The 72089-nt window shown below is 41.8% G+C and overlaps 1 protein-coding gene across 2 annotated transcripts; it reads left to right on the top strand.

Moving 5' to 3' along the window:
- Positions 1 to 34738: 34738 nt before the first annotated feature.
- ZFAND5 (zinc finger AN1-type containing 5) lies at positions 34739 to 45526 on the top strand. Of its 2 annotated transcripts, XM_045470280.1 has the most exons (7): positions 34739 to 34849; positions 36995 to 37077; positions 39199 to 39358; positions 39788 to 39899; positions 40529 to 40632; positions 43029 to 43154; positions 43876 to 45526. In XM_045470280.1, exons 3-7 carry the CDS (start codon positions 39208 to 39210, stop codon positions 44022 to 44024), a joined length of 642 nt encoding a protein of 213 aa, XP_045326236.1. In that variant the 5' UTR covers positions 34739 to 34849; positions 36995 to 37077; positions 39199 to 39207; the 3' UTR covers positions 44025 to 45526. The 2 variants fall into 2 exon arrangements, with proteins under 2 accessions (XP_045326236.1, XP_045326235.1); XM_045470279.1 differs by lacking the exon at positions 36995 to 37077 and having other exon boundaries at positions 34743 to 34849.
- Positions 45527 to 72089: the final 26563 nt, after the last annotated feature.

Here is a 72089-nt window from a genome sequence, read left to right as displayed (position 1 = left end):
TCTACTCCTGAAATCATTGTTGCGTAATATGCTAAAGTTTTTATTTTTTTAATTTATTTATTTATTATGGGAGAGAGAGCAAGCGTGTGAGTGGGGGAGGGAGAGAGAGATCGGGAGAGAAAGAATCCCAAGCAGGCTCCACAGTGTCAGCGCGGAGCCCAAATGAGGGTTCCAACTCACAAACCATGAGATCACGTCCTGCGCGGAAATGGAGGGTCTGATGCTTAACCGACTGAGCCACCCAGGCACCCCTGAAATTAATCTTTAGTTACAGTGACGATTAAGGCTAAGTTTCCACCCTTCAGGAAAATAATGGTCACAATACATTAATCTTTTGCAAATCAGGAATTGTGGCAGTGCAGTGCAATCTGATTATCAAGTTGTATTTACCGGCTGCCTCTTAATTACCTGTTTAAGAAAATGAATCTGTTCTTTGTATCTGAGTGTGTTTGAATATGTTCATAAGATTAAGTGTGGCTTGGCATTCATTACAGTCCTATCTATAATAGTCAGAAATTAAAAATAGCTTAAGTGTCCATCAGGAAAGGAATAAATAATGTATTTTGATACAGCAACACAATGGAATATGGCCATTACAAAAGAGTATTCTAGATCAACAGTCATTATTGAAAAAAATCTATTTATTAAAGAGGTTTAAAAAAACAGTTTACAAAAGAGCATTTATAGTTTGATCTCATTGAGAGGGTCAAATACATCAAGATCCTAAACAAAATTCTTTTTTTTTTAAATTTTTTTTTTTCAACGTTTATTTATTTTTGGGACAGAGAGAGACAGAGCATGAACGGGGGAGGGGCAGAGAGAGAGGGAGACACAGAATCGGAAACAGGCTCCAGGCTCTGAGCCATCAGCCCAGAGCCTGACGCGGGGCTCGAACTCCCGGACCGTGAGATCGTGACCTGGCTGAAGTCGGACGCTTAACCGACTGCGCCACCCAGGCGCCCCTAAACAAAATTCTTAAAAAGATTATTTCTGGATGACCATGATTTGGGTCATTTCATTTTTACTAGATTATTTTTATCTTCTCTGTTGTTTGAATTTTTTTGCAATGGTTCTGTATTGTGTATTTGTTTAATCCTTAATAAGTAAATAAAGCTTTCTGGTAATTGGTAAAAGCAAAAATCAGCAAGATTTTTATGATTAATACGATCATATGATCATTGATAAATAAATGATCAATTCAGTGACAAAACTAGCAACAAGTTCATGGAAGTGTCAGGGACTGCAAGCTTCTGCTCCCTCGGTGTGGATTTGTCACAGTTATTGATATTTACCCTCAATGTGAAGTTTTTGAGAACACCAATCCATTTCCACTATCCTGCTCTAAGTAACACCCTCATTTGAAAACTTTGAAGAAAATGACCAGCCTTGCTTTCTTCTCCATTCCTGGTGCTTTCTAGAAGCACAGCAACCTGGTTCTGGGAAGTTAAGATAAAACCCAGGTCACTCATTCTGCAAATGGAGGAACTGAGACAGAGAGGTGACGTGACAGGGATGATGCCCCACAACTAAAGGATGTCAACATAACCTCTCTCCCTTTCTCGTTAATTACAGGAAGTTGTATTCGATAAATGGACGGCTTTGTATGTCAGTCACGCCTCACTAAAGTGGTCTTGAAAAAAAAGGAAAGTTAACTTGATCTGATCATCAAACTTTCGTGGTGTCCCAGAACTCAAACCAAGTTCGAGTTGGGATGTGTGAGCACTGTGGCCTCTGTGTGTTCCCAGAGCTCTGCCGTGGTCAAGGCTGTAAGGACAGGTCGGGGGGAAAGCCAGGCACACACCTGTGATGCTGACTTGGCAAAAGTGAGGGCTTTGCCAGGAGGAGGATTTGGGACAAATCTGTGTGTTATCCAGAATCCCAGGCCAGGAGCCCATCGACGATGCTTACACTGTCCCTCCAAACGGAGTTCAGAGGCGGCATCTGTGGCTTTCCATCACTAAAAGAGTAGATAGAATTCCATAGTGTATGGGGAGGAGGAAAATATTCAGTGTATTTGGGTGTATAGTGTATTTGTGTACACTATATTTGGGTGTATTCAGTGTATAGTGTATTTGGGCGTATTCAGTGTATAGTGTATTTGGGTGAAGGAAAATATTCAGTAAAAAGTAATAAAAAGACATAATAGCTACCACTTACTGAGAACCTGCTATGTACTTTACATAAATTATTAACCCAAACTTACATTCAACCCACTAACCTTGGCTCTTCAGCTGATGCTAAACAGCTCCCCGACAGCACAGGTCACAGCTGTGAGGGACGCGTCACACGGCAGGAGGAGATGGAGAAGGAAATGTCAAAGGGAAGGTTATTCCTGTCAAGTGGGGCTCTGCAGTTTACAAAGACAAAGATGTGACAAGCCATCGGATATGGTGTTTAGGACATTTTCGGTGTCCTTTTAGAGTGTCGTGTTTCCATGCAATCTGACCCTACTTGGCTAACTGAATTAATTACCAGGGCTGAACTGAGTGTCATACAGTAAGTGTACTGTTTTCTGGAAGTAAATGATTCATCCGTATGAGGCAAAGAACATTTTCCAGGAAGAGGACTTGCTATTTAACAAGTGCCTTCAGCTTATCAGAGTAGTTGTAATGGTTTATTGACACATATCAACTCCTTTCTGCCGGGTGAGCCCAGTCTATGAAGTCTATAAACCTGCTTTGTAAACCATTGCCCATTTCTTCCCCCTGTCACACCCCATCCTCTTGCCTAAAGCTATTTCAGACAGTCTGCAGAAAGGCGCAGATAAAATAATCATTTGCAAAGGGGTGTGGCTTCAGCATGTTGCCCTGTAGATTACCTCTGAGTGGTTTTGTCATGCAGAAATTCATATGCATATGTAGTTATGACACCTGTTACCATTATTTCCCTTCAAGTGTTTTTACTCATCCCCGTTTTCCCGCTTTTCTCTTATCTGTGAAATATCTGGGTTTCTGTTAACACTCATTATTCTACTAGACCATTCTTTTTTTTTTTAAGTTCATTTACATATTTTGAGATAGAGACAGAGACGAGCAGGGGAGGGGCAGAGAGAGAGAGAGAGAGAGAGAGAATTCCAAGCAGGGCTTCATAAGTGGGGAGTCTGACGGAGGTCTCAAACTCACAAACTGTGAGATCATGACCTGAGCCGAAACCATGACTGAGGCACCCAGTGATGACACATTTTCCCCGAAATGCACTCCACTAACTTAATATCCTAGATCAGCACTGTCCAATAGAAATAGAAGACAAGCCACATACGTGATTTAGAATTTTCTAGTTGCCACGTTAAAAAACAATAATAATTCAAGAAGAAACAGGTATAAATTAAAATAAATTTTCATAGTATATGTTATTTAACACAGTATCTCTAATATACTACCATTTCAACATTGAACCAGTATTTAAAAATTTGCAAGGGTGTCTTTAACATTTTTCGTACTAAATTTTCAAAATCCAGTGTGTATTTTATACTTAGAGCCCATCTCAATTCAGACCAGTCGCATGGGTGTGTGGCAGCCGCATGTGGCTAGAGACAGCATAGATCTAGATCCTGAATGAAGAAATTAAGTGAGATGTGACTTTTAGCCGAGCTTCTCATTAAGATCCTCTCCTTCCTCACCTCACCACCACCACATCACTTTAGAAATACAGTTCTGTCTCAGGCCAATCTTTCCAATTAACCAAGAACTACGTCTTAGGTATCTCTGTAGTCTCTCTCCCACCTTCCACTCTCCCTTATCTGTACTGCCTTCATTTCACCAACGGGAAAACTGGTGCCCAGAGGGTCACACAGCATTTAGGAGGTAAATCCAGTCTCACGGATGACCAGACCAGAGCTCTTCTGATCTCCTTGAGCACATCCATTTCCATTCGTCCTATTTCTGCCTCAGGGCTCAGTCACCCTTCCTCTGACATTCTCCAAGACAAAAGAGTTCATCTTAAAATAAATAAACATTTAAAAAAAAAATTTTTTTAAGGGGAGGGGGTGCCTGGGTGGCTCAGTCAGTTAAGCGTCTGACTTCGGCTCAGGTCATGATCTCCTGGTTTGTGAGTTTGAGCCCCGCCTCAGGCCCTGTGCTGACAGCTCAGAGCCTGGAGCCTGTGTCTCCCTCTCTCTCTGCCCCTCCCCCGCTTGTGTTCTGTCTCTCTCTCAAAAATAAACATTAAAAAAAAATAAAAAATAAATAGAGAAAGAAAGAAAGAAAGAAAGGAAAAGAAAAAGTTGATCTCACCTTCTGGGACATGAAATTCAGAGGCCCAAACTAAACTAATCCTCTAAGCGCAATAAATGGATTTAGGGATCGCCCGCCCGTAGCTCAGACAACTTCTGAGCTCTGCAACTCCTCTTTTCAGTTCTTAACAATGAAGGTAATAAACCTTCCCTGTAGGAGAAGAGGTGATTAACTGGCAGCCTGACTAAGCATTCTGTGCCACATCCATTCATGTACCCCCAGAAGACTGGAAGGTTAGATGCAAAAATGTTATTTATGATGGTAATCTCCCCCCCTCCCCCGCTCACTAGCACCTGGTTGCAGTTTATTTTGTCATTTACATTTTTCTACAGTGATTATGTGTATCATTTTTGCAAACCAATAATACCTGTTAATAATAGAAGAGTGTGCCTAGTACCTTTCCTAAAGAAACAGTCTGATCACCCAGGTTTGGTTTAATTTTCCCAGATCTACAAATAGAAGACTTTTTTTTTTTAACCGTTTCGGGTAATCATCTAAATATCTTCCAGAGGTAGAAATGCAGACATAATGCAGTCCGAGGCCCTATTGTATCTAAAAAAAAATCACTCATCAGTATAAAATGACTTAAGAGTAATTCAAGCTGGCACCTGGAGGCTTCTACTCGGATTTCTATCGCAGAACAGGACAACACTTGATCACTTCAGCAATGCTAAGGGGAACGATTTGTTCACCTCTCCTTCTCGCAACCGCCAGAAAAAATTAGAGGAACACATGATAGGCAACAGTCAGCTCCTAATATTCTACCGTCGAAGGAATTATGCATTTAAAAAAAATAATTTTGTCTCAGGTAACTTTAAAGCTTTTACATTGATCATTTTCAACAGATAAAAAAAAAGTAAAATTTCCACACAACTCAATCTGTCCTGAATGATTTATACTTCAGCTTTTAACATATAACGTGGAGGCAGACAGAGAACAAAACCTTGTATTTTCCTAAGACTCTCAGTGTTCACATCCCATGCCACAAGAAAATGAAGCCTGCCTTTCTATAGGCAGATAGTGTCCATAATTTGTCATTTTTTTGGTACGAATGCACTATTTGGTGCAAATTTGGTACAGAGTACATGGCTATTTAGCTATATTATTGTCTCATTTATTTTTTTTTAAGTTTGTTTATTTATTTTGAAAGAGAGAGAGCAAGAGAGGGGCAGAGAGAGAGGGAGAGAAAGAACCCCAGGCGGGCTCTGTCTGCACTGTCAGAGCAATGTGAGGCTCAAACTCACGGATCGTGAGATCACAACCTGAGCCGACGTCAGACGCTTAACCACACTGAGCCACCCAGGCGCCCTGTTATTGTTTCGCTTCAATTAAATGCGGTGACATTTTAGGTTCATTAGAAGTTTGCAATATAAAGGAATAACAGAGTAAATATTTCTGTAGTTCAGGTTGAAAAGACCAGGTACAGCAGGCTATTTTTCCTCAAGGAGGAGTATGTGTGTAGTTTGGAAGATTCCAAGAAAAGACAATAAATAGATAGATAGATAGATAGATAGATAGATAGATAGATAAAGTCTTATTCACCATGGGATCAATACTTGGGTTTCGCAGTAAGCTGGTATTTGTAGATGTAGATTTTGCTCTCTCTGTCTCTGGGTCGTGGGATACTGAAAGCTTTGCAAATAAACTTCAGAACTAAATGCTCTTGAAAAGAACCCTGGAGGATCATTCATCCCATCTTTCTTCACTTCAGAAGAAACAGCGAGCCTTTTGATTATGGCACAGAATCCTTGCCCCCATGACAGTGTTCTCCAGTTGGTTATAGCTGGTAGAACCCCCGGAGTCCATGTTTTTTTTGTAGGAAACCCATCAAACTACTGCCATAGTTATGTCTGCCCTAGGCACCAGAACCTTTGGTAGCAGAAAAGAATGATTCTGTTCAATATACGTATATTATATGCAACTTCAACTGTGTCCAAGGGGGGAAATGTTGGTGACATTAAACATAATGCATTATTGCCGAATTATTCTATTAACCCTTGTCTGTATGTACTCATTTGGTCTCCCGCACTCATCAGCGGGTAAGTGGAATAAGATGCCAGAGATTTAAGGAATAGTTGAAGACGGTGGAAGGGCAGAGAGAGAGAGGAAGAAAGAAACAATCCCAAGCTGGCTGAGAACACAGAGCCCAACACAGGACTCGAACTCATGAACCTTGAGATCATGATCTGATCTGAAATCAAGAGTCAGGGGCTTCACCAACTGAGCCACCCAGGCACCCCTGAAAATGGTGAACTTAAATGCAGAAGTTCAAAGTTCATTACCTTCTTTTCTAAAATTAAAAGGAGACCATACAAATGTCAAATCATTATGTTGCATACCAGCAACTAGTATAATGTTGTATGTCAGTTATATCTCAATTTAAAAAATGATGACAGCATCTGTGCCTCCTGGGAGCCTAGTTTGGTTTTGGTTTTGTTGTTGTTTTTAATTTTTTTTTTTAAATGTTTATTCAATTTTGAAAGAGAGAAAGAGAGAGCAGAGGAGGGACAGAGAGAGACAGAATCCCAAACAGGCTCCACGCTGCCAGCTCAGAGCCTGACGCAGGGCTCAAACCCACGTACTGTGAAATCACGACCTGAGCTAAAGTCCTATGCTCAACCAACTGAACCACTCAGGTGCCCCGGGGTTTTGGTTGTTGATTCGTGTCTTTTCTTTTCTTTTCTTTTCTTTCCTTTTCTTTTCTTTTCTTTTCTTTTCTTTTCTTTTCTTTTCTTCTCTTTTCCTTTCTTTTCTTTTCCTTTCTTTTCTTTTCTTTTCTTTTTCTTTTTTTTAGGATTCTAAGTTGGTTCTTACTTGGCATAGCAGAGACAAGACATTTGAATGACTATTTTTGTATTGTTTTCAACCCACTGTGTTGAAATCATGTGGTTGCTGCGCGTACCTTATGTTCCTTAAAAGATGGTTTTAAATGAAAGTGTTTTGAGATCAGAAGCCTTCTTTTAATGTCTTTGGCCAATTACCACAATCAAAACTAGTTTTGAAAAGTACTCGATTAAAAAGCAATTGAGTGTGGGAAGTGATTATTAAAAAGACTGTTGAAGAGCGGACACGATGAGTTGCCTTGGGTTCAGAAGTAAAATGCTCTGCATGTAGGAGAGCTGTCCAGGCTATAATTCTGGGTGGGAAAAAAAAAGCTGTAAATTTTATTTCCTATGTAAAATAAAGAGAAAAAAAAAAGAGGTCTAGAATAAAATAAAAGTTGTTAGCACAGTTTACCCCAGGTGGTAAGGGAAGACCTTTCAGTTTTTATTTTATAGACTTCCATATTATTTAACAACTTTTTTCAATAAATATGTACAACTTTTTGTTTTCATTTTTTTTTAATGTTTATTTTTGAGAGAGAGAGAGAGAGAGAGAAACAGAGCACTAGCAGGGGAGGGGCACAGAAAGAGAGGGAGACACAGAATCTGAAGCAGGCTCCAGGCTCCGAGCTGTCAGCACAGCACAGAGCCCGACACAGGGCTCAAACCCACAAACCCTGAGATCATGACCTGAGCCAAAGTCAGACGCTTAACCAACTGGGCCCCCCAGGCGCCCCTGTATGTACAACTTTTTAACTTTGCAACCAGCAAACTTTTAGAATATTTTTTTTATTGGGGAGGAGAGGCAGAGAGAGAGGGAGAGAGAGAGAGAATCCCGCGCTGGCTCTACACTGACAGCACAGAGCCCAACACGGGGCTCCAATTCAGGAACTGTGAGATGATGATCTGAGCTGACGCTTAACCTACTGAGCCACCCAGGCACCCCAAGGATATTTTTTATTCAATTCTGTTGATCAGGCAAATTAACCACATGATTGGCAAACAGGCAACATTTCAAAAAAAGTAAGTGCCGTGTAAAACACTGTTTGCAAATAGAAAATTGTACCAAATTGGTACAGTGAATCTTTGAAAAGCTGTTGTTTGGTATTCTACCAGAGTCTATTGCATTAGTTTCCCTACACAATTGAACCTTAATTGTTTTCCACACGGTAGGTCCTCAATAAATATTTATGAGATTGAACATTGAGTTGTCTTTTTTTATACATCCAAAATTAATAATTTAAAAATTTTTTAATGTTTATTTATTTTTGAAGGAGAGAGGGACAGAGTGTGAGTGGGGGAGGGGCAGAGAGAGAGGGAGACACAGAATCTAAAGCAGGTTCCAGGCTCTGAGCCGTCAGCACAGAGCCCGACGCAGGCTCGAACTCACAAAACCGCGAGATCATGACCTGAGCCGAAGTCAGACGCTTAGATGACTGAGCCACCCAGGTGCCCCCAAAATAGTAATTTTATATGTTCAACCTAATTGTGGCTGCTCAGTGAATCAATGACAATGGTCATTTGAACGAGTGAATAGCACAGCCCAGGGTAGTGATAACTATGTACCCATAAGGCAGCACCTAGAATATCAAAGGTCTCAACTAAAAGAAGATACAGTTTTGAGGACAAACCAGGAGCCTTTTCCAACTCCAGGGGTCAGTTTCCAACTAAACTCCCTAGTTTTCAAACCTATGAAGAAATAGGTTTCAAAGTCTCTACTAGCTGAAGGATTTTAAATCTAGGCCAAATAACAACAAAAAGAGTGTTAGGTATATTTTCTCTCCTTTTCTCTTGAGGAACAGATAAGAGGATCTAGGCTAAATTTGTCACATTAGAAATTTTTATTTAAAATGTGAACTAAAAAGAAAGTTCTTAGAGGACAGATACATTTTCAAGGCAAGTTGTGAATTCTCTTTCTTGCAGCCCTCCCAAAGTAAGACAGCAGTGATTTTGCGGGGCATGACTTGGGTCCAGTTCAGCTTGGAAGCCGGTGGAAGACGTCATTGGGACTCTGTGGCTGCCTCGTGTGATAAGGAAGTTCAAGTGCATCCATGCTAATTGTTCCCTCTGAGATCCAGCGTTTTTAGTCAGAGAGTGAGTGTCATTTTCACGAATTCGAACCAGCCTACAGGTAAACATTTTCATTATTATCATTACTTGTAATTAAAACTGGAAGGAACAGCAGCAAAGTGACCTCCCAGAGGCATTACGCGATCGGGCAGAGTAAAAAGTAAGGAGGTTTTTTTGGGAAACTCAAACATGCACGGTTTCTACCATTTCTAATATCTAAATACAGTTCCAGGAAGAAAAAGTATGAAATGCACACATAAGATATTTTGGTCCTGGTTTATTGATATAACATGAGGTTGACCTTTACAATAATACTTATTAGAAATGTCATAATAATAAGCATAGACATAATAACTGTTTGCAATTATAATTACCGGTTGGACCAGTGTACCCTCCAGGCAAACAACTTTCAGGACAGCATGATCCTTCCCACAAGCTGGTCCCACATGAATTTGTACATGTTCAATTGTTCAAATAGTTTGGGAACTTGCTTTATGTTTTTATTTCTTTTTCATGTGTATTTATTTTGAGAAAGAGAGAGACAGATCATGCGCACAAGCAGGGGAAGGGCAGAGAGACAGAGAGAGAGAGAGAGAGAGAGAGAATCCCAAGCAGGTTCCATGCTGTCAACGCAGAGCCCAAAGCGGGGCTCGATCCCATGGACCCTGAGGTCATGACCTGAGCCAAAACCAAGAAATCAGACACGTAACCAACAGAGTCACCCAAGCGCCCTGGGAACTTGGTTTTTTAAAAGGCAATTTCAGAATCTAAAATTGTTTCCCTCCATTAAAAAAAAAAGGTGTGTTTGACAGAACTAGCTAGAGAGTTACCCATTAATTCACGCAGCAGGCACGTCTTTAAACATCTATTGGGTGCCTGGTACGGTGCCTGGCACAGGGGCACAGAAAAGGGAAAAAAAACATGGTTGGATACCTACTCCCACTCCTCACATACGACACATTCATGAATCTGACACCTCACCTTTGGGCAGAAATAGACTTTCAAGTGTGGTTTTCTGGTTTAGTCTCCGCCGTAGCAGAAGGTGCAGTTCTGCACCAACATACGAATTCAGAACTTCAATGTGAGTATAAAGAAAATATACATATGTTTTGGCCTTTGAGGGAGAAGGGTTATAATTGTAATGATAATATCTACTGTTTATTGAGGGCCCTCAGTGGCCCTGTGTTTAGCATTATTAGCTCTGATCTTCAAAACAACCCTGAAAGTCGGTGCTTTTTCCCATTTTACAGGTGACTGATGTTGAGAAGCTCCCCCCAGGGTAAGACCCGTGCTATTCTGAACGATTTGCACTTCCCAAGCAGCGGAGGGGACAGCCTATCCAAGCAGACAGAATAACAGCGACGATTTGCTGCACATCTACGCTGTCGTCACACTGTTCCAGGTCCTTAACCTTTATTGTTTTCATTCTCCCAACAACCCTTTAGGGTAGACAATAATGTCCCCACGTTACGGATGCACCAACTGAGACCCAGACTGGCTAAGTAATGTGGCCCAAAGCATGCATCCAGTTAACAGCCACCCAGCAGGGTTAGCAACCTGGGGCTGTCTGACCCTCACACGCTTCCTCTCTCCTCTCTAAAATACCCCCACACTCCACCTTTTCAGGCCCTTGTCCATGCTCCACCCATTGCCTCGAATGGCCTCCCCTGCCTTGCTCCCATTCAGTCTTCAAGGTCAAGTACAGACATCACGTCTTCAGTCCCAACCACCTCAGGCAAAATCTGTAATCATAGCACATGGTTTTTTGCTGCTAGTCTAGCACTTATCACATAATATTGTAATTATTTGTGTGTATTTCTCTCCCGGGGAGGTTAAGAAGACCTTGAGAGCAAAAATTGTTTCCTATTCACTTTTGAGTTCCCAACACATACTACAGAACTTGGCACGTAGGTTGACACTCAAAGTTACTTGGTGGCAGACCTAACAGCTCGTGCCAGCATGCTGTAAATTAAAAGGACTCCAAAAAAGTGGCAAAACCAATCCTCCAGCCTCTAGGTGGGAGCCACATTGTTTGCTTGTTTTTATTTGCTTGTCTGTTTTAAAGACGCTCAGAAGAGTGCATACCAACCCCTCTCTACCTCCTCTATTCCTGATTCTTCTAACAGGTCATTCTAGACCCATTCCTGGATGTTTCTGCCCTCTCAGAAAATTTTGCCTTCTCCTATTGCAGAAAACACAAAACGAAATTTTCGCAAAATCTGCCTTAACGTTTGTCTGTTTCCTGGTCAACTAAGCCGTATGCGCCATGAAATTTCTCCCTGGATTCTTAACAACAGCGACAGATCTTTTTCTTGCCAGTGAGAAATGTGGTGACCACAAGGGAGCAAAGATCCGGGTGCGGAAGGAAGGAGCCCACTGAGAACTGGTGCAGAGATTAGCCCTTCAAACAGAACAGATGCATTCGCACCGATTTGTACCTTCAAATCCATTGTCAACAGTTTATTTTCCTATAAGGAGATAAGTAAATGCTTTGATTCCCGTTTGACAGTTTGGAAAAACTTAGCTTTAGAAAGAGTAAATTATTTGGCCCAAACCTTATTGTCCTAGAGTTTGGAATTTAATCCAAAAGTTCTCACCTTCTGGCCTCCACGCGAATGCAAAGGCAAAATTTCAGAAACTGGATGGTAGCTATCTTTTCTTTACCAAGATAATCAGGTCACCTCTTTAAATAACTCCTTTGTGCCTCAGAAGTGATATAATATACAATTATCCTGAATGTTTATATGCAAAACAGGCAAAAAGATCTGGCTTTTGTGTGTGTGTGTGGTTTTTGTGTTGTTTTGTTTTTTTAAGTCCCTGCTGAATAGGGATATTCATAGATAATTGGAAGTGCTGTCTGGACAAAGAGTTACCGCTTTGTGGTGTAAAAATGTAGCCTGCATGTCCAAATTAGCTCAAGAAATTTCCCATTTCTGAGAGGGCGGGCTGGCTGCCAGCTCTTTAAGGGAGAAAAACACACCCTCAGAACATGAATCATTACCTAGCACATAAAGTGAGCTCACGCGCGTGCGCATACACACACACACACACACACACACACACACACACTTTAAATAATTGCTCAAGTCTTTACAAAATATGCCTTCATACGGCACACATTTTGTCAACCAAGATCAGGTTGTTCTCTTTTTCACCCACCCTGTCAGAAAGGGTAAGTTATTTACCAGTAACATTGCTACGGGAGAGGGCTGAAGGCGTCCTGTAAACAGGGGCACCAAGCAGACAGAGCAGATGAGTCAGAACTGATTTTAGAGTACACACGTGTAGGTTGAACTTAGTGCCTGCAGCTGGTTGTCAGCCCTGTTTTAAAAACAGACTTGTCGACCTTTATGCCTATGACTACTTATCTTCTAACTCCCATACCTGAAATCCAGCCTTCTCAGAGAAAGGAAGTTAAATCAATTCTTTTAGCCTAGATGGACTGGGATGACCATTCTTTGGAAACGTGCGTTGAAAGTTTGAAAAAGGACGGCCGTGAGCTCACCCAGCTGAAACACAGCACAAAAGCAGAGGCAAGGTGACCCGCCAGAACGGAGAGTGGGCAGTTGGGTGGCTCCCATCCATGTCATAAATGAGTGCGATGGGTGGCAATTATTTTTACTGTAAACACTCAAAAGTACTCAGACATATGATCAGATGGATAGTTTACAACTGAAACGAAACCAAAATGGTTCCGAAATCTAAAGGCACAAGAGTCCAGATGTCTCAACATGCCTCCTCAAAAAGCAAGTTTAAAACATACAGTATATATTTTTTAATGTACAAGAGTAATTGATTGATGTGTTTCTTAGCTGCCTTGAGACAACGGATTTCTCAGAGCAATCAGTCATATTTACTTCTCTATGTTAGCTAGAAAGTCAAAGAGAGCTGCTGGTTGGAACAAGAACTATTTTTCCCTTTATAAAAATTTCTGATTTCATCATAGATGTTCTGGTAACCCTGTCCAAGGGTCTGGGAGTTTAATCCATCATATTTTTAGAGGTTAATTTAATAGAATAGAACCTCAATTTTCAAATTTCCTTTGTTTTAATATTGGAAGAATATTTGTGTATTTTATATGAATTTTTTAAAGTTTTTTTTAAGAAAACCCTTTTTATACACCTTTTTCAGGCTAACTATACTTCTTTTCTCTTTTCTTTTAAATTTTTAATTGAAGTATAGCTGGCGTATAGTATCATATTAGTTTCAGGCACACAACATAGTGATTCAAAATTATATACATTATGAAATGCTCACCACAATAACTGTACTTCCTTTCAAGGTAACCTAATCCAAAAGAAGTAAATGCAAGCAAAGATTTCAAAAAAAAAATAGATACCTTCAGTATTTGAAAAGCAACTTTTCTCTCGTGTGGTTTATCAGTGAACTCAGAATGCACTTAAATTGGCAATTACAATGATCTATAAGTGTCTTGCCTCACTGATAAAAAGTCTTGGGATAAAATACTAATGAGAATGTCTGATATTAAAAGCTGTGCTACATCCCTGAAATGGTGGGTGATGAGAACATTGGTTCCTTAGGTTAGTTCTTAGAAGCTTCCATAATGCTGGGTTTTTTAGAGGGGTAGAGATTTTCTTTTGTTTGGTTGGTTTTTTGGCTGGTGATGGCAGTGGTGGTTGGATATGAGCATTGCTATTTACTAATATAATGCCTTTAAAGTGCAATGAAGGGGCGCCTGGGTGGCTCAGTTGGTTGGGCGTCCGACTTCGGCTCAGGTCATGATCTCTTGGTCCATGAGTTCGAGCCCCACTCTGTGCTGACAGCTCAGAGCCTGGAGCCTGTTTCAGATTCTGTGTCTTCCTCTCTCTCTGACCTTCCCCCATTCATGCTCTGTCTCTCTCTGTCTCAAAAATAAAGAAACATTAAAAAAAAATTTTTTTTTTAAATAAAGTGCAATGAAATAAGGAAAGGTGAAAGGCCAACTTGCAACTAGACTCTCTTCGTGGTCACGGTCCTCAACAAGCATACAAAAAGCAAGAAGTTGTTAGTAAAACAAAAAATCCTTCACCTGTTATTTCTATCATTTTCAAAATTCTCAAAAGTTATGTGAAAAGTTACACAGAAAAAAGGATTTTGACAACGTTTTATCGAATGCATCAAATAATTTTCATAAATATATAAGGCAATGCAATAGAGCTTCATTTTAAAATTAAAATTCCTCAAGCTTAGTTAACTCAGTCAACCAATTTATTTGTTTATAATCTGGGTGCCTGGTCATATAGATGTTTTCAAATACAAAATTGTAAATGCAACATGATGGCTTTTTTTGATTATGAAATTAATAAGAATACATCATTTAAAAATGGAAAATATAAAACAGAAAACAATATTTTTACAGTTTATTTGGTTCTTATTTCTATGTTTACCATTTGGAGATTTTCTTATTAATTTCCTGTGACTGCAGAAGAGAATTTAGCTCATTACATGATTCCCCTACAGCTCTCGGTTTTTAGCTGCTACAAGCACTATTTTTAGTCTCTCTACTTGTTATCTTTATCATTGAAATAATTTCCTTTTACCAACAAATTCCTTTTTATTTAAATCTTTGTGGGGGGTGGTGGGAAGGAGTTGGCATGTAAAATATGTCACATGTCAAAAAGGTCATAAAACATAGATGTATCTGGAGCAAAAATCCCTGTACTAACTACTCAGATCAAGCAGAGCACCACCAGCCCCCAGAAGCTCCCTACATGCCTTTCTGAGTCATAACTCACTGTGTTTCCTTAAATGTAACTCCTGACTTGTGTGGTATTCATTTTCCTTGCTTTTCTTTATACTTTTTGCCATCCAAGAACACATCACTCAACATTACAGTTTTGCCTGTTTTTGAATTTTATGTAAATGGACTCATGCAGCATATATTCTTCTCTATCAGCCTTTTCTAGCTCAATATTATATTTATAAGATTCATTCATGTTATCGCATTCGGTTGTAGCTCATATCCATAGCTATGTAATATTCCATTGCATAACTATACTCTAATTTATTAAAAACTTTTGATGTTTATTATTTATTTTTGAGAGAGAGAGAGAGAGAAGCAGACACAAAGTCTGAAGCAGGCTCCAAGCTCAGCCATTTCAGCAACATGGGGCTCGAACTCACAAACCACGAGATCATAACCTGAGCCGAGATCGGAGGCTTAACTCACTAAGCCACCCAGGCGTCCCTCTACCCCAATTTATCAATCCATCCTCCTATGGACATTTGGGTGTTTGCTATGTTTCAGCTTATAAATAAAGTTTAGGTTATAAACTGTCTTATACATGTCTCCAGGTACACATTAGTACACATGTCTGTTGGATATGCACCTAAGAGAAATTGCTAGGTCACGAGGTACGAAATCTTTGATTTGAGTAAATAAAGGCAAACTGCTTTCCAGATTGGTCAAACTGGTGCCCATTACCACCAGCAGTCAGATGAAAGTGACAGATGCTCATGATCCCTGGAAATCCTTGCTATTTTGTCTTTTTAATTCCAGAATGGCTAATTGCAGCCATTCTGATGGATGGACAGCAATATCTCCTTGCGGTTTTAATTTGCGTTTCCCTGAGGACCAGTGAGATTGAGCACCTTATCTTAGTTTCTTGACCAATTAGATATATCCTGTTCCGAAGTGTCTGTGGGGCCTATATGCCCATTTTTCTATTGAATTGAATTTTCTTAGTGGGTTATAGGAGTTCTTCATATATCCTGGATATAGATACTTTGTTGATTTTGTGCACTCCAAAGAGCTCCATATCTACGACTTGCCTTTTCACTATTTTCATTATTTTTAACATTCTGTTAAATGTTAACATTTAACATTATTTAAAACATAATTTTACTGTGATCAAATTCATCAATCCTTACCTTTAGATTTGTGCTTCCTTAGGTTCAATATGTTTACAAATCATTCCTTCATATTGAGATCATGAATTTATTCTCTTATATTATCTTCTAAAGCCTTATTGTTTTGCCTTTCATAGTTGAAGCATCTACAATTTACCTAGAATTGATACTTCTGTTGACAGTGTGAGTGGGTTGAGTCATTGGATTTGTCCAGGTAGAGTGTTCTCTATCCCCGTGTTCTGCTGTGTCCCTTTGTCATCAGCTGTGTCACTTTTATCTTCACTGTGTCCCTTTGTCATCAGCTGTGTCACTTTTATCATCACTATTTAATTTTTCATCACTTTTCAATTTCTCTGGACTTCTCGCTTTATAAAACGAGGGTGTTTGTACCCTTGCCCCTACTTCCTCCTCTGCTGCCTACCTCTCATCTCCCAACATCTGTCACCTAGAGCTCTACTTGAATAGCATCAAAGCGAGAGTGTTCGTATCTGTTCTTCATTGTGATTAACTCTTCCATGCTTTGTGCACAGGTTTATTTTAAAAGCTGACAACCAATCAGCAAATTTTACATTAGTAGGACTGTTCAGAAAGAGCCAGAAAGTGCTAATAATTACAATTCTTGCTTACATTTCTGATGTCACAATCCCTGGGCCACTCAAAGGAAAATGTACTAACCCTGAGGTTAAATACAGTCTTCTCTCTTACATTTTACCAATCGCTGAAAAATAATTAGGTGTTAAATTGTTTTGTATTTGGAACATGACATCCTGGTAAAGTGTTTTGATCTACCCAGAATTTCTGGTTATTCTTTTTTACCTTGTTAAATAAGGTAAAGTGAGATAAGACTCACAGGTTTTTCCCACCATATTCTAATACCTTGCAACTTCTTATTAACAGCTGCTATTATCTGAAACAAATTTCGTTCTTTTCCTTGAAAATATTTTGTTAAAGGCCTGCCTATCTCTGTCCTAAATTAGATCAATTTCCTCCCTTGGCCTACATAATTGTCATCCTCGCATGCTGTTTCATTGCCCCCTAAACTAGTTCTGTTTGTGTTTCTCTGAGAAAAGAGTGAATATATGCAAGGTTAGAAGGAAGACAGCCCACATAAGACCACCCTCACTTGTGACCTCAGTTGCAAGATTGAGGGGTTCTACAAGCCATATTCAGGTTTGGTAATCCATTAGAAGAACCCACAGAACTCACTGAAAGGTTTTATACTCATGGTTAAGAGTTATTTCACAGTGGGGCACCTGGGTGGCTCAGTCAGTTAAGCATCTGGCTTTGGCTCAGGTCATGATCTCATGGTTTGTGAGTTCAAGCCCCCCACCCCCCGCCCCCACCATTGGGCTCCTAGCTGACAGCACAGAGCCTGCTTGGGATTCTCTCTGTCTCTGCCCCTCCCCTACTCTTTCTCTCTCAAAATAAATAAACTTAAAAAAAAAATTATCTCAGAGAAAGAATACAGATTAGTCAGCCAAGGGAAGAAGTATCCAGAGCAGAGTCTGGGGTAGTACCAGCACAGAGCCTCCACTGCCCTGCTCCCCATAGAGTTAGGACACGTTACTTTTCCAACATTGATTTGTTTTTCTTTTCTTTTCCTTTTAAATTTTATATATAGAGAGAGTGCATGAGCCGAGGGGCAGAGGTCCACACTCAGTGTGGAGCCCGACATGTGGTTCAATCCCATGACCCCGGGATTGTGCCCTGAGCTGAAATCAAGAGTTGGGCACTCAACTGACTGGGCCACCCAGAAGCCCCTTCCAACACTGATGTGTGATGATAAGCACAGACTTTTGCCAGTCAGGGAAGCCCAGCAGAGTGCTGGTATTCAGAGTTTTTATTGAGGTCCCATTACATAGGCATGATTGATTGTCCCCATGGCTAATTTTAGTCTCCGGTCTCCAGTGACCCAAAGCCCCCATGTTGAATCACACTGCTCCTATTTGGCTGGCCCAAACTCCTCAGGCAAAGACACCCCAAACAGGTATGATACTCCAGGAGCTCACAGCTTCCCACCCAGAACGTGAAGGTCAAGGCCAGACTTCTTGAGGGGCAAGGTTAAATTCTTTACTACACAGTCCCACACCTTTCTTTTTCTTGCTTTTCACCCTCTTTTTACTGGAGTACATCCTCAAGTAAAAAGTGCATGGGTGTAAATTCCCACTCTAAATCTTGGTGTTCTGACATTTCATGATACGCATAAATATGGGTCTTTTATTATTTACCTGACCTGGTTCTTACACCCTTTGAATTTGAAAATCTCCCTTTAGCTCTGGAGATGTTATTTCCTTAATAACGTCTTTCCCTCTGCCATGACTGCTTTGTCTTTTTAGGACACCTGTTACCCGTAACATATTGGACTGATGTTCCAGTTCTGAGTCCAAAGTTTTTCAAGGCAACTTGGTGACATCTATCCTTATTGTTCCCTTCTCCAATAGTGTAGAGTGTGGTTTCCTGCTCTTTGCTCCACTTATAAACCTCTTTTAAAGCATCTGTTTTCTCTCTTGTCATCTGCTCAGCCACCTAGAATTCTCTCCATTTGTGAGCTATACATATTTTTTATTCTTCTAATGTACTTTTATGTTAGTCTTGTGAAGGAGAAAGAAATAAATGTGCTTGGGGTGCCTGGATGGTTCAGTGGTTAAGCATCCAACTTTGGCTCAGGTCATGATATCTCACAGTTCATGAGTTCAAGCCCTGTGTCAGACTCTGTGCCGACAGCTCAGAGCCTGGAGCCTGCTTCAGATTGTGTGTCTCCCTCTCTCTCTGTCCTTCTTTCCATGCTCACACCTTCTCTCTCTCTCTCTCTCTCTCTCTCTCTCTCTCAAATATAAACAAACATTAAAAAAATTTTTTAAAGAAAGAAAAAAATGTGCTCACCTTGACATTTTGAACTTGAAGCTACCCTTATGAATCTGAAAGGTATTTTTTTTATTGTTCATGTATTTATTTTGAGAGAGAGCGTGTACATAAGTGGGGGGTTACAGAGAGAGAAGAGAGAGAGAATCCCAAGCAGGCTCTGTGCTGCTAGTGTGGAACCCAATGGGGGGGGGCTCAATCCCACAACTCCAGGATCATGACCTGAGCCAAAGTCAAGAGCTAGACACTTAACCAACTGAGCCACCCACGTGCCCCAAATCTGAAAGGTATTTTAAAGGCAGGTGGCTTTTATTGTCACAGTATGTTTCCCGTCACTACATCAGTAGCATGAGACGTAGCAGTAAATGCATTTCCTGAGCCTCGATTACATAATTCAGGACAAGAGCATCTTAGGAGAATTATAGACGGAGAGACTTCTATGACACTCCTTCCTTTGATATCATGTGTGCAAGGTATCAAGTTATGACATACTGAAAAGAAAACATTACTTAAGTGACTTCATTCTTAAAATATTATTTTCAAAGCTGTTCTTTTCTGAAGAGAAACAATAGAAACAAAGTATAACTCTTGCCAGGTTCCAGATGGCAGTGATGGTATAGGAGAAAGAACATTGGCTTTGGCGTCATAAGACCCGGGTTTGATGCCTGGCTCTGCTTTTGCTGTTCCCATAACTTTGATTGAGTTACTAAATTTTCTGAGTCACTAAACTTTTCTGAGTCATGAGTTTCTCTTCTATAAGCAGAGAGAAAACACGTGTCTCTCACTGTCAGGAGACTGAAAAGAAATAACAGTCATGAGAGAACTTTCTAGATTGCAAAGTAAATAGAAAATAAAATACAACGTCCAAATGATTACATTCTCCAGGAGAGGTTTTGTGAATCCATCAGAGGAAGGAAAAAAAAAAAGTTTATATCTCTGTGACCGTCTTTACCCAGATGAGGAAAAAAAAAATCACACACAATCACCCGAATTTCCCAAGGCTTCCACCAGAAAGATAAACATAATCATAGAATCTCAAAAAGGGAATATAAAACATGTTCCTAATTCTGAGTTTATTCATTTATCCTCGCCTTCGGCAAATATACATTCAATGCCAATGGTAGTCAAAGCACTTTATTTTTTTTATTTTTTAGAGAGAGAGAGAGAACAAGCTGGGGAGAGGCAGAGAAAGAAGGAGAGAGAGAATCTTAAGCAGGCCCCGTGCCCAGCACAGAGCCCAACAGGGCTCAATTCCACGAACCATAAGGTCATAACCTGAGCCAAAATCAAGAGTCAGAAGTTAACCGACTGAGCCACCCGGGCACCCCCAAAGCACTTTAAAGAATTAAAAAACATCAATTAGACCTGGTCCTTTCACTCAGAAAGCTCCTGTCGGGAGATCAGACAGGTACCCACATATCCACATACGATATTGGCCATAACCAGTGACATAAGCCTGATGCAAACTAAAGCAAACAGTACTTGAGTTGGGTCTTTAAAAATGAGCAGGGTTTCAATTGCCTGAGGTAAGTGGAAGGGCGTTCCTAGAAAAGGCAACTGTGTTCACAAAGGTTACGGACGTGAAAAGTAAGGCTTTGTTCTAGGAATTGGGAAGAGGTTGGGCAGCCTGGAGAATAGGTTCTACATGGAAGACCGGGGGGAAAGGCCTTTATTTAGACAGTGGAGAGGGCCTCTCACCACAGACTGATGCCCGTGGCCTTCATTCTGTAGGTAATAGGTAGTCTTGGAAGGTTTTCATTATTGAGAGGAGTACATAATAAAATAGGTTAACATAATAAAATTGGATCCCCACCACAATTCTACGGCAGAGGTGTTAGTTCAACTTGTTAGAATAAGCTCGAAACCAGACCTACAGCCCAACGTGCTCGAAATCTGCTTCTATTGTAGGAAAATTGGTATGGTAAAGGGGTGCACGAAGTACATGAAAGAGAGATTTTTGAGGAAGCGGAGCAGCCCCTGGAGAAAATAAGCTCTTCTGAGCCGGAGTTGGAAGTCAGGAGCCAGTGTTTAGCAAAGTAATTAAAAACGAATGAACCGCCTTCTCTTCCACAAGTTTGACTCTGCCATGAAGGCAGCATGGACAGGACGGTGGGGATGAGCTCATACCTCTTTAAAATCCCTCCCCCCAGAGTACGGAGCCCACAGTGCTAGGCACACAGTGTTGCCCCTGGGGTGGCTGATGCATTCATTGCCCTTCAGCCAGGCAGTGACGCTATTTACCAAAGACAGGGAGAACCTTCCTCCCCACAGTGTTCTGAACTGTACTAAATACTCCCAATTGCCTAGCGCAAACCCGCCATCACATCACTCCAACTGAATGAAATTAGATGCCTCTCTCAACATGACAAAGATATGTTTGTTTAAATGACAACTGCAGGACTCCACCCCAGGACATGTAAGCCATGGGAAAACTCTGAACACAGAGCTCACAGCTGTTCATTTCAACAGTCAACAGTGGACAACTGGTAAGAATCGAAACAATTTTTAATTGTTTAAGTCTTAGGTGCTGTTGTTTTTCTAACAGCTTCCCTGTGAATGATGCAAATTTGATCTCTCAAAATCAGGATTTTTCAGGAGAGATCTCACACATGTTAACAAAGACTTGCAATTGATTTAATGTCCCTAACACTGGAATATAAAGTGATTAACAGAAAAAATTTCCTAGCATGGCACTACCTTTAAAAGTTATCTTCTAAAATAGTTAAAACATTAAACTCCACCTTTAAAAGAAAAGTTTATTTGTTAATTTTGAGAGAGAGAGAGAGAGAGAGAGAGAGAGAGACAGCGCACACACATGAGCAAGGAAGGGACAGAGAGAGAGAATTCCAACATCGGGCTGGAACTCACAAACCACAAGTCATAAGCTGAGCTGAAACCAAGAGTCACACGGTTAATGGACTGAGCCACCCAAGTGCCCCTCTTTTTTTTTTTTTTTTTTTTTTTTTGATGTTAATTTAGTTTTGAGAGAGACAGAAAAAGAAAGAGAAAGCACACATGAGACAGGGAGGGGCAGGGAGAGAGGGAGATAGAGGGTCCAAAGTGGGCTCCACGCTGCCAGCAGACAGCCTGATATGGGGCTCGAGCTTAAGAACCATGAGATCACGACCTGAGCCAAAGTCAGAAGCTTAACTGACTGAACCACCCAGGTGCCCCTTAAACTCCACCTTTCTTTTATGGCCCCCTCCAGGTTCTATCTTGGGGTAAGTTGAGCCTCTATAAGACTCCGGCTGACTCACCAAGATCAAATACCCTTCTTCCAAGTTCCTAAGGAATACAGACAGAAGTGAAGAGGGAGAGAATGAACATCCCTCACTCTAATTGCCTCAAACAGTGGTTTTCTTTCTTTTTGTTTGTTTGCTGTTTTTTTTTTTTTTTAGCTTAGGAAATCTTGCCTTTTACAAGAAATCTTTTGTGGAAGCCCACTATCTAAAACTGCTAAAAGCAAAGTCGTTATAAGCGAAAAAGGAGACAGGAAAAGAGGTGGGGGGAGAAACAGAGGCCGAATCATTTACCCTCCCTCGGGCTCTCAGTCTTTTGCTGGACACAGAGTAAAACTACTGACCTTGAAGCTTTCCGAAGTAACTTAGAATTTGATTCACGGCGTTCGGGATATCAAAGCATAAGAACACTGAGTTAGACCGAGCTCCCGGGTGTGAATAATACAGCAGCCTATATGACTGCTTCACTCAATCATCAGTCCCCAATTATTCACTGAGTATCTATGAGATGCCAGATGCTGTTTGAGGTGCCAGGAGTATAGCAGTAAACAAAAGAGACTAATTTTCTGCCTTCGCGGAGCTTGGAGAGCAGGAGAAGATACTTAATAAAGACATACACAGGTGAAAATATGTATGATTTTGATATGGTAAGAAAATGGATAGGAAGAAAAGTAAATGAGGACAAGGCAAATAGTAAAAGGGCATATGTGTGTATGCATGGCGATCCCTTACCTGCTGGGTGGCAGAAGCCCTCCCTTGTGAGGAGTAAAGGGGTATTTCTGGGACAAGAGCTGTTCAAATGGAAGAAGCAGCAAATGGAAAGGTACTGGAAAGGTGCTGAAGCAAGTGCTCAGCACGCGTGAGGAAGAGCAAGGATGCCAGCGTGGCAGGAACGGTAACGAAAGGGAGAACAGGAGAAGACGAGGTCCGGAGACATGCATTCCTCCGGGGACGAGGCCAGCTCACCCTTCACTTTGCTCTGCGGGGGCCAGGGGTCAGTTGGGGATGAGACAAATGTCCAATAAATATATGTTGGAGAGAATCAGAAAGTCCATTGGTTTAGGAAAAGGAACATATTAAAGGGTGTATTTAATTTCTTAGTTCTTCCATCAATAAGTCTGAGGTGGCAAATTCTGTAATGTTTTTGTTTGATAAGAGTTCAGAACATCCTGTCTTTACGCCGAGCATCATTTCCCTCCCTAGTGACCCCTGCCTCGGGGACAAAGTGTCCCCGGTGTTTTCAGGGCCACATCGCTCGCCGCGTCCCCAAAGTCTGCTTCTGATGTTCTCATTACTCAGATTACACAGTTCGGCATGTTCCAAGGCAAATGGTGACTGGTGAAGGATAAATGTTGTTAATAGATTAGATTCCTGGATGCATTAAAAAAATCACTTTTTGTTTTAAATCAGAAAAGGAGCAAATTGTTACAAAATCAATAGCCTCGCACTGTATCCCCAAGCTTCATGGCACGTCTGTCTTGCTCAACAATGCCACTCACTCTGCCAATTAGTGCTATGTTAAGTACAATTCCAGAGCTAAACTGGTGTTACAAGGTGAGAATTGGTGGACTCTTCCATTTGTATTTCTGGGAGTGGGCCATTTTGGGCGTAATTTCTTAGATGAAACAATTTTCTTTTCTTTTTTTTAATATTTTGAAAAAAATTAAGGTTTATTTATTTTTGAGACAGAGAAAGAGAAAGACAGACAGACATACTGTGAGCAGAGGAGGGGCAGAGAGAGAGGGAGACACAGACTCTGAAGCAGGCTCCAGGCTCTGAACTGTCAACACAGAGCCCGACGTGGGGCTTGAACTCATGAACCGTGAGATCATGACCTGTGAGGATGGGCATAGTCTTATCATTAGCTCTCTTGGCACCCACCATCTACCAAGAAACATGACTGATTCTTGGTTTTCTAATCCCCTTTGCAATTTGTGACTGAGTTAACAACAACAAAAAAAGTCATTCTGTTTGCAACTCTAAATATATCAAGATCGTCAGACTGTTCAAGAAAAAAAAAATGCAATCTTTGCTTTTAACATTTTTTCCTAAAGGCACATTTCATCTTTGTTATCACGAGGTTAATTCCAGATCACACACACACACACACACGCAAAGCCTTAAATCTTTACGACATAGATAACACAGTAGCTAGCACTGTTGACTGCAGTTGAAACCAGGAAGAATAAGATATTTTGCAGGCCTGTTATGGGTAGAGACAGGATATTGCATTTAAATTGCCCAATATTAAAAGTCAAAAAGAATAGGAACTTTTGCTGTTGGGGAGTTTGTGTGGTTTGGTCCCTCTTCAACATCCTCTGTGCTCTGATACGTTAGAATGCAACCCAGGTGGTAGACCTTTTCTTTTTGTCATCCTTTCTTTTGTCACGGGGGTGGGGGGGGATCCCCTCTGGAGAGAGAGAGGGAGTTAGCAACCTGACTTTACCCTTTATACAGCAGGGTTCATGAGAAGATATGCACTGCCAGTATTTTACAGTGAAGGTCCTGCCAAACTCCCTGATGACCATGAGACAGGGCCATTGCCCATCTGCTCCAGGTATATTCTCCCCAACCTTTCCTTAAAACAAATGCTCCTCAGACTAGGGTGACTAAACCGTCTAGGCTTTCCCAGGACTAAGGGGTTTGCCTGGGGCACAGATCTTTTTGTGCTAAAGCTGGGAAAGTCTCAGGCAAAGCAGTGGAGGGGATCACCCTAACTCAGACCCCAGCATGGAGCAGCTCTGCATTGGGAGCCTTGATGAAGCTGCACTGCTCTCTTTAACCACTAGGTGTAAGACCTCCGTGGCCAGGCCTTTGGGGTACACCATATGGACGTCCTTTCATTGGTCTCATACCAGGATAACCTCTGACAATTTCCACATTAGCCAAATGGGCATAACAATTGTGCCCACTTCTTCTTTCTTCTATGAGAATCAGTGAAGTTAATCTTAAAGTGTGTAAGTTGCCTACAACAAAGCCTAGTACTTAATGAGTGCCTAACAAATGTTCCCTATTGTCATGATGATCATTAGCTTATGATGAGAGAAAATGATGCAGAACTTCACATCATGGTTGCTCTCCTAAGTGAACCTTGAACATCTTGCACGTATTATCTTTCCCGAAGTTAGGAAGGAAGGAAGGAAGGAAGGAAGGAAGGAAGGAAGAAAGAAAGAAAGAAAGAAAGAAAGAAAGAAAGAAAGAAAGAAAGAAAGAAAGAAAGAAAGAAAGAGGAAGAAAGGAGGGAGGGAGGAGGGAGGAAGGAGGGAGGGAGGAGGGAGGAAGGAAGGGAGAAAGAGAAAGAACGGTCACCTGATCGTCAGTTAACTCAATGAGATTTATTGACTTTCATAAAAATTGATTCTATCCACAAAAACTGACATTTGAGCATAGTCAAAGTTCATACCAAAAAAATATTTTCAAAATGCAAATAAGTTACTGTTCTTATCAACATTATTTATCATAGTTAAGAAATACAAACAACCTGAATATCCACCAGTAGGATAATGATTAACATACTTGTGCTACACTCATACTCAGCGATTTGTTAAAATGAATAAGATAGGTTTTTATGCACTGACATGAAAAGATCCCCAAGGCATACTGTTGCAGAACTATATATATAGCATAATTCCGTGTATATAAACAAACAAATCACAAATATGTCTCTCTATATTCATGTATAAATACATGAATGCATAAAACAAGGTTTTAAGGAGTAGACACATACGTTGCTAAGGAGTATCTCTGAGAAGAGGAGAATAGTTTGGGGGTGGCTTGAATAGTACACTCACTTTTATATTAAAATCCTATGTTGCTTGAAATGTATACAAAGAGAACATATCCATATATTATTAATACTTAGCAAGTTTTATATAAATTTTTTAATGTTTATTTATTTTTCAGAGAGAGCATGAGCAAGGGAGGGGCAGAGAAAGAGACACACACAGAATCTGAAGCAGGCTCCAGGTTCTGAACTGTCAGCCCAGAGCCCAACACAGGGCTCGAACTCACAAGCCATGAGATCATGACCTGGGCTAAAGTCAGACGCTTAACCAACTGAGCCACCCAGGCACCCCAATACTTAACAATTTTTAGAAATAGCATAATGAAACAGGTGTAGGAAAGAACTCCATCCCAAAATTCTTTGGTCATTGTTTTGTCCCTCCTCCTTCTCCTTTATCCCCAACGTCCCTCCAAAACAGAAAAACAAATTTGCTCTAAGTGGCAAAATATCCAGGTTACTGTGGATGAGGTGTTCGGCACATAATTCACTAACTGATAATGAGAGTTGACCATAGTAAAGAGTCCACAGAATTGCACCTGACTACAAATCGAAGAAATAGCCATTCTATTGAGCGTGATTTGTCAATAAGTTCTTCAAAAATAGAAGTTGTTAGCTGTTTTGAACCATTTGATCTTTAACCATGTCATCTCAATAGTCATGGAATATGTTTAAATAGAACACTAAAGTTACATTTTTCTGAAGTCTTTGCAAACTAGATGATGGTAATAATCTGGATTAAATCTTGTATTATGATTCTAAGGAGGTTGGAATGCATCACCTTGTGAATATATATATATATATATATATTATATACTTTTCTATTCGTGGTATTAGCACAGAACCTGAACGCCGAATATACTGCCTAGAGGATTCTATGCTGGGTGCAGAGCTGAAGAGGAGCGTCCAGGTTTCATTCCAAGTAACAATGACTGGTTTAAGAAAGGCATTTGCTGCATTAGAAAGAACTCAAGTTTTGGAATCAGACTGAGTTGGGTGTGATGTCACTTCAACGAAACATGATTTTAGACCTATTACTTACCTCCTTGTTCCACAGCTCTGTCTCTGTCCAAGAGCATAATCATCACTACTTCAAAGGATTATCGCAAGGATTAAACATAAGGTATATAAAAACAGAAAGTAAGCACAGAACAAATACTAAATATTATTTGCCTGCAACTTGTATAGCTCCTTTAATCAATATGCAGTTACATTGTTGTATTGGTTTGCATTTTTTTATTTTTTTTAAATGTTTATTTTTGAGAGACAGAAAGACAGCATGAGCGGGGGAAGGGCAGAGAAAGAGGGGGATGTTGACAGCAGACAGCCCAAAGTGGGGCTCGAACTCACAAACTGCAAGATCAGGACCTGAGCCGAAGACAGTGATGCTCCGACAACTGAGCCACCCAGGCCCACCAGTTTTCTTTCTTTTTTTTAAATGAATTTATTATGAATTCCTGGCTTTTTACCCTCCTTAAAAATTCTACTTCAACTATAAGGTCAAGTGATTACAAAAGAATAAAACTTTTTAAAACATTTAATGAACAGAAATCTATTCGTTCAAATATGCACTCAAAGAAATCATGGGGTCTTATAATTGCCAGGGGTTGTAGAAGTCATCTGGTTGAATATAACTCCTACCGCAGAAATTCTTTACTTCATCTTCTCCTTCTGAAGGCTGCTCTAAAAGGAACATGCTTCTTAACCTCTTAGCTTGAAAAGGATGAGAGAAGTCTTTTTGAAAGGAAGGAACTGGACTAGAAGAGAAGCCACTAGTGCCCCTGGAGTATCAGCACGTCTTCCAACCACAACCATTGCACTGGGTGATCTTCAATTGTCCACGGGCAGCGGCTAACAAAGCAATCTATTCTCTGATTTTTGGAAAGCTGGGGAGACTGATCTGGGCCATCCTTCTACATTCGATGAAATGTACAAGAGACCGTTGGATTTTAGGGAAGTTGTTTCCTCAAGAGATCAACCTCCTTCAAAGACGATAATAATGATGGAGGCCGAATTTCTTCTGAAGGTCCTCTGTGCCATTGCTAAGCCACTTATAGTCTACAGTTGCAGTCTAGATCCTACTCTGAGACTAAATTCTTCTCCAATCTCTGAAACCTTCTGTGATGTCCCCTGAACTCTATTCCTATTCTTTTGTCCTCTGGGTTCCCTCTGCAATAGCCATCTAGAGGTCTTCAAAGACATATATAGTTAGGAGGCTCAAAGCAGCATTCTATCCAGCATCAAAAGCTTCAGGAAATACTCCAAGGATTTAGACATAGCCTTAGACACATTTGAGCGATACTGTGTTATTGAGACCTAACAATTTCTGATTTTTTTTCCAATTTTATATTATTCAATCAGTTAATGGCCAAGCCTCATGGTTTTTGTAAAAAAAAATTTTTAATGTTTATTCATTTTTGAGAGAAAGAGAGACAGAGTGCAAGCAGGGGAGGGGCAAAGGAGAGGGAGACACAGAATCTGAAGCAGGCTCCAGGCTCTGAGCTATCAGCACAGAGCCCGATGCAGGGCTCAAAACCATGAACTATGAGATCATGACCTGAGCTAAAGTCAGACTCTCAACCCACTGAGTCACCCAGGTGCCCCACCTCATGTGTTGTTTTTTTTTTTCTCTATCCTGCTTCAACTTATTTGACCACTTTTAGTTTTACAATAAAAGGTAAGATTTTTCTCTATGTATTTGTATGTTTCACATTTAGAGCTGGTCACTATTTTGTAAATTACTGTACAGAAAGAACTTAAATCAGACATATACCAATAACCGAAGCACCTGTCAGGGACTCCAAGGTTCTAACTGTATCTTGGCCCCTTTGGAGACAAGATTCACAAGGAATAAATATAAACCCATCTCTATGTCTAGGTCGTCCCATTTATTCACAACCCAGCAATAGTAGTGGCTAGCTATGAATTTCTCTTCCAATGACACAGCGTACCTTTAGCTTGAAAACAAAAGTATCCTGGGTTAAACTGAGAACCGTTTACATACAAAATTTTAAAATAGATATAAAAGTCTTTATAAATAAAAATTTCATAAATCAAGCATTTGTAAGCCAAGGAATGAATACAAATATCATTTAAATCTCTGAAAGTGAGCGAAATCACTCTGAGAGTATGTTCAATAGAGAAACAAAGAGTGCTCAAGAAGCAGACTTATGGAATGCTACGTTTAGGAGTTGGAGAGAGAAGATGAAGCCAAACAGATCTGGAAGGAGTTGCCTGTCAGGCAGGAAGACACTATCTGACGAGATCAGGCACGTGCAGGGTGGTATGGCCATAGACAGGAAGACACTATCGAATCAGAGTTTCTATGAAGGTCACAATTCTGAGTGAGATGAGTGATGTACAAGATATATAAGGGTGGTTCACATTATGATGGGAAATATAATTGTAACCTCAAGTAAAACGGGAAATGCTCCTGGAGAGGCAGCAGAACACTGAACCAGAAGACAGAAGGGTAGAACTGAATTCCCAGCTCTGACTGTTACTAGGTACATGACATTGGACAGGGCACATGACTTTGCCCTGAGCCTCAGTCAACTCCTCTGCAAAAGGAGACATGAGAATGCATAGATCAATGGCCTGTTGTGATAATTCATCGAATTAATGCATTTGAACATACACTGTAAAAGGAAAAACGTTACACAAACTAAGACACTTGCCTTGGCTCCCTGCCTAGAACGTGCATTCCTCCGGGACGAGGGCCTACCCTACCCACTTTTTTCATTGTCTTCTACCTGAATCCTGAGCTCTCTGATGGTATCTACCTGCTTTCTGTGACCTTTTTTTGTTTGATATTTAGGACCTTAGTGCCAACTGCCATTGCCAGAGTTTATGCATCCCAGTTGCTGGGCTCTTGCAGAATTACCCACCCAGTTCCTGACTTTCTGGTCCACCTACCTACCACCCTGGTGCCCAAGTTGTGATATGCTTCAAAGTGTTGTTTCAGAGCTAACTACTGAGACTCCTACTTAACATTCATTCCTAGTTTGTTCAGTGATAAAGGTTTCTTAAAGTTCTTGAGACTAAAGTACCTCGTGTGTGTCTTAAAAGATGACATCTGGGGCGCCTGGGTGGCACAGTCGGTTAAGCGTCCGACTTCAGCCAGGTCACGATCTCGCGGTCCGTGAGTTCGAGCCCCGCGTCGGGCTCTGGGCTGATGGCTCAGAGCCTGGAGCCTGTTTCCTATTCTGTGTCTCCCTCTCTTTCTGCCCCTCCCCCGTTCATGCTCTGTCTCTCTCTGTCCCAAAAATAAAATAAACGTTGGAAAAAAAAAAAAAAAAAAAAGATGACCTCTACAGCAAAATGCATATACATTTTTTTAAGTTTTATTTTTTTATTTATTTTGAAAGAGAGAGAAAGCGGGGACAGGGGAGAGAAAGAGGGAGACAGTATCCCAAGCAGGCTCTGCACTGTCAGCGCAGAGCCCGACACGGGGCTTGAACTCATGAACTGTGAGATCATGACCTGAGCCAAAGTGCAGTCAGATGCCCAACCGACGGAGCCACCCAGGCGCCCCTTTATACATATTACCTCATCAATTTCCTTCACCTTCCATTCTTGATCTACATAAATAATAAAGACTTTTGTTTAGTTAAACAGTCTTAAAAATTGTTTATGACTATGTGACAGTATCTGGATTGTGTCTGAAAGTCTCCTTTAATCAGGTAACATATCATTGCCATTTATTTGAAGATTTCTTTGATCAAGTTGTTTTCATTGAAAATAAGGAGGGCTTTAAAATTACCAAAAGTTCTTCATGATAATTAAATTGCTACTTGCTTTATCAATTCCTTAAGGGAAAACATTAGCCAACCATTTGCTGAGCTGGGTTTAAAACCAATCTATTATTGGATTCACTGATATTTTAATTATGATTTCATTATCAATGATTAAAGAGGAAAAAACCGTAATTAAATAATCTATGTTACACTCCAATTTTTTTAATTAGTTGATTTGCTCTAAATACAATATTGTAATCCTCTCAGCCCATCATTTTGAAAATAATACAAATACAGTTGTGAGTCTCCTAACTTGATCTTTGAGATTTTGGAAGGGGCTGAAGAAGGGAAGGGAGAAAGGCCACTGTGAACATTAAACAACACTCGCCAGTTTTTAAAACCCTAGCACAGACTTTGTGCTTCACCAAGCTCTACTCAAGCACAGAGAAAAAATGAAGTTACCCATGACAGGGTATTACAATAATGCCATAGAAGCAATTCCTGTCTCCATAATGGGAAGTTACATGTCAAGCTAAAATAACTCCAGCTTTTTTATATTTCAGAACTAATAATTTTTATTGCTATTTTTAAGGGATGCCATTTTCTACTTTTTAAGAAATTTAATTACATTTGCTCTTCCCCAATCATCAATCCCTTTTTTTGGCCCATGCCTAGATTATAAAGAAAAACGTAAGTGAACCTGCAATAACTTGACCTGAATTCTAAGCATAATACAAAATGTTCCAACTTTCTCATAGGACATGCCAGTTTACTATAGTTGACTCCTTTAAGGAAATGACGGGTGATGGGGATAAGAGGTGATGGAATTCAGACCTGGGTGAGTTTTCAGTATCCATTGTCCTTGGTTACATACTCCCATAGCATTCTGTATCTTTCTTTCAAAATATTTACCAGTTCGTAATTATGTATTTGTGTGATAGTATTGTTAATGTCTTTCTCCCCAACATTACAGTAATATCCACGAGAATCAGGGTAAGATTTTTCCCACCAGTGTGTATTTCCACATTCAGTGAGTGCCTAGAATGTAGTAAGTGTGCAAAACATTTTTATGAAAATTAATCAATACATAATAATTCTCTTTTGGGGAAGGGTAGACAGACAAAAATCATGATTTTTCCATACTAGGAAGTCAATAGATACAATTTTCAGAGTCCTTAGGAGTGGAGCAGTATCAGTCATTTGGTATGTCCCATGTAATGAAATTCTACAAAAGATATTTTTGAACGATTAATTGATTACACCACATTTACAGCACACCCCACTCTCCCCGATATCTTGTTTCCAGATGCTGGTTTCAGTCTTCTCAGATGATCACAGAGTGACAGCCTTTTTGCATACTTATACTAAGAGCATTCTATTGAATATTTTGAGTTTTACAGTTTGTCTTTAGAGTCCAACTGAAAATTTAGAATAACAACAAAGCTCCTTCGAACCACATCCCCTAATGTGTTATACCAGTAACAGGAGAAAAAAAAATTTTTTTTTCAACCCTTTCTGTTCACATGGTAGGAGGATAGCGTGGTTGGGGTAAGTCAGTGGTTCTTAAACTTGAGTGAGCATCAGAATCACATGTAGGACTTACCACACAGATAGCTAGACAAACCCACAGAGTATGGGATTCCATAGCTCTAGTGGGAGGGCCTGAGAATTGGTACTTCTCTCGGGTGCCCAGGTGTTGCTGTGGTCTGGGGATCACAACTTTGAGAACAACTAAGGTAGTTGCTGGAAGGGAATCTTGCTAAAATTAGGTTCAATACCAGCCACATTCTTGGTTGAAACAGTCTCACAGAGAAAATTGTAAATGGTTGGTTGAGAGGATGAATGATCAGAAGGGGCTACATAACATATATGATGCAATACATTATTAAATAACCAGCTCACCTTATTACTCTTTGGTTGAAGTGTGTGCGTGCGTGTGTGTGTGTGTGTGTGTGTGTGTGTGTGTCTGTTTCAAATATGCTTCTTCAGGAATTCTCTTCTTTCACTTTTTAGTAACTAAAATTCGGGGTGGGGTGGGGTGGGGTAGGGGGAATCTCTAAGTTATTCTTGTCCTCAGTAAAAAAATTACCTCTTTGGCTTCCCTTGTCCTTCAGCTCTTCAAGCAGGTCACTTACTCCTTTTGGTCATTGTAACCTTTCCTGGAAACATGGATATAATAGTACCTTATCTCAGTGACTTGCCCTGAAGATTGAATGAGACCCTAAATGGAAAAAACTCAGGACCAAAAAGTCTGTAAATGGTAGCTGCTGGGTTTTTACTAACTTATTTACTCATTCAAGGAAATAAAGTCCAGTGGTCACCGTTCCAGTGACTGAAACTACTTACATCTCTAACATACGAATTGACCACAGCAATAACCCTGAAATCGTGAAGGGAATGTTCAGTTATGTTTTGTGTATTCTGCTTACTGGGGCACAGAAATGTTTGACTTGGAAATTTTGGCGCAGGGCACCAGGACAGGGTTCCCCCAAACTACACAAAATCACAAAGAATCATCTGGAGAACTGCTGAGCTCCCGCTCCAGGGGAGAGAGGCCTAGGAATCTTTTAAATAATCACCCCAGGTGGTTTCTCCGAAGAGCAAGTTTGGAAACACTGAAGGGACCTTTCATTCCATTCAAAGGTGGCTCACCTAAGCCCTAAACCTCGTTTCTGTTTATTCAGTAAAGGCCACTGTTTACTACAAAATTTCAGAAGTACTTGCTGTCTTAGTAATTTTGTTCTTTTGAATTCAACCGAAGTCACTTGGAGAGGTCAGCTGCAAGCGGGATATTTTTGTTTTGTCTTTGGAAAGGTTCTGTGTTTTGAGTTCACTCGCCTCTGCTAAATGGTCAGGCCCTGTGCCTCACTTCTGAACTGCCTGCCTAATACCCCCCTCCTGTCGAACTTCCCCCCTGCAACGTCTCCTCTTTCTGGTCTCTCCCGCCTCAGGTCTGGCGTGTTTTTGTCCCTTAACTCCACATCTTGAGCAGAACATTTGGTGCTTTCCTAGTTCACGACGCCTTACTGGAATAGTCGATTTCCAGGGATTTTACAGGCTGGCCAAAACAGTTTGTTCCGAACAGCGACGCCAGGGCCGCGGGGGCCGGACTGGCAGCCAGTCGGCCGAGCGTTTCCCGACTCTGCACAACCACCCGTGACCTTGGGGCGAGCGAGCGCCGCTGCTTCCTGGCGGCGCCCGGGCCACGTTCTAGCTGGACTTTAGAACCGAAAGGGGGTACGGGGAACAGGTCAGGGGAGGCTTCTTAAACAGGCGAGAAGTTAGTTTCCTTTTCTCGAAGCGAATCCTTCTCACTAACTCTTGGGCGACGTGGGGAGCGACCGTTAGGGGAGTAAGGAGGAAAGGGAAATGTCTGCCAAGGGCTTGAGACAAAGCGTGAGAACTCTGATGGCGAGAAGCGGGCTTGAGCGAGAAAATCGGAAGGAGGAAGGCTGAGGGCGGACAATCGGGTTAAAAATAGAAACGTATTCTCCACAGGACTCGCTCCTTCCAGCTCCACCCTGGGGCCGACAGCCGCGCCAGTGACTCGGCTCCGCGCGACGGCAGCAGGGCCGGACTTGACCCCGCCTCCTGGACTCGGGAACAGGGCCCGAGGGGGCGGGGCGTCGGGCTCACGACGTCACCGCGCTCCCCGCCGCCGCCGCCGTCGGGGTTTTCGCTGACGCACAGACCCCGCCCCTCCTCCCTCTTTCCCTCGCTGCCCGAGCGCCGGGCGGAGAGAGAGCGTCAGTCGGCCGGAGCGCGGACCTGTGTGCGTCTGGACTTGGGGCTCGCTCGCTTCCCGGCAGTCGCGCAACTTCCCGGCCGTAGCTGAGGCGACAGAGAGCACCGCCGGCGGGCCCTCGCGGCGCCCAGGCCTCCCTGCTCGCGTCCCGGCCGCCCTCGGAGTCGGCCCAGCCCGCCGCCGGTGGAGGCGTGAGGTGACGACGGGCGAGTGCCGCGAGCAGCGTTAGCCGCCGCGGCCTCCGGTCCTCCCTCCGCCTCCTTCTCTGCCCCCCCCCCTCGCTTCCCTCCTCCCACTTCCCGGGCTCCGGCGTGTCCCGGCCACGCTCAGTGCCGCTGCAGGAACAAAGGAGGACCCCGCGGCGGCGGCGGCGCCACCTCCGCTTCTGACCCGCTCCCGGCCCGAGGCGGCCGCTCCGGGGCGCCCGGCTCGCCCCTCCCGGAGGCCTGGGCCCGGCCTCACCGCGCCGGCGTCGCGCGCGAGCCCGGCTCCTGCCCTCCTGCCCCCCGCAGGGTGAGTGGTGCGGAGCTGGGGGAGGGCGCCCGGCTGCTCGTGCCGGGCCGGGGGAGGGCAGTGGGGGGCTCCGGCGGAGCTCGAGCGGGCCGCGGGCGGCTGGCGGCCTCCGGGGGAGGGGAGCCCGCCCTCCAGCTCAGGAAGCACAAAGACGGAGGCGTCATCCGGTCGTCGTGGCCCGGGGTCCGGCACCCCGCGCCCCCGGCCCGCCTGCACCCGCACGGCCCGGAGAACAATGCCCGGCGTGTGGGTTCCGGGCCTCCCTCGCGTCCGTCCCGGCCGCCTTCGGCGCGGCGCCCGGCGTGGGCAGCCGGACCCGGAGAGACAAAGGGGCCGTGGCGGCGGCCGCGCCCCCGGCCCCCTGCTCGCCGCACACCCTCCCCCTCCTCCCGGCCGCCCCGGTTCGCCGCCGCCGCCTCGGAGGAGCCGGTCGAGGTCGGGGGTCGGCGCGGGGCCGGCCGGGCCTGCGGAGCTGCTGTTCTGCATGACTCAGTGATTTTTGGAGAAGGCCCTGCTGGGCTTTCCTGAGCAAGGCCTCGGCTTAGAGAGGGGCCTGGGGGGAGGGATGGGGGCCCGGTGGGACCCGGACTTGTTCGGAAATCCGCTGGAACGTGGATGAGGGGGACTCCTCCGTCGTCGTGTTTTAGTTTTGCCAGCGTCGCTGCGTTTGTCGCCCAAGATCCCTTTCATGAAGGAAATGGAGCACCTTCCCCTTTGTTTCGTGCATTTAGGCTGGTGAACATGCATTTCTTGCTCGCTTTCCACGCACTCCCGTGGAGCCGTGTTTTCAGGAAAGGCCCGTGTTTATTTGTTGCATGCCTCCTAAGAATCTAGTCTAAGGACATGAGGGTAAAGTAGCGTATATAGGTCACAGAGCCCCTAGTTTTAAACCTGGAGTTCAGGTCATTTACAGGCTTAAAAATAAAATTTCATTCCTTCCTTTTTTTTTTTTTTTTTTTTTAAGTAGAATTTCAGAACTTCATGGGTGAGAATATTGCACTTTTATCTTACAAGTTTTTTTTAATGTTTTCCCAACAAAGAATTTACTGTACTTCTCCCCTATTTTCTGTCTCGGGCCAGATATTAAGCCTGGAAAGGAGCCTTTAAAAATCACAGTAATCTCATTTTGGCAAAGAGAGAACGGAGATCAGGAGAGTAAGGACTTGCCCAAGGTCACTGGCTTAGTTAGAAGTAGATTAGATACTAGAACTCAGGTCTCAACTCAGGGTGAGTAGGCATTAACGTCTTCTAACATGTGCACCTGAAAACTAAATTCCATAGGTGTAAAATGTCGTTTTTTAAATTATTATTCATATTTGAGGCTGGAGAGTTTTTCTGCTACATGCCCAGGTTTTGGTTTTCTTTAAACTAGAAGTTAGGGGAAGCCGCAAACTAAAAATATACATTTCAGCTATTCAAACTATAAAAATAAACATTTTCCCTGTGCTTGATAGAGCTGGCACAGGCTTGCACAAGTTTCTAACAACAAAACTTTAAAGGTACTAAATAGTAATGGTATTGTATTTTTCTGAAATGTTGCCAAGCAGAAGGGAAACGGCACTTAATGGCAAACTGCCCTCTCCCGCCCCAAATTGCTGCTAAGCAGGAGGATTTAAACATGAGGATTCTTTCTGCCTCGGTGCTCCCTGTACTGTGCTTGGTTTTTATAAACAACCCTGACCATTTTGGCTTCACGAGTGATTAATGATGCATCTTTTTGTTGAATTTGAGATTGTTCACTAGCCCTGTCTACATTACCAAAAAAAAAAAAAAAAAAAAAAAAAAAGCAGCAGCCTTAATGGCATCTTTTTGTTTTGTTTCCTTATTATATTAGATATATAAACGCAGCATCCTTAGTTCTTGGGGTTGTGTAGGAGTTGGCAGGCTCTAAGATATAAATAGAAGCTGATTTCAGAGGCCCCTGTTGACTAGGCTTTATGTGAGAGCCTCCATCCAGCTCAGCCTGTCACATTGCAGCCTTGTGACAGGCTGAAGCTCCCGCCCATGTGATCTAAGCTTCTGAGAAATATTAAGGCAAGCTTTGCACATGTGATGGCGTTTAAAAGCTCACTTTCTGGGGGGGGGAAATCTACAAGATGGGAAGCTGCGTGGAAGACTAATGTCCTGGTGTCTCTTGTGTCTCAGTTGCAGGCTATTTATAGTGAATTGAAAGTAGTTGTGTTTTCTGAAGAAGGGAAGGTGGAATACTTTGCAAGTTGCAAGTCGAAGTGGGTAAAATCATTGAGATTCCTTTCCCCCTCCTTTTTTTATGTAAAAGATTTTAAAGAATTGAATTAACTAAGGTTGATGCTTAAATTTAGGCCTGTTCGCCATTATAAAGCCACTGTCAGATGAGCCACTGGAAGTTAGTATAGCAACTGTGAGCTAGCATAATTCTTAAGCTGGCTTCAAGGAATGAACTTTTTGCATAGAGCAGATTCCCACATACTACGTGGGGCGGGGGGGCGTGCAAGTAAAGACATAATGTATTATTTGAAGCATTTTTGCACATACTAAAAATTTTTTAAGCCCAGCTGAAAATGTTTATTAATAAACCTAAGTGATGTTGAAATGTTTACACTACCGTGCTCCAAAATGAGTCAGCTAAATTCCACTTACTATTTAAAGAGACCATGTCAACTAAATTAGTAGTATTGTTTGAAGTAAGCTGTGGTTCTCCCAACACCCCCCACATAAGCTTGATTGGCTTGAAGTATTTTCAAGCTTCAGATATTTCTTTTTGCTAACGAAAGGAAAGAGTACTATCATTTAACTGTGGAGGAAATAGTGGCAAGATTCTGGCCAGGTCAAATTTGGTTAGCCCTCTTCTCCCCTTCTTGTAATTTTGGTAAAAAGTATTAAATAACTTGCTAAAACATTGTTTTTAGTAACTCACTAAAGAGTGTATTCTAGTGTGTGTTAGTTGGAAAAAAGCCATATGAAATTCTAGACCAGCTCTAGCTTGAATGAAGGACTTTCCTACACTTAATCTGAAATGTTTATAACTTAACAAATAAGTAACTTAACTTCCGTTATCAATGTTAAGACACATTTAAATGACCATGACCACAAGTTATAGCACACAATCTCCCTTTAATAAAATGCTCTCAAATATGTTTTTGTATGTACATACATATTTTAAGGTGACATGGAAACTTTCTACAGTTTAAATTTTTCTTAATGTGTGTTTTCACTTAAAACTCAGAAAAATTTACTAAATTTAGCGTAACGTTACTATATCTGTTCTAATTTTAACAAGGCTTCTGGAAAAGCAAGGTAGGCTAGCTGTACGAAGTTCTTTCTGGTAACCTAGCATTAAATATTAATGACTACTGAAGGTTGTGTGTTCATATTGCTTGGCTTTGCCATATTGAAATTGAGCTTTCAAAGGTTTCATTTTCTGACGTGAGGAAGGCAAGCACTCGTGAAAAGCTTTAATAGAGCCTTTGGCTGGAGAAATCTATAGCTGATAATTTGTGCTTTTGCAAGTTACTAGGCACTGCCTTTAAAGTATTCAAACCCAGATTTCACACCTCAAATGCAGAACTTAAAAGGAATTGCATGAGCAGCTGACCCCTAAATTCTTAAAGAGCTTCACTTGTTAGTGCCAAGGCAGCAGGAAAGGCCAGATGATCTATCAGCTCTCTTCAGTGTTCTGTAAAGGTGTTGCGTTTTTAAAAGTTTTTAAAATTCTGTCCCATAGCAGAATTGTTGAATTACTAGTGAGGCCCATCATCTTATAAGATATTTTAAGAAAGCTTTATAGCTACATCCAGTGTACAGCCAGCTTAAAGAACCACTAGTACATATCAAGAGTTGGTACTTAATTGTGATTATTGTAGATGTTTTTTTCATTGGCAAGTTCCATTTTATATATTTTTAGCCAGAGAAGTAAAAATCTCATTTGATATGGTCTGCCTGTAGTGCAGAAATCAGAAAGTGACTTTAAGATGACAATTGTCCAAACTGATTTAAATGTAATTCTGACATCTGGCAGAGTGACCTTTTCAGAAATTGAAACAAAGATCATAGTGATAGGTGGAGTAATGCATTTTAATGTTTAATGATAGCATTTTTTTTTTGTCCTAAAGAATGTGAAGTTCCTACAGTTCATTGTTTATCAAGTTAAAAAGACAATTTCTTTAATGCCCTTTGTTTTATAAAGGCAACAAAATATTCATAGTTTTCTTGTCCTACTCTTTTTAATGATTAACATAATTAGGGCCTTTGTTAGAAATAGACTTGGTGTTTAGAAATAACAAAGGTATGCTGGTGGCTGTCATACTAATTTAGTGATTTTATTTGGTGACATGCTAATTTCTAAAATTTTGTTTTTGTTTTGTTTATAGCAGAAAAATATGGCTCAGGAGACTAACCAGACCCCAGGGCCCATGCTGTGTAGTACAGGATGTGGCTTTTATGGGAATCCTAGGACAAATGGAATGTGTTCCGTTTGCTACAAAGAACATCTTCAGAGGCAGCAAAATAGTGGCAGAATGAGCCCAATGGGTAAGTTTCCAAGGAAAAGCCCATTTGAAGAACTGGTGGACAGAAAATATAGAACCAAGAATTGGGGCCTAAGACTATGAGAATCAATGCTGAGAGCCCAAGAAGAGAATTCCTGAGAAAAGCTTGAAATTAAAGCAGCAGCCCAGCCCACGTCCTTGGCATGACAACATCAGGAATGAATGACCATCTACAAGCATCTTCTAGCTTTTTTATTTTCCTTTTTGAGGTTTTGTTTCATACTTATGTTCACTGGATGACTTTTCCATACGTGTTTTTGTTTGGATACTCACTTAATTGTAGGATTCAGCAGTACAGTGAAAGTGCTTAAATCACTAACCTAATTAAATGCAAGTATTTGTTACTTATTAAGAGTCTTGCTACTGAGTGTTGGTAGTCTTGCTGTTTCTTACAAATCCTTTTTTTAAATAGGAACAGCTAGTGGTTCCAACAGTCCTACCTCAGATTCTGCATCTGTACAGAGAGCAGACACTAGTTTAAACAACTGTGAAGGTGCTGCTGGCAGCACATCTGAAAAATCAAGGTAAGATTGACCACTTCAGGCTTTTTATCATAATACAACAAGGAAATACATGGGTGCTCCCCATACCATTCTAATTATGAATGTCTATATATACTAAGGATGTTAATGGATCCGATGCCCTTGGCTTTGCTTGTGTTGCACAGTCTGGGATTCTGGGATCTTTTACTACATGGTCTTACAGGTCACTGAATAAAGACGTATATCATAACACTCCGTGGTACTCTCAAAGATGCTGTATTGAGAATGCTGTGCTTGTATTATAATTGAGGTTAAGTGATTGTAGAGTATGGCTCTGCAGACTGTGTTGTAATGCTACACAAGACATTTTGGCAAAGCTGCCCCTTTTGCCCTTAAGTTACAGGCACAGCTAAAAGTTCCCAGTTGGCTATAATAGGACGTCGTAACCCATACACATATGCAGCCTTGAATTGATGAGCCATTTATCAGATCGCTTTCTTTATTCTCAACCATGTGTGCTGGGCATCCAATATTCTTTTAAGTTTTTAGATTATTTAGTTCCATTTGATCATGTTGGAAATAGTACGTACTTTAAAGTTGAACTGACAACTTACTGTCTCACAAAGAAGTACCCTTAACATCTTTAAAAATGTTTGCTTGAACTCAAATAGAAATGTGCCTGTGGCTGCCTTGCCTGTAACTCAGCAAATGACAGAAATGAGCATTTCAAGAGAGGACAAAATAACTACCCCGAAAACAGAGGTGTCAGAGCCAGGTATGCTTTTTGTTTAATACTAGTTCCGTTCTGGATTTGGTAGTACAAGAAAGAGTTGGTGGGAGAGGAGTTCCTTCCCATTGAAGGTTAAATTGGAGAGCGAGCTGTAAAATCTAGGCCAAGGAAGAACCACTCTCTCTCAAGTCCCTTGGGTGTAAAATAGTCATTCTTTACTCTTCTTTCTTCTCCTTAAACTCACACCATAAATTTATAATCTGGGAACTGGAAATATTAAGAATGTAATGAACTTAAAAGGTCGTTTGCCATTATATTTCAAAGATCTCTAAATCACTAAAGAAAGTGTTACTCATAAACAGAAGAAATTAGATTAAATTTCAAAGCCATGAAGAAAGTTTTATAATCAAAAGCAATATTCAGTCTTGGTATCCTCAGTGTTGTAGAAAATATTTAAGACAACATATTGAACACTGAAAGAAGCTTTCAAGTTGAAAAGTCTAGGAGTTGAAAAAACAAGAGTTCAAAACTCAATATGGAAAGGCATTTTTTTCACTGAGTGCCTTTGAGTCTCTGCTTCTGTAGAGCATAGTCAGAAGTGCTGTCACATTGAGAGATGGACTTGTTTGAATTGCCTGTGCTGGGCCCTAAAACAGATAGCTTTGTACTCTATAGGGCACATCATTCATTTACTCAGTTCATTGTCTCCTGGTACAGTGTTGACTGAACACAATATAAAACTTTATAACACCTGTGGGTATGTGATCTGCTTTGGAGGCTTGCTTTTGCTAACATCACATAGCAAAGCTTATGTGAACTATAGCAATCTTAATTTATAAGTTAAGTAAAAACTCTGCAGTTCAGCAGGTGAATCCATATTTGGTATTTTCAAAGGAGTTCAATCTTTCTGAAAAAGCCGGCCAAATTAGGTGTTCGTGGGGTTTTATAAACAAAATTACTCTGACCTGGGAACAGTACTCTTTTGGTTTAGATCTGTACCTAGTCTCTGCATTTATTATTTCTTAATAGGTTCTGTAGTTTGTTCCTCTTTGCCTTTACTGAGTCGTTTCCCCCGTAACTCCCATTTGTCCCTGTATGTCCCAGGAACCACTATTCAGTCTTCTGATGTAGCCAAGGAAATGGCTGTCACACATACCCCTCCCCCAAACTGTTCCCGTACATTTTTCTTTAGCATCATAGCATCAGGAAAAACTATTAGGTTGTCGTAGTAGATTATTAGGAATGACTAGTAGGTAGAGTATTATTCTGTTAGTGTATAATAGGCTATTAGCCTAAATATATTACTAATGCAAATGAGTTATGTATTTACAGAGAATTTTAGAGTAAGCTGTCATGAAACCTATCAGCTTGCTCTAGAGTTTGGATTTATGCTTATAGCATTGGTGCTGGCCTATTTAAGCAGTAATCTTAGCATTGCGTACAATAATTTGCTATTCTTGGGGTTTGGATTAATATTAAAACTCTGTGCTTCTGGTCTAATTGAATTCTATAAAAGCAGAACTAATTTGGTATTTTTGTTTTAAGTAACTAGTGGTAATGGTGAGCTCTAATGTGCTGAACTGCAATTTTCATGTTGACAAATTTTATTGATGTCATGTGAACTAAAACTTTAAGGAGAAACACGGACTTCTTAAAAGTAGATCATTATCTCTCATTGTCTAAATTCTGTACCCATTTTAGAGAAGTACTGCAAAGCAAATAAAAGCTGTGCTTTAAAAATTCTTGATTTGCCTGTGGAATCCTTAATAGTCAAAACTTCACAAGTACTTATATTGTCCTAAAGACTGTTTGCTGATCTTTCAAAAAGTTTAAGAACTATTCAGATTGTCTGCATGTGACCATATAAAGCCCGTGTTAAAATGGCAAAATAATTGTGAAATTTTAGGATCTGAAGTTAATTAGGGCTTAACGATTTGGGTTTTACTTACTGAAATTGCTAAATTTATGTATTCAGTCTTTTGTTTATCAGTGTAAAACCAAAATGAATTTTTTGGCGGTTGGCAACTTTATGTACTGAGTAATAATGAATGTAAACTGCCCTAATTAAGAAGTTTGCATTTAGGCAATTGCAATTTGGAAAAACTGGGCATGTGACCAGCATCTCCCAGGTCTTTAAAACTTAGGAGTTTATTCCCTAGTACTAGCTGTTAAGAGTCAGTTTAAAGGAATTTGAGTGGAGTAATCATTTTACAAAATTTAGAGAAGCCAAGTATATGTTGGTTGGCAAGAAACTGTCAGATTTGAAAGTTCTGATACTGAAGTAGAAGATTCTATTTAAAGCACATGTTTTTAAGAAAGGCTTCATGAATATTTTCACTAAGAATCTTCCTGCTTCTCTTAAATGTTTTCTTTTTGTGACTTAAGTAATTGTCAGCCAGTGAACTCTTAACAGTTATCTCATTTTCACCCTTGTTTTTCAGTTGTCACTCAGCCCAGTCCATCCGTTTCTCAGCCTAGTACTTCTCAAAGTGAAGAAAAAGCTCCTGAGTTGCCCAAACCAAAGAAGAACAGATGTTTTATGTGCAGAAAGAAAGTTGGCCTTACAGGTATTAGAGAACATAGAAGACAACGTATATTTTGTTGGTAGGCTTTAACAGGGAGCTCCCTTAAGGGACTGGTCGGTCCTAACACCTACAACAAAATGCCCAACTTTCGGGAACAGAAAGTTTCCAGAGTGGACTAGAAAGAGGGCAGGATAGTGGGGAGAAGTTGGGTTTGATTTGCACTTGGGTCTCTAATCCTCTGGAACCTTTTATTACCTTCAGGCCTTGTGAGTTACTCTGCTTTACTGAACTGATAAAAATTCATCGCTTTCGAGTCTTTTCTTTGTTCTCCTGAGGAGAAGGTAGTTGACCCAAACAGTGAACACCATCTTTGAGCCAGGCATAACGTATTAGAATACTTCTTAACTGTTCCCTGTAAATTTCAGAACCCTCTGGTTCTCTTTTCCCTAGTTTTCACTTGAGAAAACGTTATCCTGTTATATGTAGGAGGAGGAGGATTTGCATCCAGGTCAGTCTGGCTTTAGAGCCTGTGTAATTTCTACCCTGTGCTATCCACAGGCGTTTATGGAGGGAGAGCTATTCGAATTTCTCACTATGTCAAAAGAGATTGAAAGCTGTTTCACAATTTAAAGTGGCAGACTCAATTTCATGTTACAGAGAACCATGAAAATCTGGTTCTTTTTCTCCACTGACTGAGGCTTTTTTTTCCCCCTTTTAATTACTGCAAATTCCCAAGTGACTCTACTTCCTCTTATGTGTACAGGGTTTGACTGCCGATGTGGAAATTTGTTTTGTGGACTTCACCGTTACTCTGACAAGCACAACTGTCCATATGATTACAAAGCAGAAGCTGCAGCAAAAATCAGAAAAGAGAATCCAGTTGTTGTGGCTGAAAAAATCCAGAGAATATAAATTACTACTTGTGAAGAGACTGAAACTTTGTTTTTATTTTAATATATCGTAGGAAAACATTAAAGAGCAGATGCATGGCCATTTTCCTTTGATGTTCTCCAGAGTTTTACTTTACACTTGTCTGTCTTATAATTGAAATTTTAGGATGTTTGGGTGTTTGTTACAGGCAGAAATGGATAGATACAGCCCTACAAAATGTATATGCCCTCCCCTGAATAAAATTGGATGAAAATCTGCACAGCAAATTGAAATACACAGACGATAGGGACAAAATTTAGTTCCCACGTGCCAAACATAATCCGTGAAATCTCTGCATGTTTGCAGCATATCTGCCTTTTGGGAATGTAATCAAGGTATAATCTTTGGCTAGTGTTATGTGCCTGTATTTTTTAAAAAAATGGTACACCAGAAAAGGACTGGCAGTCTACTTCTTCCATAGTCCGACTTCACCCTGTTAATTTCCACAACGTGTTCTTTGGAAGCAGGAGGAAAGCTATAAAGAGGATCAGACCTTTCCGTGAAACCAGTATTTGGTGCCATGTGTAAGCCTGGCTCATTGGTCTGCTAAAAGCTGTCAAGTAAGACATTCTGTGAAAGGTAAACATCGCAACTGGTTATCATGAGTAAAGCCATCAAGCCAACAGGGGCTTGAGCTCTCTTTGAAGCTTACTGTGCTGGCCTGCACCAGAAGATGCCTGCATTACTCTCATTGCTCAAAATGTTGTGTAGCACAGAACTGCACTAGGATTAATTTGTCTACAAGAAGAAATTAAAACTACATTTGGTTTTTACATGCCGCAGCTCTATTGAATAACATGCATCTGAATTTTAAGTTGCAAAGGTATCTGAAAAGTTCATTTTTCGTGTGCATCTTTTGTTGACTGTTTTGGTTCAAGAAAGAATGTTTAAAGCTTTTTTAAAGACTTCAGTTCTTAATGTAACTGTACCTTCTGCATGGAAAATCATAACCAACATGGCTGCAGTAGACTTCTTAGTGGTATCCAGCACCACTCGCAGAGGGCTGCGTTATCCTATTAATTGTACTTGGGTGTAGGACTCTAGTGTTCTTGGGTGTATTGCATGGGCTGCATTATCTACAGCATTGTACAATAACAACTAGAAGAGGCAGTATACTTCACTGATGCTTGTCTGGTAATATCACTTCTGTGTCATAATGGAAGGTTTTTGTGATGTATGAAACTTGTGTTTTTTATATATAAACGAGCATAGTTAGATTAGTATTGTGGTAATGCCTGTTTTCATCTGTAAATAGTTAAGTATGTACACGAGGCACTACTTCTGATTTATTGCAGTGTTCAGTCCTAGTTTTTACTTTAATTAAAGCATTCGGTTTTGCTTTCGATTTTTATGTACCTTAGTTCGGAGTTAGATCTGCAGATGTGTACAGATAGTTCATATTTATGTATTGCACATAATCATGCTATTCAGCATCGATGCTATATTGTATTATGTAAATAATAAAAGCCATGTACAGAGGGAAACTTCCACTTGTTCATTGGGTTCTTAAGCCACAGGTAGAAACCATAAAGAGGAATAGCTGGAAAATGTTTCATATCCAACTTGGTAGTTGCATATGGAGACTTTGCATGGCTATCTTGTAATTTTTTTAATTGCCCCCCCCCCCCCCCTGAACATGGTATGTTTAAGTGAGAGCCTTGAGATGAACTTTGAGACGTCAAGTGTGGTACACAGTGGGCAGCTTATTTTTGAAGAAATGAATAGGCACCTTTTAGGATCGTAACAGTCTTAGGACTTGAGAAAGGAATGGACTTTTCACGACTGTGACCTATCTCCCTTGCCCGTTTTCTTGCTTTATATAAGGTGACACGACCATTTGTGTGCAGAAACAGGCATGGTTTTGTTTCTGTTTCGGATTCGGTTCTAATGTATGGCTGGGCCCATGGGGTAGCTGAAGCTAAAAGCAGAACCATGACTTTTCAGTGATGGAGTCTGCAACGGAAATCCCCTCGTTCACTGGTCTGTCATGGTTCTTTGGGTGCTGCTGCCTGTGCTTCACGTGGCGGAAGTCGAGATCATCTCCTGAACTATGAAGATACTGAAGAATCACAATTGGGGTGAAGAGTACAGTACTGGGGCCAACAATTCTTATTGAAAGTTTAAGACTTCCCCTCTCAGTGCTACCTTTGTCAATGTTTGCTTGATGAATTTTAAATCTTAAGGTGTTGAAATCAAAGTGGTATCTGGGGGATAAAGACTCAGATGACAAGGTGATGGGCCCTTCGTTGTTCTGTAACTTTGTGCAGCACAAGATGGTGGTAATGTTTCCACAATTTTTTGTGAGAAGTATTTAGGAAAGATTTGGATTGAGGATTTGTCAGGAGCATCAGTTGATTGAGAAGAAGAGTAAATGTGAGACAACTAGAAGATTCAATTCTAGCTAGACTTGCATTTAAACCGGAATATTCTTCAGGCAAGACTAAGTGGCTTTGACTTTGGAATGTACACCGACATCCTAAGCATCTGAAGAACATACCATGTTTCTCTATGTAGGCTCTGTACACCCCCACTCCAAAAATGTCTTGTGAGGACAGACCATGATAGTTAAATGTATGGCCGTGGGCTGGTCCTTTTATAAGATTTATTCGAAGGGCCTTATCTGTAAGACTAGAGCCTCAGGTTTGCTCTGAGGTGGACTTTTCACGGCGCGAATTTGCAAGCAGAGACCTTTTTTGAGTGGTATGGCGTGGTGGTGAAGGTAATGGACCCTGGAATCAGGCTTCCTCTGTAAGTAAATGAGGACGGTGATAGTGGCTGACGCATAGTATAACCTGCTAAAAATTTTTAGACTCTTTTTAGAGCAGCTTTAGAGTCACAGCAAAATTGAAAGTACAGAGATTTCCCATATGCCTTCTCCCCAGCCCCCAACATGGGCATAGCCGCCTCTAGTCACCTCTGCCACCTGGACAGTATATTTGTTAAAACTGTTAAACCTACGTTGAGCCGTGATCGCCTCCCAGTCCGTAGTTTACGGTTCACTCTTGGTGGTATACATTGTGTAGGTTTAGACAAGTGTGTGATGACATGTATCCATCACTGTAGTATATGGACCATTTTTTCTGCCCTAAAAATCTACCTATTCCTCACCCTCACTAACCCCTGGCAACTACTTTTTACTGTCTCTGTAATTTGCCTTTTCCAGAATGTCATGTAGTAGGAATTCTGCAGTATGTAACCTTTCAGATGGGCTTCTTTGACTTAGTGATACACCGCGAGTTCCCTCCACATCTTTCATGGCTTGATAGGTAGCTCATTTCTTTCTAGTGCTGAATAATATTCCATTGGCTGGAAGTGCCATGGTTTATCCGTTCACCTACTGAAGGAAATCTTGGTTGCTTCCAAGTTTTGGCAATTCCGAATAAAGCCACTTTAAACCAGTGTGCGAATTTCGTGTGGACGTGAATTTTCAACTCTGGGTAAATACCAAGTGCGATTGCTGGATTATATGGTAAGAATGTTTAGTTTTGTAAGACACCACCAAAATTCCAAAGTGGCTGTACCATTTTGCATTCCTAGCAGCAACGTGTGAATGATTTTTGCCCCACATCTTCACCAACAGTTGGTGTTGGTCAGTGTTCTGATTTTGGCCATTCTAACAGGTGTGCACTAGTATCTCATTTTAATTTGTGTTTCTCTGATGACATGACTGGAGCATCTTTCTGTGTGCTTATTTGCTCTCTGTGTATCTTCTTTGGTAAGGTCTTTGGCCCATTTTTTAATCAGGTTTTCTTACTGTTTTATAAACATTTATATATCCGTATATATGTTATATATACGGAGTATGTATGTGTGTGTGTGTGTGTAGATATATATATTCTCAGGCAAGCTCCACGCTCGGCACAGAGCCCGACACAAAGCTCAATCCCATGATCCAGGGATCATGACCCAAGCTGAAATCAAGAGTCAAGACACTCAACCAACTAAGCCACCCACGTGCCCCTCTTAACTGTTGAGTTTTAAGAGTTATTTCTATATTTTAGACAACAGTCCTTTTTCAGATGTGTCATTTGCATATACTTTCAGTCTGTAAGTTGTCTTATTTTCTTGAGCTATTATTAATTTTAATGTCTTAGAGTAATGATTTCCAGAACTTGGAAAGACTGTTGAATTGAAACTCTTAGCAAGTCACTACAAATGGGTAAATGTCTACTAAGTAGTGTAATGGCAACATGTTAAGTATTGTAAAAATACAATGTTATAATTGTATTTTTTGCAGTCAGTAATACATTCACAGAATTCAAAAACGAATTGATCAATCTAGCAAGGCCTTAAACATTCTGTCCCATACCCTCCATTCCGAAGACACATGTGCATTTTAGGTAACTGTCAAAACTTGGAAAGGCTACTTTATCTCTTCCATAAACATTGTGTACAGAGACTTAATTTGACTCTTGTTTGCTTAATTGTTTGAGTGCGAAGTTCTTACAGTGATTTCTGTCCAGTAATCTTCACTTACAATTTTGGAGAGAATGGTGGGTGTGGTTGCTAGTTGATTAGCCATGAGATTGTGTAGCCTTAAACTGCAGAAAAGGGTTTCTGTGGGTGAGGCAGCAGGTATGGAAAGTAACTTGAAATTTGACAAAGCAGTTTCTTGTGTTTGTAGAATCTTTAAAGCAACTACATGAACAACAGGACACAAAAATGCTATTTGATACTGTTTCCATACACAAAAGCTGTTTAATTCATATAAAACCAAAGAGCGCTGTTTGTGTGTTTCCCTCCAGAGTGCATTTGTGTGCTTGTCCTAGAAGTAAAAGTTCTACCATTTTGTGACATAAATGTAAGACTCCATTTTGTCTGCAACAAAGTACTACTTTCTTTATTAGCATAGGTGCTGATGTTACAAAGTCCTACTTCGTGTTATACCTCAATTAACGGCAAGATGACAGAAGTTATAGGTTATTTTCTAGTTGGTTAATAGGTCTTGGATCTGTTTTATCCTGATGGTTTTGATTGAAACGATCACCACAGAACTCAGATCGTATATATCTGAAATGATTGGTAATGTAACCATGGCTGTTCAGAAATTGGGCCCATTGATGGGTTGACTCAGTAGTTAACAGGACTTTTTTTGTTTTGTTTTTTGTTTTTTTTTGAGAGAGAAAGAGAGCACACAAGATGGGGAGGGGCAGAGAGAGAGGGACGGAGAGAATCTTAAGCAGCCCAACCCAGGACTCGGTCTCACCACCGCAAGATCGTGATGTGACCTGAGCCAAAATCAAGAGTCGGTCGCTTAACCAGTTGAGCCACCCAGGCACCCGACAGGCAACCTTTCTAACACATTCTTAAATTTTGGTTTTTCACTAGCGTTTACTTAAGTACTTTAGAGCTTAAGAATCAGCTAAAAACAAAAACAAAAACAAAAAAACAATAACAAAAATATATGTAACCTAGATGAGCTCAACTTAAGCACCAGTGTTGGAGTAAATTTCTCAGAGAGATCCTGTGTGTATAATTCACAGCAAATTAAAAACTGGTAATTGAGGGGCACCTGGGTGCTCAGTTGGTTAAGCATCTGACTCTCGGTTTGGGCTCAGGTTGTGATCTCACCGTTCATGGGTTCCAGCCCCACATCGGGCTCTGTGCCACAGTGTGGAGCCTGCTTGGGATTCGCTCTCCTCTCTCTGCGTCTTCCCCCCTCCCCCGCGCCCCCTCAAATAAATAAACTTTAAGAATATACATATTTATAAAAAATACAATAAAAAATGGTAGTTGATCCTTGCTTACATAATATGTGCCTACTCTCTCCCCTGTCACTAAAAATGTGTTCACACGTGCAAATTAGAATACCATGCAAATAACCATGATTTAGATTTTCTATTGTGTAGCACTACATCTGCTTTTTCATAGAACCACTAGGAGTGATAGTACTTTAAAAAAAAAAGGCATTTCTTTGAAGAAAACTTAACTAACCCTGGTATTCTGGTTCCACATCCACTCTTAGGAGAAAAGTACTTCCTTTCTAGGGTGACATTTCTAAAGGTACCCTTCCCTTAGACATACCCCATGTGCTTAAAAATATCACCCACGTACTAAAAATATCTGGCCTCTAATGTTGTCTTTCACTAATGATCGCCATTGTAAAAACAATTCTACTGTAAAAATTATAATACTTAAATACAGATAGTTAATCTGCCATTCCGCCCATTAGCCTTTACCATCTGTGTTATATTTAAAGCTCTGCTAAAATTACATATGCGTAAACAAGTTTCATCTTTAGCTGTTCTGCAGCTTATTTATTTGGTTGGCATGAAAATTAGACTGGTTTGAATATCTGGAGTGGCGTACCAGCTTTTGTCAGAGGCTGGATTATATCGGATGACAAAAATAATGTGAGACTTCAGAGATTTGATAAATAATAATACCTCTTAAAGTGCAAATGGTAGGCATCAAAATAGGCATTTATATTCAGGCACGGCCCTTTAGTATTCAAGTGATGGGCATGTTTATTTGGGTCTGATTAAAAGAGATTTTTAAAATAGATTAAATAAAAAATAGTTAAATAAAAAATAGTTTTTACTTGGTTAATTGTGACCAAGAATTTTCTAAACTAGAAGGGCCATAGTCAGCTGTCCCAGCTAACCATTGATCAAATCTTCCCCAGGATGTACAGCCCTCACACAGAAAGCCAGATTGAATTGAACACAGTACTGAACAGCATTTCAAACTGTATAGTAAATTTACTTGGTCAGTGGTATGCATTTGTGGAGCTAAGGACTAAGGGCTGATTTTTAAAATGAGCTGGCTGTATAGTGTTCAGTAGAAACCAATTTAAACAGACCTGTTAAAGTTGATACAAGAGGGTTTTGATGGTTTGCGTCTGTGAAGTTCCCCAGCTGCCCCTGTGGCCTGGGTGTGCTGTGCGTGGGCCCCAAAGTGAGGCAGATACACTTCTGGTTTTCAAGGAGATCATGAACTAGTACAATGATCTGAATTGCTTAAGTGGCCACGTGGACTTTAAAACTGAGAAAGTAAATTTCTTTTGCTCTTTGGAAGGATGGGTGGTCAGGATTAGTGTTGGACATGGCCATGCATAGATCATTACTGGAAGTCTCTTCTCTCCAGAACAGTACACCTTACAAAATTTGTCACCGTGGCAGGGGAGGAGCGCGTTTTTCATTTCAGGGTGCCACGGCAATGGAGTAGATCTTGGATGCTAGCTTTGAAGTCGGTTTGAGTTTATGACTCAAATACTGTGTGACTTTGAAAAGGTTACTTAATCTAGGGTACCCGAGTCCCTTTACCTGCTCAAACTTTTAAGGATTAAAATGATGTGACATGTAACACCCCCAGTGTCAAGCACATTGTGAGTACTTAATATAGGCTAGGCGTTTTAACATTCCTAACAGCAAATAACCGCTGCCAAAGACTATGTTCACGCATGTTTAAAAGGCCAGATTGGGGCGCCTGGGTGGCGCAGTCGGTTAAGCATCCGACTTCAGCCAGGTCACGATCTCGCGGTCTGTGAGTTCGAGCTCCGCGTCAGGCTCTGGGCTGATGGCTCAGAGCCTGGAGCCTGTTTCAGATTCTGTGCCTCCCTCTCTCTCTGCCCCTCCCCCGTTCAGGCTGTGTCTCTCTCTGTCCCAAAAATAAATAAACGTTGAAAAAAAAAAATTAAAAAAAAAAATAAAAGGCCAGATTCTGGTCTGTACAGTGTAATGGCCATTTTGCAATCAACGAAAATTAATTTGGTGGAGCGGAACCAAAATTGTGAGGGTGGAGAGAAAGAAAACCATCTCTACGCTGTTATTTCCAAGGCTAAAAAAGTAGAGAAGTTGCCACTTTTCCTCTGAGTCAAATCAGTGCAACAGCACTTTATTACTGGTGCACACTTTCTCTCTGAACCTGTGTCTCAGTCTGCTGTTGCTACGGGATGTCTTGGAATCCATCTTTGAATCTCTCCCAACGCTTACATTATGGTCCTTACCAGTCCGTTGATCCAGATACTGAAAATGGATAATATTTGCTTAATTCATGCCTTAGAGTGACAAGGTAGCCTCAGTCTTTTAGCAGAATCATTCCCAAAACTGTGGATCACCAAAATCAACTGGAGAGTTAAACACACACACACACACACACACGTCTTATTTCATTTCCCCTAAATCAGAATGTTTGGGAGAATGTGTATTTTTGACAGCTCTCCCTAGGTGGTTTTATTAACCAGGTTTGGAAAACACTGTTCAGAGTATACATGTCCCCTCCCACAAATTAGGCCCATACAGTATACAGGTGAGCTTGGACAGTCCATTGCCTCACTTGAATTATGGTGAATGTAACTTTCTGTGTCTATGTATTATTCCTATTCCAAAGTGCTGGGATGCATGGCCTCTTGTTAGAACTCTTGCATTTATTGTTTTCTAGCCATGGTTTCTAATACCACGTCAGAGTATTTGCAGAATGCTAACACAAGAGCAAACCCATTTTGGGCATCTGGGTGGCTCAGTCGGTTAAGCATCCAACTTTGGCTCAGGTCGCGATCCCGCTGGTCCTGAGTTCAAGCCCCACATTGGGCTCGCTGCTGTCAGAGCAGGACCCACTTCAGATCCTGTGTCCTTCTCTCTCTGCCCCTCCCCTACTTGTGCTCTCTCAAAAAAATAAAAAGATAAATAAGTAAATAAATAAACAAATAAATATGTAAATAAATAAATAAAGTAAATAAATATATAAATAAATAAACAATATATTTTGGTTGTACTCTAATGGTTTCCCAATCTACAGCTCAGACATTTCACCTGAAAGATCCTTCCCAAAAGGAACCACTTACATTGTTCTTCGGAACTCAGTAGAACTCCACCAAAAAACCCCAAAACAATAGAGACTCTTCCCTTAAGCTTTAGACCCTATTACGGATCTCATTTTCAAATTCGTTCATGGCACTTGCTCGCTTTTCTGCGACGTCTCTGACTGGGTGCCCTACCCATTTTTCTTCCCTGTGCACTGATACCCTTTTCTTTACCAGCCTTGAAGAAAAGCTAGTTAAAGCTGCAGCCACACTTCCCCAGCTCTGGAGAAGGGGTAAGGAAAGGCAATGGGAAGAAAGGATCTTTTGTTCCTCTTCAGGGTGTGAGTCATCTAGAAAAGGTGAGCAAGAATCCAGGACCAGGAATCAGCTCCTAGCATACCCTTTCCGGCACAACTTCAGAATCTTGTTCAAAAGCATTTTCAGGGGCGCCTGGGTGGCCCAGTTGGTTAAGTGTTTGACTCTTGGTTTTAGCTCAGGTCATGATCTCGTGGTAGGTGGGATCGAGCCCTGAACTGGGCTCTGTGAGCTGACAGCCTGCTTGGGCTTCTCTCTCTCTCCCTCTCTCTCTGCCCCTCCCCTGCTCATGCTGGCTGGCTTGCTCTCTCTCTCTCTCTCAAAATAAAGTTTAAAAAAAAAGCATTTTTCAAAACAACAGGCACCCATTTATTTAAAAGTAGGCATAGGGGCACCTGGGTGGCTCAGTCGGTTGAGTGTCCAGCTTCGGCTCAGGTCAGGATCTCACAATTTGTGAGTTCGAGCCCCGCGTCAGGCTCTGTGCTGACAGCTCAGAGCCTGGAGCCTGCTTCAGATTCTGTGTCTCCCTCTCTCTCTGCTCCTCCCCTGCTCACACGCTGTCTCTCTCTCTCAAAAATAAATAAAGATTAAAAAAAAATTTTTTTTTAAAGTAAAAGTAAGCATATAATCAAAGATATGAATATGTAGTTACCCTCGAGTCTTGGTTTCATCTCTGCAAATGCAACCTGGGGCCACATGAATGTATCCTGCAGAATGCAGACTTGTTGGAATGGCTTTTTGTTCCCAGATTGGGCAGAGTCATTCAGAGAAGTGTGCCCCATGGTCTTTCCAGGAACAGAGGAAAGGCACCAGGGCCCAAGTGAGACAGGTGACCTTCGCTGAAAAGTTTGGGCATCCTTAAGTAACAGTGTCTCAAAGAGAATGTAGCAGAAAAAATGGAGGATGTTGAAATTGGGTGGACCTGGGCTCAAGTCTTTGCTTCAGTTCTTTTTTTTTTTTTTTTTTTTTTTTTTCAACGTTTATTTATTTTTGGGACAGAGAGAGACAGAGCATGAACGGGGGAGGGGCAGAGAGAGAGGGAGACACAGAATCGGAAACAGGCTCCAGGCTCTGAGCCATCAGCCCAGAGCCTGACGCGGGGCTCGAACTCACGGACCGCAAGATCGTGATCTGGTTGAAGTCGGACGCCCAACCGACTGCGCCACCCAGGCGCCCTTTTGCTTCAGTTCTTACTAGCAATGTGGTTTGAGGCAAGTTAGCCCCTCTGTTTCCTTAAGTGGGCCTAACAAGACAACTTTACAGGATTCTTGTCCCAATTAAATGAAACCTCCAAAGAGCTGAGCACAGCATTTAACACCGTGTTGGTACTGATGTTTAAAAATATTTGCACACTCTCTTCATCATCTCACCTCGCTCCTCCACCCCACTACCCGCCCCCCCCCCCCCTCAACACACACACACACTGCTACACACATACTGGCCAAGTTAAGGAAGATCTGAGCTGGAAAGAAGTGGAGGAGACATCGATGCTGAGCTGTCACTAATCATTGCATAAACAGGATGGATGTTCATCCCCCTCCCGTGGAAGGGAAAGGGCTATAACGATTAGATGAACTCTAGTAGTGAAGACCCTCAGATTAATATTTATCTGAGCCAGATTTGCTGGGTTGCAAGAACAGGTCATCAGCTATAGCCCCCGAAGGGTGGAATAAGGGGTCTAGGGGAGATGCTGATCTCCGGTAGGTGTTTAGAAGGATCCACGAGGTCCCTGCTATGGAGAGCAACAGACCTCAGGAAGTGATTCGCATAGTGGCAAGTGCAGGGTTAGGCTGAATGACCACACACAAAGCAGTCAAGTTCTCCTCGAGATGACAAATGTAATGATTTGGGGGACCTTCTGAGGGAGGCAGGGAGGAGCTAACATGGCCGCCTTCAGATAGTAGCCTATTGACTTAGCCACAATTTTCTCTTCTTGGTGCCTTTTGACCCAAGTATTTGCTATGTGCTGGGCCATCCTGTAATTTGGCCACAGCACCTTCATCGTGACCTACACTTGAACTTCAGTGTAACTTGTTGTAAATTATCTGTGGGCGACGCCTCACACTCCCGGGAATGCAATTGAACTGGATTTGACTTCATGTGCCAAACCAGGGCCAACTTGTGAAAAAATTCCTCTTCTTTTCCTCTCTCAGGGAAATGCATCACACTACATAAATATTTGAACATGATCAATTTAATGTGGCATTTTCCACCGGTACTATAAAACTCGAGTGAATGAGATTCACTGGGTTCATCCATTATGAGACTCCTATGATTTGAAATCAACAGTTAGTCATCTACTTAACAAAGCTGAATCAATAATGAAACCTTAAAATGCCATGAGTTACACAGTCATGGAGTCAGGGCCCCATTATCATATCAGCGTGGTTCTTCTATAATGACCTGACAGTGATCTGGTCTCCCATTTAGCAGATGTAACCAAAAGGACAATTCCAAAAACAGACAATTATCAGTATTATGTATCTGACGGTATTTTCCAGCATATACACAGGTCTTTGCTGACACTCGCTATTCCTCAGGAAATGGTTTCTAGTTAGTGGCATTTCAAGTTGGACATCCCAGCTCCAACACAAAATAACCCTTTTATTTCACATCAAAACCCAACTACCATCATGCAGAGCTGGGTTTGATCTGCCCTTGTTTTCTGATATGAAATGATTTCCAAGAATTATGGGGTCTTGTACACTTTTTAGCCTGTGGCAATGTTCTAAAACACAGTTGTCTTATCAAATACTAAAACATCAGTGATCTTTTCCTTAAGACGTTGGGAAAGACAAATGGGATGTTTCCTGTGCCATAACGTTATGTAACATCGGTAGTATCTTAATGTCTCGAAAGATCACTGTTCAGCCCAAGTATTGGTTGAAATGAACTGGATATTCTGATTATTGAAGGAAGAAAAAGAAGTGATAACACAAAACATAATTTTTGACATTATGTTTGTTCTCTTTTGGAGGTGGGGAGTCAAAGCGGACAAGAATGCCCCCCATTCAAATTCAAATCTATCAATTTACATGTCTTTCACTTCTAATAATTTGCAAGCATTTTGTGCCCATCTTTGCATCATTCATGTCTAGCTGTGCCTTGCACACAGTAGGAGCCTAAAGACGGTATCTGTCTCTTAAAGTCTAGATTCTTTGTACGTCAAGGGTCCAAGTTTCCTAGGACTACTGTAACGGATTACCACAAATTCGGTGCCTTAAAACAATAGAAATTTATTCTCCCATAGTTCTTGAGCGATCTGAAATCAAGGTGTCAGCAGAATTGATTCCTTCTGGAGGCTCTGAAGGGGAATCCACTCCATGCCTCTCTTCTCTAGCTTCTGGTAGTTGCCAAAAATCCTTGACATTCCTTGGCTTGTAGCTGCATCACTCCAGACTCTGCCTCAGACTTCATGCGAGTTTTTTCCCTCTATGTGTACATGTGGCTGTATATCCAAATTTCCCTCTCCTTTCCCTTCTAAAGATGACAGTCATTGGATTTAGAGCCCATCCTAATCCAGTATGACCTCATTTTATTCTTTTATCTTTTTTTAAAGTCTATTTATTTATTTTAAGGGAGAGAGAGAGAGAGAGGTGCAGAGAGAGAGAGAGAGAGAGAGAGAATCCCAAGTAGGCTCCATGCCATCAGCACCAAGCCCGACTTGGGGTTTGATTCCATGAACTGTGAGATCATGACCTGAGCCAAAATTCAGAGTAAGGCACTTAGCAGACTGAGCCACCCAGGCACCTCCAAAATGACCTCATTTTAATTGATTACATCTGCAAAGACTATTTCTAAATAAGATCACATTCATAGGCACGAGGGATTAGGACTTGAATGCATCTTTTTGGAAGACATAATTCAACTCACTACATAAAGGATATAATAAAGACTAGAATATGTGTCCAAGGAGTCTTGCTTTAACTATTATAATTTTAAGTAGAAAAAAAAAACCAATTATGTTGATTATGATCCAGATATGTTTTTACATGAATAGTTACCAAGATTTTATTAACAGCCTTTCCGCAGATAAAAATTAGGTCAGTGTGTGCTGTTTCCTCGATATAACGGATTCAGTAAAGAAACAAATAGCTCTCTCTGAGAAGTATACCGCAATGATTCTAAAAACATGTACTTTCTTATGATTGCGAGAAATGTTGACATTTATGTTCAACGTTGTTATGTGTTTCGAAAAATTCAGAGGAAAACGAGCTTCGGTCGTGTGGCAGAAACAATGCTGAGTACTCATGCATCACCCCACCACCACCCCACCCAGATCCCCCTGCCCGGCACATGGGAAGACAAACTATTCCCAAGTTTCCTTGCAGTGAGCCACCTGCCAGAGTCTGACCAATGAACTATGGGTGGAACCGATGTAAACCACGTCTAAGTTTGACCCATGGAAACACTCTGCTTGAGTCTCCTTCCACCGCCGTTCCCGCTAGGGTGACTTGGGGAGCACATTTTCCGGTGGCACAACGACCAGATGGGGAAGGGTACCTGGCCATACTGCAGTGTGCCATGGGTAAAGGATGAAGTTGAGCTGCGTACTGCCTCACGGCCCAGCTCCCTGATGCAGGCTCTGCATCATGCAAGTCCATAGCATCATCCAACTACGAGTAAGCAGCGTTGTGTGCGTTGAAAGCCCCTGGAATACGAACACTGACTGTGAAGTATTGCTCTTTGTATCTGCACCGTGTTTCCCAGCGCCTGATTCATTGTGATGGTTTTCTTTATTTTTTTTTAAAGTTTATTTATATATTTTGAAAGAGAGAGAGCACATGTGTGCGTTCAGGAGGAGCAGAGAGAGAGAGAGAGAGAGAGAGAGAGAATCTCAAGCAGGCTCCGAGCTGTCAGCTTGGAGCCCAACACAGGGCCTGAACTCACCAACCAGGAGATCATGACCTAAACCAAAACCAAGAGTCGGATGTTTAACCGACTAAGCCACCCGGGCTCCCCATGATGGTTTTTTTTCCATCAAGAACTGATCTCCTTCAAAAAGCAGTATCCGTATTTTTTTTTTCAGCCTTCATACTACTTGTGATGAAAACTCATGATTTCACATCTTAGTTTTTTTTAACTAAATAAAAGAGGAAAATAAGCAACAACAAAACGAATACAGTGGGTACCTGCCACGTGTCACTCTGTCTACAAACAGGTAGAACAGGTAGAACACAACGACTTTAGAGGAGAAGATAATGACTGCATAGTCCCGATTTGGGCAAAGAGCAAATAAAGTCAGCAAGCCACAAATCAGTTATTACTTTTTTTATTCACGAAAAGTTCATCAATATACCGAAACAAATCATCTACGGGCGCCTGGGTGTCTCAGTGGGTTAAGCATCTGACTTTGGCTCAGATCATGACCTCATAGTTTGTAAGTTCGAGGCCTGAATCAAGTGAGCCCTGCTTCTCTCTTCTCTCTCTCTCTCTGCCCCTCCCTCACTTGTGCCCTCTCTTTTTCTCTCTCAAAAAAACCCATCTACTAGAAACCTCATCAATTCAAAAACTATTCTTTAAGGAAGGGAAAGGGTTTCATTTGCGCCGCTCTGACCTGACTGACAGCAGCAGCTGTTGTCTGAGCAGCCAGACCGAGAATGAAGCAGACGGGTTTACAAGTTACCATCTTCAAAAACACCAAATCCAGTGGTGATGGTTGGAGCAGCTGGGGGAGGAGGTTAGGCGGGCTGTGCAGACGGGGATTTTAACCAACATGACTAGAGAAGTAAAAAGAACAATCATAACTGACAGATCCGAACAGCCTGCTCAGATAAGCTCAAAATGAGTCAGACCTTCAGCCTGATGACAACTTTGACAAGAATTTTGGAAGTGACAACGAACGGAAAGCTTTAAGCCTCTAGATGAACACAACGGTTGATGGGGGCCCCTGAGGGGCTGATGCATTTAGCAAATGATTGTTTTATGCACATTTTAACTTTCAAATGCTTCAGTAAATTGACGATAAAAATAAAACTTGGGGGGCTCAGTTGGTTGGGCCTCTGACTCTTGGTTTCCGCTCAGGTCACGATCTCGTGGTTTGTGGGTTTGAGCCCCACATTGGTCTCCACACTGGGTGTGGAGCCTGCTTGGGATTTTCTCTCTCCCTCTCTCTCTCTCTCCCTGCCCCTCCCCAGCTCATGTGTGCACTCCTTCCCTCTCTCTCTCTCTAAGTAAATAAACAAACATTAAAAGCAAATAAATAACACTTCATGTTCAAATTCATGAAGGGGGGGACGCTTCTTTAGAGTTTGGTAAATCCCTCCAAGTGATAAGTCCAGAGTTGGTGCAGGTGAGCACGGTTTCTTTGCTTAGCATGACAATAGTGTGGCAAAGGTTTTAAACACTGCTGCAAACAAATTTTGCAAATTCCTTTGGAAAGATACGAAGGAATTCCAATGATGATTAAGACTCATTCTTACCCAGCTCCCCCCACAACATCTTATGCTTTTCAATCTAGTAAACTCATGTGTTGCTATTAAGTCAACTTCTTTCAAAATATTCTGTAATTTAGACTGGCCTTTTTTTCTGTTTAAACAAGTCGATGAGGTTTTAATAATTTCAGTGTTAAAAATATTTCACTAAATGTGTAAACTGAAAAACAACGAAAGTACCTGTCCCTAGCGTTCAAAAACACTATTACCAGCATTGGGAAATTTCAGAGGGTAACTGGGGGTAGAGATGAAAATAATGTGGATCACTAGAGTGGGGGTGGCATCTAAAGGTTTATGTACCATGTTGGTCTACCTTCTAGAAATAAGAGAGGAGGATTTCCTTAAAAGGAAGGAAAGCTTTCAGTCAGTAATCAAGATATATTTTAGTTAGAAATCTAAAATTTGGGGCATGAGGGTGGCTCAGTCGGTTGAGTGATGGACTCTTGATTTCGGCTCAGGTCATGATCCCAGGTTCGTGGGATCGAGCCCTACATCAGGGCTGGCGATTCTCTCTCTCTCTCCCTCTCTCTCTCTCTCCCTCTGTCCCTCTCCTTCTCTCATGTGCGTGCTCTCTCTCTAAAATGAGAAAGAATCTAAAATCTTACTTCATTTTTAGTTAAGAATTTCAACCCTCTTTCTCTACCACTTGTAATCGTATGAACGAAGGACAGAGAATTCTTACTTTCCCCTCTTTATGGTGATTAGAAAATAAATGCCCCCCGCCCCAGACCAGTGTTAAAGAAAGTATTCACAACACTTGTTAAAGAATAGAGAGGCAGACTTTATTCAGAGCCATCCTAAGTGTAAGGACCACTGTAATGGGCTCAACCCACAATGCAAGGAAAAGAGGGAATTTATAGCCAAGAAACAGGGCAGGGGTCAGCGGGTGGACGATTACTCAGAGGAAAGGTCACTAAGAGTGGTCAGGGAGGATTCTGGCTAAACCAACCTGACAAGAGTCTTGAGGAAGGCAGGTCTGGGTGACCAAACGACACCTGCAGGGGAAGTGACCAGGTATCAAAGGGGATCAGACGTTGAGAGTGGGGGATTCTGTCTAGACCAACTTGGATTTCCCGCTAAAATTGGAGATGGAGAGACAAACACTTTTGGAAGCCCAAAAGTCAAGGCCTATTTGAGAAGAGAGGTGGGAGGAGCCTGAGTAAGGTTTGGTCAAGGAGAGAATCTTCGTCACCAGACGGAAGTGAACTGGGCATCTGTCGTGAAGTTGTTCTGTGACTGCAGACAAGTCGCGGTACGTCTGGCATCTTCCGTTTTCCTTACTTGTAAAAGGAAGGACCTGCTTGAGAAGGCATTCAGGTCCTTTCCAGCCTTCACATTTTGGGATTCCAGAAGGGGAGAAGGACTCTTATTCAGAGCCTCATTTCATCTTAGATAGGACAGAGTCAGAATTCGAAGCCAGAGGCTCAGCCACCACATCTCTTCAGTGAAGTCTCATTTCGTCTGAATATTTGCTGGTCTCCCAAAGTGTCACCACGAGGGGACTTCTATAGCCTCTCCACCGAGAGTCTTTCATTTCCCTTCAAGCCTAACCGTGGGTCAGTTCTGATTCAAGTATGTAATCTGACGATGTCTCTACTTTTGCTTCTGGAACCAATCAGTAGACTGTGAGGGAGGAGGGGGAGGAGGTGAGGGAGTGATAAATCCGTGTGAGTGGAATTAACAGTTTCATCGGCCTTGTGAGCCGTCTAGGAGCTGAAAAGCCAAAAATCCCTACAATCTTCACTTCTCGATTACAATTCTGTGGAGGAGACCCTGGATTCACGGAGGCTAGAGCAATATGCCCATGAAACAGACTTCCGGTAAGTGATGATGCCGGGAACCACGTTTGGAATACTGTCTCTTCTCGAAGGCCGTGACTCCCTCATACGGTTTGTTTCGCGGACGCATGTCCTCTCTCCTCACACAGAGCTGACCCCTCAAATGTGAGAGGCCTCCTGCGATTGGCTTTCTCAAGCACACCACTTGGCTAGTCCCCGTTCTTCTGAAGAGGGCCGCGTGCACACGTCTGCATGGACGCAGGATGCGGCCTCCACAGAAGACGGGATGCATCGCTCTCCTTCCTGGGCAGCAGCTTCTCGGGCCTTTAGCCTCAACGGTCTCTGTTTGAGGGCTTGGAGTTCCCTCTTCATGTGCGCATCGATCCCCCTGGCTGAGCACACTCCCTTTCCAAATGGCTCCAACCCTTGATCACTAATCTTCCTATCAGTGATCAGCGAGCGTCTATTCGATGTTTCGATCTTGAAATTCTTCTGATGAAGACAAATGAGAAAGAAGCTTGTCGTGCAATGGCTCCTGGTGCATTTAAGTCTCTTGATTTCCTTTGCTTCCACTCTGCACTGAGGCCTGGATATAGAGTGGAGACTGGGTTTCAGTGACAGATGGCAGGGGGATAATCTTTCATTTTGTCATAAAGTTAACCCTCAGAGGGACTGGAAAAAGATCTTTCGCTTGGAAAATCGATGGTTTCATATTTCCTTGCTTTGAACCAGGAAAAAGCAGCTCCTTTCTGATGCTTGAGAGAGAGAGAGAGAGAGAGAGAGAGAGAACGTGTCTTTCCTTTTCAACTAACCCACCTTGCAAAATGCTAAGATCCTTCTCCATTTCGCTTTATTTATGCTTTTGTGAGTGCCTTGCCTGCTTTGAGCAATGCTGATTTGACTGTGCTTGAGCCCTAGTGATAAATAAGAAAACAGGGCTGTTAAAGATATTCCAATAAACAAACTCAAGAGGAGCTGCCTTCTAGTGTTATTTGTTGATATTTTCAGAGGACAGAAGACTAAAAGAAATACATTACCGAGATTAATTTTTGTTAAGTTGATAAACAGGGACTATACATGTGACTAAAAACATGTCTTTTAAATCTTACACTGGCTCGGGAAGCACAGGTTTATATCCAGATGCATTCGTTTTATCCTGTGAACAATTCAGCCAGAGGGAGGTTTTGATTTAATGAGTGAAGAGTATTTGTACTGTTGGAGCAAAGCAAAGACCGTATCATTGAGACCGATAGCTTCCAACCCTAATCAATAAATGATAAGAGAGGCAAAAGACAAGTTATCAATAAGGCCTGGGAGTTTTATGATCATTTAAGAACGTGAGAGTTAAGAGGCACCTGGGTGGCTCAGTTGGTTAGGTGTCCAAATCTTGATTTCTGCTCAGGTCATGATCTCCCAGTTCATGAGATCGAGCCCCGATCCCTGCACTGTCAGCTCAGAGCCTGCCTGGGATTCTCACTCTCTCTTTCTGCCTCTCCCTTGCTCTCTCTAGTGCATGTGCCCAAGCTCTCTCTCTTTCTCTCTCAAAATAACTAAACATTAAAAAAAAAAGAAAATGAGAGTTAAGAGGGTTTCAAGTATGACAGGAGGCAGATGTATCGCTCAGAGCGAAGGGAATGTTGAAGGAAGAAAAACCTTTACCTGGGCTGCTGTCTGGACTAAACCACAACACTCTCAGGTATAAGTGCTCACGCTTGGGTTTGGGGGAAAGTCCTAAAAGGGCACAAGACCACATAAAGGAGAACGATCCTTACTGTGGCTTTGAGTAATAGTGATGCCCATCACTCCGTCGTGTGGCTTTGAGTCACGGTAATGCCGGAGAACGTATATATACATAGCAGTATCAGAGAACTTGGATTCGCTAGAATCCTGAAAAAGGGCAGGCCTGGGCTACATATGTTAACCATCTCTCGTGCGAATTGCTCTCCTACGTTGAATGTGTGACCCTAGAGACCTTGAGGAACAACAATAAACCTTTTGTAAGGAATGGCGTGTGGAGAAGCTGGAAGGAGAGGAGACCCATGTTGAAACCTCAGCCATCACTTATCTGACGAAGGACTTGCTTCTTCTGCTCCAAAGGAAGAGGCTCTTTTCCAGGCCTGGGGGATATTGCAATCATTGTGGGTTTTTGTTTGTTTGGATTTGGGGTTTTGGCTTTTTATTTGAGAGAGAAAGAGAGAGAGAGCACGCACTCACGAGCCGGGGAGAGGGGCAGAGGGAAAGAGAGAATGTTAAGCATGCTCCACACTCAGTGCAGAGCCCCCCTCGGGGCTTGATCTCCCCACCAGGAGATCATGACCTGAGCTAAAATCACGAGTTGGCCACTCAACGGATTGAGCCACCCAGGTGCCCCTGCAATCGTTGCGAAAGAGGACAGGCAATTGAGGCAGCCAAGAATAACAAAAAACGACTTGTGGGGGAAATGGAGGAGCCCTAAAACTATAGCATGAGATTTTCTTCACCAGACTGAGCATCACATCCCTGAAGGTTTTCTTGAATGCTTTCTTTTTCCGGGTCATGACCCTAGACTGGGGACACCCGACCGACCTCCCACCTAAGTTTTCATTACATAGCTTCCTGTTAAGAAAGGACCTTGTCCTTGAAACTCAAGAAGATTGTTTCTACCTCTAGGCAGAAATGCAATAAGGGACAACATGACAAATGAATTCTCTATACTCATCCACAAATCTTTCAAATTTTTGTAAATGAATTTTCACAGAGAAACTTAAAATAGTGCTTGGGCTTTATAATATCATGGATATATGGGGCGCCTGAGTGGCTCAGTCGGTTAAAGCATCCAACTTTGGCTCAGGTCATGATCTCACTGTTTGTGGGTTCAAGCCCCGCATTGGGCTCTGTGCTGATAGCTCAGAGCCTGGAGCCTGCTTTGGATTCTGTGTCTCCCTCTCTTTCTGCTCCTCCCCTACTCATGCTCTGACTCTTTCTCTTTCTCTCAAAAATAAATAAAACATTAAAAATATATATAATATCACGGATCTATTTTGTTATGGGTGAAATTATCTTTTGAGTGCTATCACAGGGACCTGGCTACCATGTCCCTCAATTTCTGCACCCAAAGTAAACAAACAAACAAACAAAAACCCTCCAAATAACTAATTCACACATGTTGGAGCCCACCAAAGTGGGAACTATTTGTTCTCAGATTTAACAACCTCTAGGTCCTGGTGACAAAAGTGACACAAACAGCAACGCAGACTAACTCAGGAGTGGCACATGACACGTTCTCATTTCCCCAAAGCTACATTAACTAAATCAATGACCTTGAAGACACCACAGTCAGTAGGGTAGGTGAGGTTGGAATCAGGTTCCAGTGGGCTAAGAATGAAGAAGGCGCGAAGGGAAATTTCGCAGGAAGGGGAAAGCGACGAGGCAGATGGAGGTAACGTTCTTTAGGATGGGGCAGAATTCAACAGACTAAGGAAACACCTTTACTGTGGTATTGAACGTTGGTCGGAAGGACTAAGGCATGCAGTCCTACCATTATCTCAAGAAGGCATACACTTGGACTTGTGAGCAATAAAAATCTAACCTCTGAATTTATAGTTCTGCAATGAATCCACAGGGCCAGCCTAGCAGTTAATGAACTCACCCTGGGTCTCACTCCATCAACAAATCATACCAACTATAAAGAGGGTATAATACTATATTCCATAACAATTACCACAAGAAATACACATGTGTAGGGATTCGTACATACACAATCTACATCAAGGAGACAGAAAATGCTTTGAATGTAAGTGATATGAAGACAGTGGTCAGGAAATGCTGAGTGTTATTGGCAAAATGAGTATTACATCTACTCCTGCGTGCCACTTTCTACCGATGACATTTTCCATTCTGGTCCTCATATTGCAAATGTTGGGGCTATGGGACCCAGTTAATGCAGGCATAGGGAAAAACAGTATTCTTGCCAGAATGTCATGTTTGAAGCAAAGGAATGATTTCAGGAATGAAGAGGTCACAGGAGAAGCAGCAGAATAATGTCTCAATAGTGAAATTATCTTGAGATAATAAATGCTTCTAGGAGGCAGCAGGCATGGGGGAGGGGGGAGGAGAGGAATTAAGTGATGAAAATGGCCCCAATTAGGTTTTCCTGTAATGGAGTTATGAAATAATCTGAATTGGCCAGGTTAGGATACTGGGTAAAGATCCCAATTCTTGTTGTGTGAAATCTCTCTTCTCTGAAAACATCTTGTATTTTGTCATTACTTTTTAAAGGAGAGTTTGCGTGAGCTTTGGGAATTCTTATTTTTATTCTTTCCAACTTATTTTTGGCCTTCAGATAGCTACTCAGAAGTTAATGAAGTGGCAAAGTTATACCTAGCAACAAAGAAATTGTTAAGAGAAGGGGGCGGGGGAAGGAAAAGCAGTGTGTAGAGACAGGCTTCCGTTCTTTAAGACTTGGCTATAAACAATTTAACAACTAGACTTTGATCATACTGCATATGTGCCTGCATTTGACACAAATATCACCTATGAAGTAGGTATGATTATCATCCCCAGTCCACAGATGGAAAAACTAACATTCAAGGAAGTTAACTTGCCCAGGTCACACAGCTAGTATGCAGCAAAACCAGTATATTCAAACCTAGACCCAAGTGTATTCACGCTCCTAAATACTATGCTGTCTGGCTTCCCTGTGAGCGCTAACTGTGGGTTGCTTTGTACAAACAGCGTCCTGTCCACAGAGCCTTTTCCTATGGGAAGGTCCCAATGACAGCTGGACACTTTGTTCTTCATGACTCACCCCTCAACAGGCTGTGTTTCCATTGCTGACATCTTCCCACTGCTGCCTGGAGTTGTGTTTCTTCTTATTTATTTTCCTTAATGGAAACTAGAAGCTAAGATTGTTACTTGTAGTCACATTAGGACTGCTCAGGGAAACGGACTTTATTTAATGCAGGCAAAAAAGAAAGAAAAGAAAGAATGGGTTGCTGGAATAGTACAAATCCAATTCAAGGAATTTCAACCCCCAGAGATGAAAGTCATCGCCCAACATTTCCCCCATCTTTTTTAGGGTATGTGAAATTCCAGATGAATAACTAAGAAGACCTGAACAGATAACATAGTGATCAAAAGGAGGAGACTCTGAAGTCAGACCACTTGGATTCAATTCTGGTTCCATCACCTACTAACCGAGTGGAACTTTGGGCAGGTTACTCAGAATATCCGTTTCCTCATTTGTACAAGGGATAAGAATAGTTCCAAATTCTTTGGATAGTTGTGAACATTTAATATAATAATCCATGTAAAACTGCACAAAATAAGTGTTAAATAAACATCAGCTGTTACTCTCTCAATATTTAACTTGCAGGGAGGGTTTATTAGCTTTGACATAGCAATTAGCACAAACCAAGCTTTCCAGAACAATAGAAAGGTATTTTCTCACAGTTCTGGAGTCAGAGACCCAAAATCAAGGTGTTGGCAGGGCGGCATTTCCTCGGGGGGCTCCAATGCAGATGCTTTCCTTGCCTCTTCCAGCTTCTGGTGGCTCTGGACAGTCTTCATGTCTGTGTCACTCCAGTCTCTGTGTCACCTTCAATGGCCCGCTCCTCTACATGCCTTCTTCTCTGTGTCTTATAAAGATGTTTGTCATTGGATCTAAGGCCCACTTGGGTAATCCAGGATCATCTCATCTCAAGATCTTTAACTTAATTACAGCTTCAAAGACCCTTTTTCCAAGTAAGTTCCCATTCACAGGGTCAGGGTATTAGAAGGTGGGCGTATCTTTTAAAGGGCCACGAATCAATCCACTACAGGTGTTTGGCATGTCCTATCACTTCTCTTTCAGCTCTCTTCTTATCCCAATATTATACGGTTTCCTAAATGCTGATGGTCCTGCCTTGACCCAAAAAACACTAGCAGTCACTAACTCCGTGTTAGACTCAGTGCCATGGAGGATATAAAAATAAAACAGCTTGGGCCACAAAATAATGCAAATCAGAAATGATCGAGGCTGTTAGAGAGATACAGATGGAGACACTGGAGGATGACAGGCCATTTTGGAAGGGGGACAGTAATTGAACCAGGTGGTAAGCACAAGATGCAAATAAAGGGATGGGAAAATAACAGTCCATGTAGAAGAAATAGCAGAAGCAAATGCAGAGAACTGAACTAGCCTGGGGTATGCACTGAAAATAGCATTTTTAAAAAAATGTTTATTTATTTTTGAGAGAGAGAGTACAAACGGGGGAGGGGCGAAGAGAGAGGGAGACAGAGGATCCTAAGAGGACTCCACGCTAACAGCAGAGAGCCCGATATGGGGCTTGAACTCACAAATCATAAGATTAGGACCTGAGATCATGACCTGAGCGGAAGTCGGACACTTAACCGACTGACCCACCCGGGCACCTCCTAAAAGCAAATGGTCATTGCTTAAGAACAAGGGTCTACAAACTATCCCGCTCTCTGTTTTTGCCTGGCTCCCAAACTAACAAAGGTTTTCATATGTCTTAATGGTTGGAAAAAACCCAGAAGAGGATGAAAAATCGGAACATGCAAAAATTATATAAAATTCAAGCTTCGGGGTCCAGAACCAAAGGTTTATTGCAATACGGCCACCTTCACTCATTTACATACTGTCTTCGGCGGCTTTTGTACTACAGTGACAGAACCGAGTGGTTGCTAAAGAACCTAAAATATAAACTATGTGACTCCTCACAGAATAAGTTTGCTGACTCCTGCTTTAGAGAAAGCATAAGGGGCAGAAAGGCAAATAGTGGGAGAAGATGACGAACTCGTTTTTGTTCTACCCACTCAGCCTCTTGTAATAGCCCCTCTTCTTGAGTTCGCCTAATCTTTTTCTGCTCGTCTAAATATACTATTCTAAATCTCACACTCTCAAGGCTTTATTTGGTTATTTGCTCAATTGCTTCATAGCTGATTTTGCAATCCTCCTTAAGCTGTGGTTGAATCATAGCAGCTTAATGTATTACTTATTACACCTTCTGGTTAACGTATTTGGAATTTAGGAGACTCCAAACCACAAAATTGCCCCCTCCCCCCACCCCCCAGCAGATTGGTGGGACAGAGGTATTTGCAGAGACGAGCCTTTCTTCAACCTGCATGATGCATCATATAGGCAGCCAATGCTTCTACCAACGAAAAACAAATTTAGTTGACCGTTAGTTTTGTTATTTTCTTTTTCAACTGGTGAAGTTAATAGTGAGCCATTTGCTGCTAAGCTGCCCCTTGGGGGAAGGAAAAATAGCAGGAACTACCTTGCGATAATTGCCAACCATTGAGAGTTGAGTCTCCGTGCCCCCTTTAGTTAATAAGCCAGCCCTGGTAGCGATCATTAAGATGGTGATTTTTCCATGGAAGAGAAAACAGCTCTCTGATGAGCTGGGGCTGAGATCAGAAATATTAGGAACAGTGTTCTCAAACCTTGGCATGGGGAAGAATTGCCAGGGGAGCCTGTTACAAATGCTGTTTCTCTGCTCTCTCCACCAGGGAATCTGGGTCTGCAGAGGAGCTCAGGACCCTGCAGGCAAGAGTTAGAAGGGGCACATGAAAGGTCCAAACTGCGTCCCACAAACGAATCCTTATCTTTTGCTCTTTAGCTGCTCCAAGAATCCCTCAGCTCTTATGGTTACATAGATATTCTTACAACGAGAATGAAGTAGGCAGGGACATCATTTTGAAAAATTGTCCTTCTCCCGTTCTATTTAACTAACTTTATCCCCAGGGAGTAGATATGAATTGGTCCCTAATCTGAGTAAGAAATAACTTGATTTGGGAGAAAGGCTGGGTCTTTGAAGGCAGTCATACATACATTGAAGTATTATACAGCCTTAAAAAAAGAGGGAGATTCTGCCCTCTGTGACAGCAGGGACAAACCTTAAAAACATGACGCTAGGGGCGCCTGGGTGGCGCAGTTGGTTAGGCGTCCGACTTCAGCCAGGTCACGATCTCGCGGTCCGTGAGTTCGAGCCCCGCATCAGGCTCTGGGCTGATGGCTCAGAGCCTGGAGCCTGTTTCTGATTCTGTGTCTCCCTCTCTCTCTGCCCCTCCTCCATTCATGCTCTGTCTCTCTCTGTCCCAAAAATGAATAAACGTTGAAAAAAAAAATTAAAAAAAAAAAAAAAAAAAAACATGACGCTAAGTGGCAAATTCTCCATGATTCCACTTCTGTGACATCTAAAGTCATCAGACCCAGAGAAATCCAAAAGCAGAATGGTTGTTACAGGAGGCTAGAGGGAGAGATGGGGAATTGCCGTTCAATGTGTAAAGTTTCAGTCATGGGAGATGAAAAAGCTCTAGAGATGTGCTGTAGAGACGTGCTTATAGTTAACCGTAATGCACTGTTCACTTAAACGTTTGTTAAAAGGGTAAATCTCGTGTGTGTGTGTGTGTGTGTGTGTGTGTGCGCGCGCATGTTTACAACAATTTGAAAACAAAAATGAAGGCAGTATAAGTGGACGTTCAAAAGGGAACTCTGGACAGAGGTTGCTTGACTGAAATCTCACCTCTGTCAGCAACACTGTAAACTCGGATGAGATTCTGAATCTCTTTGTAGCCTAGTTTCCTCATCTGTAAAATGGGAATACTAAAATTCTGATGCCTTGCAGTAGCTTTGAGTGTTAAATAAACTATTGCAGGTAAAAAGCACAGAATAGAGACTGGCCCATACCACATTGCAGTAAATGTAAGCCCTTGGAGAAATTCTGTGTGCCCTCACGTACCTTGTAAAAATGGTCATCAGGAGGGATCAGGAAATATCATATTTAAATGAGTTATAATTATACTAACCGACTCCAAATTAGCCAGGGACTTGTTCCTTACATACCACTCTCATTTTCTTTGTAATGTTTATAAATCTCGAATCGAAACTTACTTTTTTAAAAAACATTTTTAAGTAGTATTTCATGCCCAGTGTGGAGGCCAATGTGAGGTTTGAACTCCCAACCCTGAGATCAAGACCTGAACTGAGATCAAGAGTTAGAGGCTTAACTGACTGAGCCACCCAGAAGACCCTTTACTTTTGTTTTTAATAACTAATGTGTATTGAGCACCGTATGCCCAAAACTTTGACAACGGCTTTCTGTGCTTCAGTTCATATATTATTAACCCCATGGGATAAATACTACCACCAGCCCCATTTACTGATGAGGGAACGATGCCACATAGCTGGTAGGCAGGGATGATCTGGGACTCAAATCTAGGTCAGCTGACCCTATTCTTCTAGATAAGGAGCTCTCAACCTGGGGTGATTTTGCTCCTGTGGCAGGCCGACCCCCAAATATGTCTAGGTCCTAAGCCCCAGAACTTAGGAACATTACCTTACATGGCAAGAGACTTTGCAGATGAGATTGAGTTAAGGATCTTGAGATGGGGAGATTAATTTGTGTAGTCCAGATCACCCAATGGAGCCTTATAAGATCTTTACAAGAAGGAGGCAGGAGAGTGAGAGTGGGGGAGAAGGTCACGTGAAGCCAGAAGCCAAGATTGGAGTGGTGTGCTTTGAAGTTGGAGGAAGGGGCCACTAGGCAAGGCGTACAGGTGGCCACCAGGAGCCAAAAAAGGCAAGGAAGCAGATTCTTCCCTCAGAGTCCCTGGAAGGAACCAGCCGTGCCAACAACTTGATTGTAGATCCATAGGACTTATTTTGTACTTCTAACTTCCAGAATTGTAAGAGAAGACATTTGGATCGTTTTAAGGCACTAATTTTCTTGTAATTCGTCACAGCGGCAAGAGGGAACCCATACAGTCCTCCAGGGGACGTGTGGCAACGTCTGGACACATGACTTTTGTATCTCTCGTAACTCAGCTGCGTGGTAGCTAGTGAGGAGAGGCCAAAGATGCTGCTGAGTGTCCTACAATGCACCAGGCAGCCCCAACAAAGAGCTATCCAGCCCAAATGTCACTAGTGCTGAGGTGGAGAATTTCTGCTCTATAGCACTGGAACTGGCAGACCTGAAGGAGTGCCAAATGCTCCCGATCTTCGGTGTTCCTTCCATCTAGCATAACCCAGGTTGGTGGTTGGCACTTTGTGGACACGGAAACTGCGCTTGCCGGGTTGGTTGTTAACCCACTCGAATCAGTCGTGGTATCATAGGATATTTGTTACCTATAAGGTATAATTCAGGCTCCTCCCTCTGGTTGTGAAGGCTCACCACAGCTGACCCCCACCTCCTTTTTCAATATTACTTCTTATCGGTCTCCTTCACCAACCAAACAACCTTGAAAAGGGGGCAACTCCATGTAGCTCAGCGGCAGGAACAAACAAACTATCTCCTTGGTGAAGCAGCTCCAGGCTCTTCCGGCCACGGCATTCCATTTCAGATTCAAATTCCACAGGAACAGTCTGCTTGTTCTAATGTGGTCAGGTGCTCTCCCCCAGGCTAATCACCCATGGCCAGGAGTCTTATTTTCTCACTTGATTCCGAGAGAACTACCGGTGACTTTGAAGAATTCTCTAAAGCACTGGCTCTAGTGACTTACACACAGCACATATGCAAATATTGGTTAAATGAATGACAGGATGAAACACCAAGTCAATGGGACTTATTCTGTCCTTTATCTCTGGTCCTTATTTTGTAACTATAGCATCTGATTGTGTCACCTCTGTGTCAGATTTAACCTAAGCATTATGTAGCAAAATGTTTTTAAAAAACTAAAGTTCAGGTTCAGAAACATGTTATTACTAAACTAACTTTTGAAGCCTCCTTCTTTATCATAAGAAATGAACAAAATGTGTTGAGGAAAAAAAAGCCAGAAATACATAAGTTACACTCAA

Source organism: Leopardus geoffroyi, chromosome D4 (assembly GCF_018350155.1).
Source record: "Leopardus geoffroyi isolate Oge1 chromosome D4, O.geoffroyi_Oge1_pat1.0, whole genome shotgun sequence".
Lineage (NCBI taxonomy): Eukaryota > Metazoa > Chordata > Mammalia > Carnivora > Felidae > Leopardus > Leopardus geoffroyi.
Note: the sequence above shows the minus strand (reverse complement) of the source record. Positions and strands in the feature narration are given on the sequence as shown.

Coding starts and splice junctions, on each gene's coding strand:
- ZFAND5 (XM_045470280.1), top strand. CDS start 39,208: ATGGCTCAGGAGACTAACCAGACCCCAGGGCCCATGCTGTGTAGTACA. Junction 39,900..40,528: donor AGCACATCTGAAAAATCAAG/GTAAGATTGACC, acceptor GAACTCAAATAG/AAATGTGCCTGTGGCTGCCT. Junction 40,633..43,028: donor AACAGAGGTGTCAGAGCCAG/GTATGCTTTTTG, acceptor CTTGTTTTTCAG/TTGTCACTCAGCCCAGTCCA.